The 72,089-nt window shown below is 37.4% G+C and overlaps 1 protein-coding gene across 1 annotated transcript; it reads left to right on the top strand.

Annotated features, from left to right (window-relative positions):
* Positions 1 to 15,432: 15,432 nt before the first annotated feature.
* SALL2 (spalt like transcription factor 2) lies at positions 15,433 to 24,288 on the top strand. Its single transcript, XM_053700576.1, has 3 exons — positions 15,433 to 15,505; positions 20,359 to 23,279; positions 23,688 to 24,288. Exons 1-3 carry the CDS (start codon positions 15,433 to 15,435, stop codon positions 24,048 to 24,050), a joined length of 3,357 nt encoding a protein of 1,118 aa, XP_053556551.1. The 3' UTR covers positions 24,051 to 24,288.
* The last annotated feature ends 47,801 nt before the right edge of the window (positions 24,289 to 72,089 follow it).

The following is a 72,089-nucleotide window of genomic DNA, read 5'->3' as shown; positions in this document are numbered from 1 at the left end:
TCAAAACACTGACAGAATCCATGGATGGCAGGCTTTTGAGTGTCCTTGCAAAGAAAGGTGGCTATATTGGTCACTGATTTGTTTTTGTTTTGTTTTTGAATGTCAGAAATGTATATTTGTGAATGTTGAGATGTTATATTGGTTTCACTGGTAAAAATAAATAATTGAAATGGGTACATATTTGTTTTTTGTTAAGTTGCCTAATAATTATGCACAGTAATAGTCACCTGCACACACAGATATCCCCCTAAAATAGCTATAACTAAAAACAAACTAAAAACTACTTCCAAAACTATTCAGCTTTGATATTAATGAGTTTTTTGGGTTCATTGAGAACATGGTTGTTGTTCAATAATAAAATTAATCCTCAAAAATACAACTTGCCTAATAATTCTGCACTCCCTGTAAGTATAAAAAGGAAAAAGCCAGGTCCTCTGATTCACTCCATACCAAGCTGGATGTTTTGTCTGGTCACCTTCAGTACCTAATTAAAGAACACAAATGTACCTCTTCTCAAACTGTGCAGTCACTGCTTTCAATTCCTGATTCCATGCCTTCCACTGATGCTGCATCGCCTTCTGTGGACCTGTGCTAGAAGCATAGGAATACTTCTAAATTCAAAACCTTCTTGCTTACCAGATAGTAATGATGAAGGGGTGTTTCCTGGGGAAACCAGTGCTGAGATTCAAACCAAAGTGATATGTATATCTGCTGACCCTCAAAAAAAATCTTGACCTGAGTACTTTATCTTTACCTTCTCATCTGCCCGAAAATGGGATATTTAGGTACAATCCACCTTCTCCAAGTTCTTTTTGTTACTGCATCCAAGAAAATGTTTTCTTGGCAGCAACCTGGAACCAGACTAAGCAGTCTACTCTTCTACTCCCTGTATGAGCATCTGGGCATCTTGGAACCTGGACCCGATGAGGGCACTCCTGTACTTGGACCTGGCCCCAGTGTGGGCACTCCTGTCCTTGAACCTGGCCCCGGAGTGAGCATTCCTGAACCTGGCGTTGGAGTGGGAATGCCTAAACCTGAGCTTTGAGTGAGCATTCCTAAACATGGCCCCAGAGTGGGTATTCCTAAACCTAATTTTTCAAGAGGACACTCCTGTATCTGACGCCAAATAGGACACTCCTAAATTCGACCTTAGAGAGGACACACCTGTATCTGACCCCAGGGAGGGCATTCATGTATCTGACCCCAGAGTGGACACACTTGTATCTGACCCCAGAGTGGGCACTCTAGAATCATGACCTGAAGATGGCAAGACATTGTATAACCTTGTATTGTACACCTCTGTCTCTGACCCTGATAAAAGCCTAGCTTTCTGTTTAGGGGTGGGTATGGATCTTTCCTTTAGAGTATTTTCGGTCCACAGCCAAAATGAATACTTAGAGGGCACTCAAAAATCTGATCCCTAAGGGGATAATCTTCTCTGCAGTCCAGAATGGTGTATCCCTACTTCTAAAATTAAGGAAAGCTTGGCCCTCTGTCTAGGATTGGGCATGGGTGTGTACATGATCATCTGTCATGAAATGGATTCGCCTATCAACTCTGAAGAAGATTCCTTTGTTGGAAGTTAATTGTATGTTACACTCAAGTTTTTATGTATTCACTACAAGTTCCCTAAGGAAGATGATTTCAAGTTTTGCTGCCATCATTTTCCAGCTCTCTTGCTTCCTGAATGCCATAGCCTTGACATTGTCCTCTTGCTTTGCAAAGACATCTCCCATCCTCTTTACCTCAATACAGAAACCATGGACACCCTTGGATTTCATTGGGCGCCCGGAGGTCTCCCTTTTAGGGGGGAGCAACGTCAAGTCTGCCTGCTGTTAATGTTACATTAAAGGGATAGTCTAGTCAAAATTAAACTTTCATGATTCAGATAGAACATGCAGTTTTAAGCAACTTTCTAATTTACTCCTATAATCAATTTTTCTTTGTTCTCTTGCTATCTTTATTTGAAAAAGAAAGAATATAAGCATAGGAGCCGGTTATATTGTGTGCTTGTTTGCTAGGTGCTGTCTCAGTTCCAGTTTATCGGCTGGGAATACTTGGAAGATGTGTCCCTGTGACATGCCAGCAAGGTTCGAATGACTGAGAGGTTTCTGTGCTGTGGTTCTAGACTTTGGAGTATATTCCCCAACATACCACAGTTTTTGTTCAAATTTATCTTAACTTCATTTTGATATCCCCTTGGAAATCCCTGGCTGAGTGAACTGGTTACAATATAACTGGTAATTATAATTTTAATATTTTGAAATAAAGTATTATCTTTTAACATATCATAGGAAGATAGTGCACCAAATCTCTACTTTCTCATTTCCTCTCCTCCCTTTCTTAGTTAATCTTGCTTTCATTCAGTGTTACTCACACAGTGCCAGTTATTTAATATTTATTTGTAAACTAATTGATTGTAATCTTAACTTTACATACCTTTGGGAACCTATTACTATCCCTTATCTTGACCTTCAGTTGACTGGTGACCCTGATAAATGTAAGATTAAGTCCAGCTTATATAGGAAAACTATTAGTTCTAACACCTTACTTCATGCCAAGAGTTTACACCCTAAACATTGTAGATATGGTATTGCGAAAGGACAATTTCTTCACATAAAACGTAATTGTTCTGAACCTGCTGAATTTGTTAAAGAAAGTGAAGACTTGAAACTTCTTCTATCCCAACGAGGATATCCTATTAATACCATACTGAGAGCGTATGAAGATGTGAGGGATATGGATAGACAAAGTCTTTTGTACTCCACTAAATCTTAAGTACCAAAAAAGATTGATAAGGTCTCGTTTATTACTACTTTCTCCTCTGAATATAATGCAGTATGTAAAATCATTAAAAAATCATCTTCCTATATTGTTAGGAGATGAGGGACTTGCCCCTATTATCTATAATGGATGTAATTTTGTCAGTCGTAGAAACAAAATGTGGGGCAATATCTTAGCCCCTTCTCTGACTTGGAGCAAGGAAAGTGGACATAGATTAAGCTTTTGGTTGATTTCTAAAGGCCATTATAGATGTGGTGGTAGAACTTGTAAAGCATGTAACCATGCTTTTATATGTAAATTCTTTCAATCACATGTAACCCAAAAGGTCTATAACTTGGACAATTGTACAAATTGTCGTAGTAAGTTTGTTATCTACTTAGTATGGTGTGATGTATGCAAAATGCAGTACATGGGTCGTACCACTAGAGAGACCTGAGAACGGATACGAGAAAACCTGAACAATATAGACAACTCCAAACATTGCTCAGCATTGGCATCCCACTTTATAAATGAACATTCTAGTTCAACTAATCATTTTAAGTGGTGCATTATTGAAACCATTCAGAGACCCCCAAAAGGTGGTGATGTTTATCATCTGATTGGCAAAAGAGAGGCGTTTTGGATCTTTATCCTTCAAACTCGTGTCCCTCATGGTTTCAATATTGAAACAGACATTATACATTTCTGGTGTTAATAATGGTATATTTGGGTTAACAACTTTGCCTATATTTCATGCCTTTAATAAACACCCTAGTTATTTACTTTTGGCATTTATATTGCCTGCTTATCTGTCATTTATTGATATTACATAATATTGCTCTGTTATCTTGTATTATATCTTTGTTCATCTAGGAGTAAAAAGTCGCTATATATATGTGCTAAATAATGTTTCCCACTAAAAACTTTTTGCTATATTGTATAAGCAAATTTCAATTATTCTGCTTTGTATTTTTTATTGTAGACACTATAGACATTATTATATGCATGTCACTTTAAATATCAGGCTGCTTTTAGAGCTTGAAATTCTAGTACAGGTATCAGGTGCAGCATACGTGTATGAGTAAGACTCAGTGAAAGCCGAAACGCGTAAGACGTGCTGTTCTTACCTGCTCTTCATTGTTTAATTGATGATTTCATTAAAGGGACAGTCAAGTCCAAAAAAAACTTTAATTTTTCAAATATGGCATGTAATTTTAAATAACTTTCCAATTTACTTTTATCAACAATTTTGCTTTGTTCTCTTTATTCTACTTGAAAGCAAACCTAGGAAGGTGCATATGATAATTTCTAAGCCCTTGAAGACTGCCTCTATTTTATTTACTTTTCATAGCAGGGGAGAGCAAGCTCATGTAGGCCATATAGATAGCATTGTGATCACGCCCGTGGCTAGTGGCAGACACTGCACTAATTGGCTAAAATGCAAGTCAATAGATAATAACTAAAAGTCATGTGATTAGGGGCGGTCAGAAGATGCTTAGATACAAGTTAGTCACAGAAGTAAAAAGTGTATTAATATAACAGTGTTGGTTTTTCAAAACTGGGGAATAGGTAATAAAGGGATTATCTATCTTTTTAAACAACAAAAATTCTGGTGTTGACTGTCCCTTTAAACTGGAACTTTGTTCACCCTGTGCCCACTTGGTCATTACTTTGTGCATTCTTAAAGTCTCCCACAGTGTCATTATCTCCTCTGGTGGAAGTTTATTCCATTAATAAATCCTCCTTTCTGTAAAATAAGTGCTTGACCATATTACTCCTGAATATACTACCCTTCAGCTTGAGATAATGACCCCTTGTTCTTGAATGTGTCTTTTTATGAAAAATACTGACAGTCTCAGCTTTACTAAGCCCCTTATTATACTTTGTTCCCTTCCCTTCTCTAAGCTATATATTATAAGGTCATTTAGTCTCTAATGGTAAGTTTTATTTTTCAGACCATGTACCATTTTAGTAGCCAGCCTTTGCACACATAGATCTAATGAGCAGCACTAGTCGCACAACTAAGATTGGCAACTAGCTCTGCTGATTTGATCAGCGGCATTTTCAGCTCAGGACCAGCAGTGCTCTTTGAGTCCCCAGCAGTATTTGTACTGTGTGTTTAACCTCTTTGCAGGGGTTAAACACACAGGGCTAGATTACAAATGGAGTGCTTTTTAGCGCTTTCATTTGTGGATTGCGCTTGTATTACAAGTTGAAAGTAAAAAGTTACCGCTCACGCGCCAACCAGATGCGCCCAAAAAGCCGAACTTATCACACTCACAATAATCTATTCCCCCAAATAAGTCAATGAAGAAAAAAAAGTGGGGGGGAAAAAACCCAACTCGCGTGCTAACCCGAACGCATATTCTCAAGTGCGCTAACCCAACAGGAAAATATGAAAATTTCACATTCCAATGTTCTGCACATAGAAGAATATGTTCTATTTATTCATAAATACATATTTCTATATATAGCTGATGTTTTTTTGGTACAATATATACCTATATATATATATATATATATATATATAGGTATAGATATATACATATATATATAGAAATATCTATTTAAAGGGGCAGTAAACACATAGTGCAGAATTATATAACATTAGCTTACCGGCAGATGAATACATTAAAATATTGCAGAAACATTTTATGTAAAAGTTCATTTTACCAGAACGCCGCTCCTTGCTCTTCTGAGTGGGTCTGTTTTTTACACAGCGCATTGCGGCAACACTGTCTAGTAACAGTGTGCACGGTCGCGCCTTTAAAATGCTACTAGACCAGAGCGGGAGAGAGCTACATTCATTTTAATGGCGCGACCGGGCACATTGTGACTAGACAGTGTTGCCGCGATGCACTGTTTAAAAACCAGACCCGTTCCGTAGAGCAAGGAACGGCGTTCTGGTAAAATTAACTTTTACATAAAGAATGTTCTCCAATATGTGCAGAATTATATAACATTAGTTTGTAAGTTTACTGCCCCTTTAAAAATACTTAGAACATATTACTTTATGTGCAGAACATTGGAATGTGGAATATGTACAGTAAATACAAAGTATAACACTTTATTAAATATGAATATTGAATATTATCTTAAGTACAAATATGAGATCTTGTTCAGAGGAGAATTGCCTGGTATTTCGGGGCTGGACTGACCTTACTTGGCGGGATCAGACTGATATACTTCAGGAAAGTTTTCTTCTGTGAAAAGCACACTGGTCTAAAAGAGGCTGCTTCCGGGTGGTAAATCGCCATAGAACAAGCCACTGAGCTGTTGTTCGTTCCTGGTAGAGCGCTTCTCTCTTTGTATACAAATATGAGATCACCTGCGCTAGTTTACACTATAAAAGCTCCCTAAACCTCCCTCTGTTGCTAGAGGAAATCTAACATCTGTGAGCGCTTCCATCACTATATTCATTCCATAGATCCTTTTTTTGGCCAAAGAGGAGGTCAGATTTCCTCTTTCAACAGAGGGAGGTTTTGGGAGTTTTTATAGTGTAAACTAGCGCAGGTGATCTCATATTTGTACTTAAGATAATATTTATCCAACCCATATGCTGCTAGACCCAAAATTGTTGTGGAGCTATGCAAGAATGAGTGTAATCTACTACGTTATAAATGCACAAGCATTCCTGGAAAAGGCTAAAAAGTTAAACTATATAAAGTCACTACTGCTTCCTGCACTTACCTATTGCCCATAAAACTCTCACACAAGGCCGCTCTACAATATCTGTGCAGCCAGTGTATCTATGTAAACAAGCACCTGTCTGCTGGGGCCGCTCTATCACAACTCTTGTTGGTTCTGGAGGAGCATCTTTTTAAAAAAGGTACTATAGTGAATAAATGGGCTAAGTTTAAGCAATCAATACATGTATTACATAATATACACAATAAAATACAATCAGGTAAAAGGATAAATTAATAAATTAATAGTCAGTGCTAATGGGTTAGGGGGCGCAATACTTGCTTTGCCCTGGGCGCTGACAACCCACGCTACGCCACTGACTACTAGTCATGCTAACTAGGTTCATAAGAAGCTCATAACGTTAGATGACGTGGGACTATCCCAATGGGCTCTTTCAAAATAGAATTATGTCTTTTTCAGAAACAAAAGTATACAGATACAAATCCCCAAATCAGGAATTCCAAAATGTATTCTGATATTAAAACACTTTAATTAATATTTTTTTTTAAATCACAAAATATTCTTTTTCCCGCCTATAACTAACAGGTTCTCTGCCTGTGTCTGTTTTTTTCATTTGTTTTTTTTTTTTTTTGTTCTAAAATGCAAATAAGTCTATATTTATTTAAAACAACAACTAATTAATTTCTGGTTACAGTATTATATTATCTTAGCATGTACACATTGCCTAAATGACATAAGATATTGTTATTAACACTTTGTTCCATCCCCTATCTAAACTGTCCCATTTTAAAGATGCAAACATTCCAAAATTCATACCTTTTCCGGACCCAAGCAGTTTAGATAAAGGATTTCTACCTGTGGATGCTTTTGAAGACAGATACCACTAGATGGAGCTAATTGGACAATCTGAACACAATACAAATTGGTTAACAAAAAAATGCACTTGCTCAACAGGTGCGAGTTTAGAAAGATCAATTGCAACTCTGCATTAATATTCCATTTTGACACAAAAATGTAATGATCTACAGTGATTTTAAACAAAGAGACACACTTTTCAGTCTGCATGGCTGGCTAACAAATTGTTGAAATTCTATTTAAATTATATATATATATTTATATTTTTTTTATCAAAATATGTGAAGCAGAGATAGATTTACATTAGACTAAAGTAACAGGAAACCTCAACATTTTATTTTGTGATTCGGATAGAACATACAATTTTAATCAACTTTCCAATTTACTTGTATTATTCAATTTGTCTGTATCCTCTTGTTATCCTTTGTTAAAATAACACTGGCAGCTATCTGAATACATCTAGTTAGCCAATCACAAGAGAAAAATGTGTGCAGGCACCAATCAGCAGCTAGCTCCCACTATTGTAGGATATGTGCATATTCTTTTTCAACAATGGATACTAAGAGAACAAAGCAAATTTGAACATAGAAGTGGTTTTAAAAGTGTCTTAAAATTGCTCCATCTGAATCATGCAAGTTTAATTTTGACTTTCCTATCCCTTTAAAAAAAAGGGGGCATGGAAAATCTATTCATTAAACAAATGTTTTGTGTGCTACAATGGTGACAGGTAGAGGATTAGTGTGAGGTCATATTTAAATGCTTCATTATACTTAAACTCAACAATGTGCTGCACAATGGTATCTGCTATTATTTTAAAGGGACATGAACCCCAAAATTATTTCATGTCCTTTCAAGATGTTGCATAATTTTAAGATATAGAATCTCTGATTACAGCTGATGAGCACAGTCTTGAAGCCCAAAAGTTTATGGGCAAGTGAATATTTTATGATATAAAGTGATTTAGTCTGTTCAGCTTATGCACGCCCCTTTCTTTCTAAGATGTGAATTATTCAAACAATCAAATGCACAAATCAGGTTGCACAATAGATTCTACTTTACAAACTATTATGCCAGAAAAAAAGGAAGGTGAACTCTTTGCATATTGTTGAAAAGCTTTTTTTTCTTTCGCTCTACCAATATTACATTTAGCTAGAGTAGTCAATACTGCTTTTACAGTGGCAGATTTTCAAAAGCGACTCAAAAAAGTAGTTGCCCTATCAGCAGGGGGTTCTTTTCACACTTAGGACATTGCTCTGTCCAGATGTATAGCTGTACTAAGCACAGGAGATTATTAAGTGGAGCAGCTGTGGGATGTGAGGGCCGGGGGAAGTTGCTGTGATACAAGAAAAGTCTATAAAACGTCCTCAGCTTGATGGAATTCACTGGCTTCAGTGTAATGCTAATAAGGCTACTTTTCAACACAAAGGAAACGTGTGCAAGATTTAGGGCTTCAGAATAAACTATGGGGCATTACCACCTCTAAAAGCGCAATAATTTTGTTAGTAGTCATTGTCAGTGTTATCCTGAGACTACAATTTTTTTATTTTTTTTAAAGTTTACAAAATTGTTTCATTGTTCATTTATTTCTAAGCTCAGTAGGTCAGTCTTTATGTAGTTTTTATATCTACACATATGGAATATATGGACATCATAGTCACCTGCTGTAATAAGGGTACACTGTATAATAAAGCTCATTCTCCCTATCATTTTCTACATTTCTGATTAGTCACTTCTGGTTTTATAACTCTTTATCATTTAATGTTTATTTATTTATATATTAATATATATTGTGTATGTGTTTATATATATATATTATTTATTTATTTATATATATATATATTTCTAATGACTACGATTTTCTTCATTCTTCTTTATTATATATTATGTATCTATATTCTCATTGAGTATAATGTCCTTTTCCAGTATATACTTGTTTTTCTACTGTGTCCCATTACTTTCATCACAGTAATTTAAATTTCCTTTCAATTCAGGCCCATGTTTCTTAACTGCTCTCAAAGCCCAACAAGCCAATAGCTGGGGCTATCACAGTTACATTGAGCTGGCCTCTTTGGCATTGAGAGTGTTAAGGTCACAGGATTTCCTGGGGGACTACAAATTGGTTGAACATACATCCCCAGGTATCCTGTTGAGGCTGTGTGTGTGACTACAACACTCTTAAGTTGCAGAAGCCCAAAGACATCTGCTGTGTATACACAGTCACTTTCACTGACTCCTTCCAGTGCGCAGAGGCCCCAGTGCCCTTTATTTTTACCTCTTTCTTACTTCTCTGCGCTTGCATGTCCCCTGTGGAGTTATTGTTGATGGCAAGATCTTCATGATGGGGATCAAATAGACCAGAGTGAAAAGTGGGATACTTATTTGTGAACATGTAAGTTCCGAGTCTCATAAAGTGGTTGCGCTGTAGTCTTTATTGGTTGCAAAAGGGGCTTGATAACCTCTTAAAATGAAAGCGATTGTTACACTTTACTATTTCTCAAAACAACATTTTTCCCTTTAAATAATTTGTTTCTCAAATTGCATTAAAAATACTAGTAGAGTCAATTTATTCACTCACGAGGCACCATCATTGCACACTGATAGATATACACTATTTGTAGCTGACTGATATAATAACTTTCAGATTTGTAGTGTCTCAGAATATTCCTTTTACCTTCAACAAACAATAAAATTGTAAAACAAGTTTAAATGGGCATTATAATGCAAAAAGTGCATACTCTAATTTTTAGAGCACAGTTTTTTTGCATAAGTGACCCTAGATAACTATGGTTCTTTACTATACATGCGCCTGTCTGTAAGGTTGCCAGCTGTCCTCCCAAAAAAATACTGGCACAATCTGTTGGTGATTGGACACAATAGTATGTGGTATCACACAATGCTGTATAATTTTAACAACTGACCAGTCATTTTACCACTTGGCTGCCAGTAACATACAAATCAATAATTTTACCGCTTTGGCAGACATAGGGCCAGATTTCCCATTAGGCCGGAGTAGGCATGTGCCTATAGGCGCACTGCAGCGAGGGGCGCCACGCCTGCCTGTAGAGAGAGTTACTGACTGCATCTGCAAATTTGTTTTTACATAGCGATTTTCTTTTGTGAGTTTTTTTTTTTTAATACATTTTACTGCTGGCCACCTAAACTTGCTAACACCCTCCTGTGCTCTGGCCACCCTTCCCCCTTGTGTGCTACAATATCACGCTCCAGTTCTTCAACCCTAGTCATGTAACTAAGCGGTCACAGCACCAGGAACATGACCGGAGAAGAAGAGGGAGGAGCCAGCGGCAGTGCAGGACAGTCAGAGGAAGAGAGCGGAAAGAGAGATCAGCCCAGCAATAGTGTCATTTATTGCACACATATCATCTACTCCTGCAGCTATGAAATAATACAGGAACAGAATTACCACAGTCTGATAGCACCGCTCCTTTAAACAAACTGCCTAACATAAAACGTCCTCCTCCCCTTCTCTTTTCCCTCACGTGCGGTGCTGTCAGTGAGGCAGCAAACTCAGGACAGCTAATTTATAGACAGGAGGACTGACCTCAAATGAGGTCCTGAAAGGGTGACAGATGCAGCTGAGGTTAACCAGGTCTGTTATTTATGTTATGTTAAAATTAGAACTCCTGTGTGCTGCAGCTGCATACATGGTTGACTGTAACAATCTAAAACCAATACCTTAAATGCCCAATGTGTAGTGTCTCTAATCGGGTGAGCCGGTGTTCTGGTAAGGGACCGAACTTTTCAAAAGAGCAAACCATGTCACTTCCTTCATCATCTGTTGCACTCATTTTGCCCCTAATACACATGCGTGCCAGCGTCATCACATACCTGGCCGCATATGTCACTGTGAAACTATTTAGAATTGTGAAATTCTGAAACCTTTCTATAGCGCATGCGTGGGCTTTTCTATCACAAATGGGGGGGGGGGGTTATGGAACGATGTTTATTCAACACTGTATGTGAATTATGGTGTGAAACCGAAATAAATGTATACTTATTTAAAAATATTTATTTATATATAACCTCAAACGCATACAAACAAGAAGGCGTGCATTCAAAGCACTTCACTTTATGTTTACTTTAAAATACGACATGCAGTGGCGATAGCCGAGTGGCTGTTTGTCATGCAGGGACAAATAAACATCGTTCCATGTTTGAGGTGATATATAAATAAATATTTTTATATAAGTATACATTTATTTCTGTTTCACACCATAATTCACATACAGTGTTGAATAAACATCGTTCCATAAACCCCCCATTTGTGATAGAAAAGCCCACACATGCGCTATATAAAGGTTTCAGAATTTCACAATTCTAAATAGTTTCACAGTGACCTATGCGGCCAGGTATGTGATGACGCTGGCACGCATGTGTATTAGGGGCAAAATGAGTGCAACAGATGATGAAACGTCACAGGAAGTGACATGGTTCGCTCTTTTGAAAAGTTCGGTCCCTTACCAGAACACCGGCCCATGTGCTTGGTCCCATATTGATGACGTCATCAGCATACGACTGGTGCCGATGCGTCCATCCAAGGGACGTATTCTAAGTTGACAGCCCTATAGCCAATAGCATTTGGTCAATCATATATCGACCTCAACACAGGATCATATGTAACTAGGGCTATATAAATTGTTATACTTGTAAGCATCACAGTAGTACACTCAAGCACGGCGTAAAGACACAATTAAAAACCATAATAAAAACATCATATTAACGATCCCAGGTAAAGTGCAGTATTACTACATATTGTATAGCAAAATTTAATAATATAGCAATCATGCATCAAAGTGTATGGTAGAAACTTTTGAAAAGGACTTAGATAATCAGATGCATACAAATCGTTTCCTACACACAGTTATATCATAATGATGTTAGGTCCTTGGCATTAGTCATACAGTCCAGGCGTCTCATTGGGGTGATACGGTGCATATTATGAAGTATACTAGCCGAAAATCATGTATAACTCAGTCACCAGAGTAAAATTGCCCAAAATCCAGCATTGTATTTAACCTCTTAGGGGCTATAGTATCCAAAGTGTAAATCCATCTGGTCTCCAAACGGATTAAAAGATTTGCCCTATTGCCTCCCCGTAGCGGTGGTGGTATCTGGTCAATCAACATAGTCCTGAGACTAGAAACATTGTGTCGACAGCGGGCAAAGTGGTGTGCTACTGGCTGATCGGAGTCGCCTTTGTCAAGACCTTCCCTGATCGCACAGCGATGGTTAGCCATCCTTTCCCTGAAGGTAGTGACCGTTTTACTTACATAGACTAGGGAGCATGGGCAAATCAAAATGTAAATGACGTGAGTACTTGTGCAAGTCAACCTGTGATTGATTCTGTATCTCTTGTTTCGATGTGAGGGCTGTTTTAAATGTGGGACTGCACTACGTGCGACAGCATGTTAAAAGGTGACACTTTTCATGCCCATGCTCCCTAGTCTATGTAGGTAAAACGGTCACTACATTCAGGGAAAGGATGGCTAACCATCGCTGTGCGATCAAGAAAGTCCTCGACAAAGGCGACTCTATATATATATATATGAGAGATAGATAGTTAGATAGATAGATAGATAGATAGAAATACAGTATATATATATATATAGCTTGCTCCAACAGCGGTTAGGGACTGGAGCACCACCTTGTTTCACTTTAAGACGTTTTACACTTTTCAATTTTACTACAGTAATTGTCACTATTTTACAGGCACTGTACAGTTTTTATTGAATACTTATTGAATACTATACTGTGCTAGTGTTAAACTAAACTTAGTGCTATTGCGCACGTAATATATGTTAGTTCAAACATGTTTTTAAACACACTGACAAGTGAAAAGAAAGCTATAACCGCCTTGCTTCACTTTAAGGCAGTTTTCACTTTACAGCGGGGCTCCGGTCCCTAACCACTGTATGAGCGACCTATACATATATAGCTTTTTTTTTTACTTGTCAGTGTGTATAAAAACTTGAAAACATGTTTGAACGTACATATATTAGGTTATAGTGCTAAATTTTGTTTAACACTAGCCCAGTACAGTACAATATTCAATTAGTATTCAATAAAAATTGTACAGTGCCTGTAAAACAGTGACAATTACTGTAGAGAATTAGCCAGACTACAACACTGACACTGAGTGCACAGCAGTGTTATAAAAAGACAGAACTGTGCATAACCAAAAAGAGCCAGTCGCCATTCTCGCAATTACACGATGGGTATGGTACCGTTTCAAAATCCTTGGAGGTTGAACTTCAGCTCCATATTAGCACTGTATTAGTGAAGCGCTATAAAGTGAAGTGCTGTAAAGCGAGGTATACCTGGGTTATATATATATATATATATATATATATATATATATATATATACAGTATACATATATATTCATATATAGCTATAGATATTTATTTTAATATGTAGATATACGTATATATTAAAAATTAAAAATTAAATTTTCTGCTAAGTGAAGAACAAAGGTATTTGAAATATTTCTTAACATAGTTGCCCTAGTGCACCTTCAGGTTAGCGCACGAGCAAAAGTCAGAAGGAATGGGAGTTACAGCAGCTGTAATGTCCAACCTCCAGATGTTAACGCACCTGAGTCTTTCGCTTGCGTGCTAACATTTTACTTTCAAGTTGTAATTCCAGCGCAAGAATGGAAGAGCTATTGATTTAGCTTGAGTGGTGTTAGCGCTCAATAGGTTTAATATTTTTGTGCTCCATTTGTAATATAGGAATAATTGTTTAAGTCTTGCAAAGGGAATAAATATAGTCATTTATAGACTGCTATATATGATTGCCAGTCATGGCAATGACTGGGCTTTACCTATGTTTTTAAACCACTTATGGGGGTTAATCCAATAGTAGGAAAGGGTTAGTAATCAAAAAATGGCATGTCCTAACAGGGGCACTTAAATCAAAATTAAACTTTCACAATTCAGATAGAGCATTACATTAAAAAAAAAAACTTTACAATTAACTTCCATTATCAAAATTTGCCCAATATTTTATATGCACACTTTCTGAGGTACCAGCTCCTACTGAGCATGTGCAAGAGTTCACAGCATATACGTCTATGTGTTTTGTGATTGGCTGATGTCTGTAAAATGATAAGGGGGAGGGCAAATGGGAAAACTTTGACAATTAAAAAAAATATATATCTACTGCTCATTTGAAATACTGGGTTATTTAATTGTCTTTTTTATTATGTATTTGTTGATTAGGCAATTGTTTTTAATTGTCCCTTAAGGTATAGATTGCCTGCATAGTGATTCATGGTATAACATTATATTTAAAGGGACATTGTAATCAAAATCTTACTTATTCCAGAGTGCATGTTAAAAAATAATAATTGTGTGCTGAATATATATTGGTCAAGAATATCCCTGTCCACCAATAGTGTTGCAGGTTATCCTTATCAACCAATAAGCATAAATACAGTAGTAGCAGTTGTGCACACACATTCAATTGTTGCTAGTTTAAGCTGACATTTAAACAATGTTTATTTATCATTTTTTACACAAACAATTTTGAACTGCTGCCCTTTCTTATTATTCATGCTGGAGAAAAATCTGAGTATAAAGTTACAATGCCCATTATTGGTTCCTTTGCCGCTTACATAAAGGTGACACTGGGGGAAGGGTGATATCCATTTTAAAGAGGCAATCAGTCAATTTCATGGAATTCTTCCCTTATTTGTCACAATAAGTAGGAGTTAGAATAAAGTAGGAGTGTCCATTTAGTAGCTGACCAACTGTGATGTGCCTGAGAGTTTGGGAGAGGAGCTGAAAATAAAGCAAACACAGAAAGAGATTAAAAAAGCTACAGGCAGAGACAAAGGGAGGGAAGGAAAGTTACTCATACATTCACATGAGGCAGAGGGAGGTTAGATGTACTGTAGATACAAAGAGAACCTGAAAGGTAGATGCTGTATAAAGAAAGATGTACTTGAATGGAAAACATTGGAAAACTGTGACTATAAAGAAATAAGGGAATGTACAAGGACAAATGCATCGAAATAAGGAAGAGGGATAAACAGAACATCATTGAACGTGTGAATCTTCAGTCAGCGATCAGGTTCTAAATATCCTTCTTGGAGCAAGCTGGCTTTTCCTAAGGTCCCATCCAAGGAAGTGACTGAGATTGGTCGAGATGTCACGAAGGAAGCAGAGGAAACCTCAACAGCTCATCTCTGACTGTGACAACTCAACCTCTTCAGAGAATGGTAAGGACTTGAAACACCTGCTGGCTTTTAGCAGAAGGCGGTGGCAACTTATTCACACTCACAGAAAGATGATAGATAGACAGACAGAAAGATAGATAGACAGACATACAGTATTATCTTGTTTGTGCCACATATATTTTATAGCGTCTATGTATACATGTAAACATATATATATATATATATATATATATTGCCTTTAAAGGGATAAAAAGAACAAAAGAATTAATGCTGCTGGTGCTGTTATATTTTTTTAAGATGTTGTCTCCAAAGCATTTCTAAACAACAAGCTTAAGAAGATTTGTTTCATAAAAACTCACTTCAGTCTAGAGTTCTATAGATATAAAGTCTGCGATAAGCTTTTCAATCAAAACAGAATCTAACCCTTAGTTTGAAAATTGTCATTCTATTAAATATAAAGATAGCCAATGTTCTTTAAATTGTATTTGCCATATTTGCACTAAATAGCTCGCTTTGAGACAGAATTATAAAGAATGAGTCAATATGTGTAACGCAATAGAAAGCTGGGTAAATGTTGGGTCTACTTGAACACTGACAAAACAGAAGCCTATCACAATGCACCCATATGAAAATGGATGATTTAGAGAAGTGATAAACTTTGTTGAACTTTCTTATGCAACCAAATCCCATTTTAATGAAGAGGCTATAGTTATTTGCTGGAGAATAAATACAACTATATGCACGACTGTATCCCAGTTACATGGCATTGTAACTGTAGCTTGGCATATAGGGATATTCTATTCTTTGTTGAAAAGCTTACCAAAGGATTTAATATCAAATTTTGTATAAAAAGGTTTTAATATACTTTCTCAACTGTAATAGAATATACCCAATATAATATCTTCTATTTCCTCTTAAGGTGGTCATTGTTAGTGGATAAACATGAATGCTAGCAGAAGGGTGTTAGTAAGGAGTTGTATGTTATTGTTATCTATTTTTATTACACATAGATTTTCCAAAAGGAAAGATAATGAAAAAATTTAAAAAAAAATCTTAAAGGAACAGTTAACTCCAGAATTTGTATTGTTTAAAAAAACAGATAATCCCTTTATTGCCCATTCCCCAGTTTTGCATAACCAACAAGCTTATATTAATATACTTTTTACATCTGTGTTTACCTTGTATTTAAGCGTCTGCAGACTGCCCCCTTATTTCAGTTCTTTTGACAGACTTGCATTTTAGCCAATCAGTGCAGACTAATAAGTAATTCCAAGGGAGTGAGCACAATATTATCTATATGGCACACATGAACTAGCAAAATCTAGCTGTGAAAACTGTCAAAATGCAAAGATAAGAGGCGGGATTCAAGGGCTTAGACATTAGCATATGAGCCTACCTATGTTTAGCTTTAAACAATGAATACCAAGAGAACAAAGCAAACTTGATGATAAAAGTAAATTAGAAATGTTGTTTAAAATTGCATGCCCTATCGGAATCATGAAAGTTTAATTTTGACTAGACTGCCTAAACAGCTATCTCCAGCTTCCCAGGGTTTTTTGTGTGTGGCCCCTGTTGCCACTGAGTAGAAAACAGACATCAATTTGTTAACCATGTTTATTTGTACCACATATTGTAAAGGTGAGTAGTATAAAGAGTAAAATTACAATTTATTAATAGTAACAAATTTCCTAGGTAACTAAAAATGTTATTAGAATTTAACTTTATTTTTAGGTGTTTGCTTTAGAATACTGTGAGTATAATGCAATTTGGCCACAGCTAATCCTGTCATTAGAGACCGGCACTCCATACAAAAGTTTGGGCACCCTTGTACTAAAGTGAGGCTTATGGCTACATTTTAGAAAAAAGTGTATTTTTACACTGCACAGCCTTGTGTCTGTGGCTTAAACACTTTAACAGATAGTCATATTGTATACTGTGGCATTTGCACCATAGTTAAAACAATATGGGCTAGATTACAAGTGGAGCACTAATTTATTGCACGCTGCAAATGGGCAGATTTTCCTGATTGCGGGCACGCAATAAATAACTAGCCATTACAAGTGGCTGGTTATTGCTACATCGAGCTTGCAGTAGCAATTAGCGCTCAGAAAATTAACAAGTGATCAGATCTTTTGTTAATTTTAAAAAAGTAGCCCAAATGCCCTCCAAATACAGGGTATTATAGTTTTTTATTAAAAAAAACGTTAGAATTTTTTTTTATAAAAACCAACTGAACTAGGCAGTTTTTGGGGGCTGAAGTTGGCAGGTGTGGGGTGTTAGGAAAAAAAAGGCACTAAAAAGTACCTTTACATTGCGGCCTATGGAAACTGTGTGTTCCCTGTAAATATATAGGTATATGCTTATATACCTATATATTTATGTGTTAACATGTGCATATACTCATATTATCACATAAACATATATTTATATAATCATATACATATATATTTATAATGCTACCCATCGCTGCTCTACTTACCCCCTTCGCTGTGCTAGGTTCTCGTGCCATGTCTCATGGCATGAGAACAAGGCTCCCATTGGAGCCTATGGAAGCGCGCTCATTGTTATTACTCAGTGGAGTGCTAATATCGCTTTCGCGAAAAGCGATATTTAGTGCTTCCCTTGGAATCTGACCCTATGATGGGCATAAATCATATAAATCAATGGGTATAAAATATATACCTTTCAGCAGAGTACTAATATGCAGCCTCCAAATCATATAAATTGCACCCATACTCCACTCAGAGATGCAGATACTCATGTAATCTGTGGGAATGTACAGAGTGGATATTTTAAATTAAATAAATGCAACTTAAAAACAATCTGATAAATAATTGCATTATTTTTTTTTTTTTTTTTTTTAATAAATCAAAGAGAGTTAAAAAGTAAAATTTAAAAAGTAATTCTATGAATCATAATGTTTATTATTAAACAATGACTAAGTTAATACAACATATAAACAGTCTTCATCTATTTAATGAGCACAAAGAGCAGGATAATCTTGGTGAAGGATACAGGATTTCGAGTTCACCTCTTATAAATAAAAATATATTTTTTTTTGCTTAGTTTAATTTTTTTCCAGGATAAACTACTTACTATAAGGTAAAGAATTTTAATAGTAATTAAAATCGATCAACAATTCTGTTTAATAACATTGCACAACATTTGTAAATTAGCATTCAGTACAAAAATGTGGCTAAATTTGTTTATAACTCAGTAGCATCACTTTATATTTCAATAAATGCTGAGAGCAGGTACATGAGGTAAAAGGCCCAGGAATCACACAATATGTATTGCACACACTTCTTAATATTAGAGTACCAGTGTATGCATTCCTTTTCTCTCAAAGTGCTCTGCTATTTAATATGTTGGCACCCCACAAATACATCATATTCTTGCAAGGCCACACACAGAGGGGGTAGATAAAGACTTGCTTGCTAGTAGAATCAGTGGCATAGCTAGGATGGGAATTTGGGTGTGTGGGGGGGGGAGGTTGTTACTTTCTCAGCTTATTGGGTTGGGACACTTTCTTTGCATTGTCACTGTGATGAGAGGGGGCTTTTGTGGCTCGCAACCTTAGTTCAGCCAGCTGCAAAATCTCTTTCCCAGGATCTGAATAGGAAAAAAAATTGAAGGGAAAAAAGGGGGGAGAAGAGAAAAGGAGGAGGGGGAGAAGTCAGTAAGGAGTTTGGAAGTGCCTTCCTTCAACACAGAGTAGAAAGCTTCATCAGTTAGTGATTGTCTTACACATACACAGGAAGAGTGGCTTCCTCAATCTATTAGTGTCATAAACAGACATACAAGCTCTCTTAGTCTGCTCATTAACACATCAGCTGCCAGACAGGTTTGTCAACCAATAAGGAAAATGCAAATACAGAATCACATTTATTGTTACTGGAGAAACACCCTGCCAAACTTTACATGTATATGGATAATATAAAAATAGTCAAAGTTTAACATAAAATACAGTGCTAATTAGACAATCCAATGCAGATTATTGGTTTAATAGAAATATCAATCAATGTGTTGTTACCACACACACACACACCTACAAATAGGAACTCATTACACATATATACAGTATATATATATATTTATATATGTAATTTACAGGTTTTCTTTATTGTTGCTTATTCATTTGATCATACAGTATATTAGATAAAAGAAAATTCCTAGAACCAGTACTTGGTGCTGAGTATCTTCTATTCCCAGCTTAGGTCTCTAAAAACCTGGTACCCCCAGTCAATTCAACAAGTTTAATTAAGCTCGAAGATCCCGGGAGTAAATTAGCCAGAACAAGGGACAGTTACAATAAAAGGATTACCATATCAATGCTTGGAAGTCGTTCCCCTTGGCTCTTGTGTGAATACAAATCAATTACAAGGAGCTGTGAAGCTGGCTTTTCTCTCCAGAGTATTAATGCTTGACAAAGACTGAGATACAAAGAGAGCCCTGTTAAATGAAGAGAGCGAGTGTGTGTTTGTGTGGGTAGGGGGCTTCTAGAAATAGGGGCTACACAGGATAAGAGAGGGAGGGTAATCTGTTATATTAGGTTAGCTTAACCCTTTATGATATTACAGGTCTTACTGTATGTTTCATATGTAATATATCATGCAGGGTTCTCAGCTTTGTATAAACCAATCTAGTGATGCTCCAGTGTTTGTGTCTAAATTCTGTGATTGTCCAAGTCTTATTAAAAAGAGCCTATTGATAGATTGTTGTCTAAAACAATATGATGGACGGAATTACCTTATGATTGTTAAGTTCTTGTTTAATCAAATCACATTATGGTAACTGTAATAGCATTTTGTGTTTATTAATCACATAAACAAACTCTTAATCCCTATTTTCAGGCAAAACTATTTTTACTTACATATTCTTTGTTCTTTCTGCAGGAGACACAGCCAGTGAAGAAGTTCAGATATGTAGGAAATGCTGTGCTCAGTTTGATGAGCCCTCTGACTTTGCAAGGCATAAGGAATCTTGTCATCTTAACAGCCAAGTTGTGGTAATTGTAGAGAATCAAGAGGACGCTGTAAAAAGGCAAAAAGTAAGCATCAGCGAAGGATCTGCTTCAAGATCGTACACCCCAGACAACAATGGGACAGGACTAAAACCATTGGGGATTGATGATTGTGGCAGAGGCACAGCTTTAGGCATGATAAATGCTATGAGGCCAGAGATGGACAAAAAGGGTGTTGGCCCATCCCAACGCTTTCTCATTCCAAATGGAGGCTTGATCATGGAGGGGTTGTCAGGACCAAAGGTTGGAATGGCTCCAGTGAGTCAGGAAGCTGTTTCAGGGGGTCAGACAGCTGCAGCTCCTATAAACATACCTATGATATTAGAAGAGTTGAGAGTACTCCAACAGAGACAGATTCATCAGATGCAGATAACTGAGCAAATATGTCAGCAAGTGTTGATGCTAGGATCTCTCTCCATGCCACCATTAACACAGAGTAGTTCTTCACCTGAAGGACCATCCGGCACCAAGTCTCTACCAGTCTTCAGCCCACCCAAACAAGCACAGTCTGTGCCAGAACCAGTAAAGCCATTTTGTGCAGAAGAAACCTCCAAGCAAGCCTTTCTTCATCTTTACAATCCTATGGGACAGCCTTTTGTTGCCAAAAGTGTCCCAAATGGAAAGGATAGTTTGATGGGAGGATTCTGTGATAAGTCTTCTCAACGCCAAGCTTCAGTACCAAGCTCTCCTCCTAGCCAACTCATTTCACCACATACAATTTTTCCTCCAGGATTACCAACATTACAGACAGGATTGTTTTTAGGTACCAGAGTTTTAGAAACCACTCCAAGTCTGTTAAAACAGAAAAACAGTGAGCCCCTTCGTGGAGAAAGCCAACAGGATAGATCTTCAGGAAGACACAAATGCCGTTTCTGTGCAAAAGTCTTTGGAAGTGATAGTGCCCTTCAGATTCACCTGCGATCTCACACTGGGGAAAGGCCATACAAATGCAACATATGTGGAAACCGTTTTACTACTAGAGGTAATCTGAAAGTACACTTTCATCGCCATCGAGAAAAGTATCCTCATATACAGATGAACCCACATCCTGTTCCAGAACATTTGGACTATGTTTTAACCAGTACTGGACTTCCCTATGGAATGTCTGTGCCTCCAGAGAAATCAGAGGAAGAAACCATAGAAAAGAAACCCATAGTGGCCCCAATGTTGGCCACAGACAGTCTAAGTATTTTCTCTAGCTCAAGTGCCCAGGGACTCCCTTCCCTCAATAAATTGGTACTCATGAGTGCTAGTGATGGAGCTGCTGGGGTAAAGGGACCCAACAGTTGTCCTAAAACAAAGGCTGATGAAAACACTCCTCCAGGTGAAAGATCCGAGATTGGGGGAACTGCAGTAAGTGGAAGGATGCAACTCAGTAAGTTAGTGACGTCTCTTCCAAGTTGGGCATTGCTGGCAAGCCACTTTAAATCTGGAACATTCCCTTTTCCTTATGCAGTTGAGCCACTAGGCTACTCAGAGACCTCAAAGCTACAGCAACTGGTGGAAAAAATTGATAAACAATCCACTGTATCTAACCAATGTGTAATCTGTCTCAGAGTGCTCAGCTGTCCCAGAGCATTAAGGCTCCATTATAACCAACACGGTGGAGAAAGACCCTTCAAGTGTAAGATATGTGGAAGAGCATTTTCTACGAAGGGCAATTTAAAAGCCCATTTTGTAGGTCATAAATCTAGTTTATCATCCAAGCCACAAAACTCATGTCCAATTTGTCAAAAGAAATTTACTAATGCTGTGACTCTCCAACAGCATATAAGGATGCATTTAGGGGGACAGATACCTAATGTAGATATTCCTGATGGTGGAGGGAGTAATACAGAATGCCTAGAGGATAAGAGCAACCCAGATTTCACAGATGAAGGTATCACTGATGAGGAATCTTTGGATGGCAGCGACTCAGAAAATGAAAAAACAGCTCTGATAGATTCAGAAATATCTAGCATAGATGATGATACTGCTGCCTCAATTGTAAAGAAAACTGAAGAGAATAATACCAATATTCTAACAAATATTCATCCAATATCACATGGAGGCAAAGAGCAAGATACATCTTCAGACATGAATACAGTTACTGAACCAGACTCTGAAGCTGTTACAGACTCTATAACAAATGATAAGTCAAGTGGTGATAAGGAGGGAAAAATGGAGACAGATCTAAATGACAACCTCCAGAAATCAGAATTATTAAAGAATCCTGTAGCTGAAAATGATGATGAAAAGAAAACAGCTGAAAATGTGAGCATCTCACGAGAGGAAAGCCCACAGCTTGAGAAGGAATTTGACATCTGCAATCTCTGTTTGGAGAAGTTTCCCAGTAGTGAGTCACTAGAGGACCATGCCAAGTGCCACACCAAAGATGGGCTGTTCCACTGCCTTGTTTGCAAGCAGAGCTTCCTAGAGGCATCCATTCTGAAGAAACATGTGCTGGAGGCACACCAGGTGAGCCAAAATTTCCCTCCTCAGCTGGTCAGCAGTCCCAAATGCACAGGTGATGATATTTCAGCTCCAGCCCAAACATTTGTGGTGAGTCCAGTGAAGAGCAAAGTAGTAAGCTCTCCCCAGACAATGGCACTGGTCCAGCTTCCTGCACTGTTGGTGCCCTCATCCCTGTCCCCTCCTTTGAGACGCAGCCCTAAGCAGCATCTATGTATAGTATGTAAGAAGACGTTCTCCTCAGCCAGTGCCTTGCAGATTCATGAAAGGATACACACAGGAGAGAAACCTTTTTCCTGCAATATGTGTGGAAGGGCGTTCACAACACGGGGGAATTTAAAGGTAGGTACCTTAACTAAAGGGAGGAGCAGAAAAACATACCCTGTGCCCTGGGTAAAGCAATCATTCCCCTAAAGAGAGTCTTAGAAATAGATCTGAAATAAAGAGAATGATCATTTAAGGCACGTGGTGTACATGCCTGTATTCCAACCCTAAGTGTATTATGAAGTATAAAATATAATTTTTTATGCTGTTATACCACAAAAATGTCCTTGACAGGCAACTACTATCGTATACAATATATTACACTAACATATGCTAAATATTATTTATGTGTAAAGCTGAAATCTCTCATGTGCAATTTCACTGCATGGCAATGCTTTGGAATATATCACCAAACTTTAAGCAGTATATATTTCATGGTATATGTTGGTCTAAAGAATAGTACATTCATTTATTTTTCCTTTGCAGGTCCACATGAGCACACATGTGTGGAGCAGTAACTCCTCCAGAAGAGGAAGACGCCTTTCTCTGGACAACCTTGGCCCCCTGCTCTCAGGAACACCAGTGAAGCTGCAGGACTTCTTGTCTAGAGATATTTCCACCCAATTTGTAGGGGTCAGCCCTCTTTCATTTTTGAACCAATATACAGCATATCTTACCAGTGGTCCTCTCCCTACAAACAATGGAATAACATCTGCGGCAGCTGTCATTTCCCCAACTGCTCTGATTGGCTTACGAACAGGAAAAGGTGGCAATATTCCTGTTGGGAACCTTGTAGAAGTTCAAGATAGAAAAAGTGTTGAAACACCACAAGTAAAGGAAGAAAAGTAGGCTCAAAACTTACATACTTTGTGTAAATTAATCTTTTTCAAGCTATGATGAATAGATTTAGTCACCAAACAGACAGTGGGGGTTGGAAATCTGCAATTAAGGATGTTTCTTCATAGCAAAACGGAAGACAAAAACATTTACTAACAACTTTACATAATTTTGCCGCTGAGATTTTCATTTATCTATTGACAACTTATAAACAAATTCTGAGTATTAATAAAACTCAACTGTGAAAGACTTTTTCCCATTTGGGCAGCTTCTGATTTCAGGGATATCAAGATAATGCTTTGTGAGAATCAAATATACTCAAATGAAATGAAAGCTCTTCTATAAAGGGAAAACATTAATAGCATTTTTAGTTTAGATATGCTTGAACCAGGAGAGGAACACAATAAATATTCCTCTCATAAGAAAATGTCATATGACTAACAGTATCTTGCCATCCTGGAAGGTTGGATATCTGAACTCTTGTGAATTTTATTACATTATGATTTTCATAATAATTTACTAAAGAAATTAGACAATTCTCTCTTATTTTTTTTTTTTTACAGTCTGGTCGTTTCATATTAACAGTGGGTAAGAAATACTGCTTTGTCATTTACCTGTTTATCTCATCTTTAACAGTCAAGTTTTCTTTTTATAAAGGAAGAATTGCACTGCATTGTACACACTGCAAAATTTGGGTCAGGGTTGACCAAAACCATTTCACATGAGAGGTCATAGTGGCTTTTCTTTTTCACTCTAAGTCCAAAACACCAACATTTTTTAAAAACACCATCATTGAAAAAAATATATAAAAACAAACAAACCACATATGCCATTACTTAAGCAATTATTTGTCTGCCAATATGTGACATTGATCTTCCGTTATTGTACAGACCTAGATTCACACACTTAAAGGATCACTCCAAGTTTTAGTCTTTAAATTTAACTACACGGTTCAGACAAATTCATGGGGCAGCTATTTGTGGCCCCAGGGCCGTAGGTTAGACAAAGCCTGTTCTTGTATAATACTTGATGAGACAGTAGCCATCTCATAAAATAGATTTATTTTAATAAAAGCAATGTGTTAATTGTGATACATTTATGTTGTTTTTATTATACCTTTCTGAGTGGAAGAAGAATATGACTTTGGTATAATTCATTTTTTTTATAAAATGGATAGTTTGATTGGAATTTCAAGGAATATAAAAACTGATCACAAACTTGGAAATTAATCACTTCATTTTTTTTTAATTCTAAAAACATTGCTGTGCACAGCAAAAATATTGACAAAATGACACTTATGTTGTAAATTAAACAGCTGGCAGTAAGAACAAAAGTCTCAAAGTCTGGAATGTGAATGAATCTATAGGCTAGCTCTAACAGATGCATTAACACATAAAACATAGATATTAGCAGATTACTTATTTGATGGTGAGATACTTTTTTACCAATGTGCTCTGTTTGTATATATGTAATATATATGTATTGGCAAAAATGCTTCCAGTAAAAGGTATCATTATTTTGGTGTTAACATTTTTATCTGCATATGCATGTGAAACATAGCTAGATGTTCTCATTACATCGACATTTTAAATACGGCAGCTGCTCAGAGAGCAAGTGGGGCTTGTATCATGTCAGTAATTAACAGAGTCATTACGAGATGGTACGAGCACATTAGGTTCGCTGAGCAAGTGCTGCGTTTAAAATGCTGGTATATGGTGCATACTTAAAGGGATACTAAACCCATTTTTTTTTCTTTAATGATTTAGATAGAGCAGGGGTGGGCAAGAGGTAGATCGTGGTCTACCTGAAATTTGAGGTGACCACCTGGAAGATTTCAAAAGTCTGCATAATAAGAGAAACACTTCTCACACATCTAGATTCTGAGTGAAGAGCCTCGCCACTGTAGATGTATGAGAAATGTTTCTCTTATGCAGACTTTTGAAATGGGCTATGAGTCTATGACGGCGGTAAGTGTACTTCAGTGATACAAAAAGTACACAAAATTCACTTGGTGTATAACAAATAAAAAGTGAATAAATATATATATTGAATATATATTCCTTTTTCAGTAAGTGTACTTCAACATGCGTGACACGGCTGTAGCTGAACTCGCTGCCCCAGCTTTGGTTATTGCCTGTCCCAAACTCTCCTACTTTTTGTCTCAAGAGCGGTCAGTCCATAGTACAGACTCTTCATGCGCCAGGCTGAGATGCTGCTCGGTATTCCTGGGTTTGGCAGTTCCGGGTCCTGCTCTGTCTGATATTCTGCTGCTAATTTCTAGTTCTGTCCTCCGTTACTTGTCACCAGGCTCTGCTGGGTGAATGGTCTGGTGTTGTTTTTTCCCACGGACTGTTACTCCCCTTCAGGTTCTTTTACTTACTCTGTACCAGGTTTTGATGCTGCTCTCTGATACTTTCTCTGGCACACTAATATTAGCTATACTTTGTGCTAGTTTCTGCAGCTTTCTGTCCCCAGAGTTTGTTGTCACCAAATTGTGCAGGTCAGTGCTGTTGCTGCTATACCAGTCTCTGGTTGCTGTGTAAGGTGGTACAGAGCCTGCAGGTCCTGCCGCTGTCACTGTCCCAACTATTTACAGTAGTCTTCAGCTAGTAGCGGACGGATGGAAAGCAGCCAACAGGACCTGCCCTCTAGTCAACCTGACATGGCGTCCAGCCAATAAAATTACTTTGTAGAATGAGTCTATGAATGGCTGAGAATATTTCATTCTCATCATTGTACCTGAGCTGTGGGGTTCCCGTGTGTTCCAGGCTTTGACTACTCCGCTAGCCCTAGACTCGAGCCGTCTTGATTGTGAGACTACTTATTCATATGCAGGCACGGTACACAGATAAAGTTGCTTGATAGTCCCAGCGTAACGTAAAGTAAAGCTCTTGCAATAAGTAAAGAGCGCGGGTGTATTTATTATTAAAGAGCGCGGCTGATTTTTAAAGCTGTATTATTTTAGGCCAAAATACAATTTTCAGCCAGCAAGTCCTATCTGTGGCAAAAATACAATTTTCAGCCAGGAACTGGTGTTTTTTTTTAGTTAGGTTACCACGTCACTTGGAATAAAATTAGAGGTAGCCCTTGCCTTACAAAAGTCTGCCCACCCCTGAGATAGAGCATACAATTTTAAGCAACTTTCTAATTTACTCCTATTATCAATTTTTCTTTGTTCTCTTGCTATCTTTATTTAAAAGAGCAGGAATGTAAATCTTAGGAGCTGGCCCATTTTAGGTTCAGCACCGTGGATAGTGCTTGCTTACTGGTGGCTACATTTAGCCACCAATAAGCAAGCATAACCCAAGTTCTGGACCAAAAATGGGCCTGCTCCTAAGCTTTACATTCCTGCTATTTAAATAAAGATAGCAAGAGAACAAAGAAAAAATGATAATAGGAGTAAATTAGAAAGTTGCTTAAAATTGCATGCTTTGTCTGAATCATTAAAGAAAAAACTTGGGTTTAGTGTCCCTTTAATACATTTTTGAAACATCTATAGCTTTTATTAGAAGCATTTTTGCTGACACATGTATATTACAAAAATGCTTCTATAAAAAAATTAAATACACCAGCGTGGATTCCTATTTTGGATGGAATGTCCCTTTAAGCAAAGTTTCTACAAATTATTCACACACTACATGGCAGAAGAAAACTGCCCTAATACAGTAGAGAGAAGCAGGTCTTTTCCAAATGTCACTATCAAATATTTTTTGTACCACATTAAGCATCAGTTTACCTTTCCAAAAATATGAATGTATAGCTATGTTTATGTTAAAAAAGTAACTGTTAAACATATGAAGTTTTTGTGTGGCATTTTGTACCTTACTAAGAGCACTGGTTTTCAAAGCTGTTCTCAGGCCTCTCTAACGGGCCAGATTTGAAAGGATATCTGAACTAGAGCACAGCTGAAAAAATCAACTAATTAGTAAACATGGTTATCTTAACTGCTCTCACTCAAGGTAATCCTGAAAATCTGGCATTTAGGTTTTAAAACCAGTGTATATGTTTTAAGAATTTATATGAATACTTCATTTCAGAGAGCTTTGGCATTAGGCACAAAAAAGTCAAAATTAAACCATCATTCAAATAGAACATGCAACTTTAAAGGTTGTTCCAATTTACTTCTAAAATCTAATTTGTTTTTTTCTTTTGGTATCATTTGCAGAAAGCATAAAAAGGTAGGCTCAGCAATGCACCAGCGGGAGCGAGCTATACATATATACCTCTTGTCATTGGCTCACCCAACATGTTCAGCTAGCTCCCAGTAGTGCAGTGTTACTCCTTTAACCAAGGATAACAAGATGATTATGTAAATTTGATATTAGAAGTAAGTTGGAAAGTTGTTTAAAATTGTATTCTAAATCATGAAAGAAAAATCTTGTGTTCCATGTAAGGGTTGCCACCTCGGCCACGTTTTCCTGGACACTTATGAGTTACACATGCTGCAGGGTAAGCAGGACAGAACATGTATTGAGCTTCTGAACATCACATGAATAGTGCTGATGAACAGCACAATACATGTTCCTCCCTGCACACCCTGCAGCATGTGTAACTCATAAGTGTCCAGGAAAACATGGCCGAGGTGGCAACCCTAGTTCCATGTTCCATTTACCATGGAAATGGTAGTTCAATCAGAGGACACAATCCAATGTAGAGATGTATTATTTCAGAGAAATCATTGATTGAGAAATTAGAGTTGATCTCACTTGAATGTTTTGTGTTACAGACTTCTTGGGATAGATGAGGTTTCAGAGAGGGTTTTACATCAAATAAATTGAATGGTTTACCAAAGTAGGTCGATCTAAAGGAGAAGATACAGTGTAAGAAGGGTTGCAATATTGCAGCTTTAAGGGAGGAGACTTATGAAAAATACATGTCAGGGGCTGTTTAAAGACATGTTTTGTTTAATGTTCCATTATAAGAACCCTGACATATGTATTTGTATATGTGTCCTCCTTTAAATCGGCAAAATGGCAACCAAAAGTATAAGGGAGCTACGAATAGAGGTGAAAAGGCCATAATAGGCAAAGTTAAAAGAAGACAATATAGAGTGATTTATGTTAGAGGGGGCTTTGTATGGAATGTTTGATTATTACATTTATCTACAAATAACCTATAATAATAATAATAATCTGAGTAGGTATTAAGATCCAGTATACTGTATATTAACTGAATCAGTGATGGCCAACTTCCAAACGCATGAAGGACGCAAGTTAGTCCTCCCTGTATTAGATTATAGGACAGATAGAAAATAGCAAATCCTAGGTAAATGTCATATGTTCTTAGGTTGATATTTTAGTGTGACAATAAAAACTATATTTCGTTAGATTATTTTATTTTTAACCCATGCAAAGCGGTGCTCCTGTGCAACTCAAAATGTATATAAAGCTGTTGAGCAAATAAGAAGCAGGCATACATGTGTATGACCATATCCTCAACTGTAGTGGGTTAGGGATGTTCCAGGAGTGTATAAATTTGATGCTTTTTAAAGGGATGGTCTAGTCAAAATTAAACTTTCATGATTCAGATAGGGTATGCAATTTTAAATGACTTCCCAATTTACTTTTATCATCAAATTTGTTTTGTTTTGTTGGTACTCTTTGTTAAAAGCTAAACCTAGGTAGGCTCATATGCTAATTTCTAAGCCTTTGAAGGCTGCCTCTTATCTCAGTGCATTTTGACAGTTTTTCACACCTAGAGAGTGCTAGTTCACGTGTCCGATAAAAATAGCATAGTGCTCTATCCCGTGGACGGTGGAGTTATTTATGAATCAGCACTTATTGGCTAATGCTAGTCTGTCAAAAGAACTGAAATAAGGAGGCAGTCTGCAGAGGCTTAGATACAAGGTAATCACAGAGGTAAAAATGAGTTTAATATAACTATGTTGGTTATGCAAAACTGGGTAATAGGTTATAAAGGGATTATCTATCTTTTAAACAATAAATAGTTCTGGAGTAGACTGTTCCTTTAAGAAGTAAAATACAATGTAAAAGAAGGGTCTTTGTTTCAAAATAAAATGCTCTTACCACATAAAGCATTCTATTTTAACAGCAGAATATCCCTTTAAAAAAATTGAAAAGCATATACTGTATTTTAGTTTTTTAGTAGAAACATTTTTTCATTATACTTCTATAGAAGCTATCTGTGTGTTAGTGGCTTATGCACATATGCCTAGGGAAGCCACCTATAGTTCAGGCCAAACCCAAACACTTTTGCGCTGCATTAAAGCAAACCTGTAATGCTACTTAAAGTGAAGTTCAATTTCAAACAACTGCGCACCACCCATGTATACATTAACCTCCCAATATAATAGTCGCTTACTTTTTTTTTTACAGAAAATGGATATGATTTCAGAGTTATTTATATATATATTATATCACTCTTTCTTACCTTTTACCCCTCCCCCGGTCTACTTCCTTATTTCCCTCAACTGACGTCGCGATCGTAAGAACAAGCTGACGTCGTCACTTCAATGCTCGTGCACTAGAACGGATGCGATATGCGCATGCGTATCCTGTCTTCATTCGCGCATGCGTAAAAAATTTCGTTCCGTTCCGCAGTTCATACAGGATCAGAGTATCGGATCCAGAGACACAGGCTAACACGCAAGCGCAAGTCATGCACGAGCATGACGACAAACGAGACAATCGCTGTTATACGCATGCGCGAAACTGTGTTATGACGCGGGGAAAAAGGGGCAGGATGCCCCGGGGGAAGTGAAGGGATTGGAAATCAAATTCTGAAAAAATGTCAATCAAAAGGCAAACAATGTCGGGCGGACAATTGCGGGAATACGGAGGGTAAATTAAAATTAAAAAATTAAACGTTAGCGATTATTTAGAGAGTTTTGATGAATGAACATTATAGTTTTTTATTATGATAAATAGAATTATGTAATTGAGAGCAGCGGACTTGAACTTCACTTTAACGTATCCGCAACACTTTAGGTGGTGGATAGCAATCATCTCAATCCAATCGGATTGGGATGATTGACAGCACCCTCATGCGTGCAATTGGCAACACGTAAGCAAGGGGCAGAATTGCACAATCAGCAAATTGTGCAATGTTAATTGCGGGCAGCATAATGTACAAACTTGATTAATGGAGCCCATTGGTAAAGAAGCTTTGTAAGACTTGCTGGAGAGCTCAATGCTTACAAACACCTCCCAATTCACAGTCTATATCAAACACATAATACTTAAGCCATGTTGCAGTATGCCAAACACATAAAATTAGCATTGTTAAATGCCCAACACATGTACTTTTTCTGTAAAATGTTTGTTTCTGCCAGAGGATAATAACTGTCATTTATGCTGGAAAACATATTAGTAACGGTGCATTAACATAAAATACATTTTTACACTGAAGTACAATGTTACAAACTTGCAATATGGTACAATGATATATCCCATAGAGACCATTATTATGCTTGTCTACAAAAAATGTGCAAGCCCTGGAGATGGGCAGCAGTCCAGATCCACCTACATCCAGCCTGCGGGTTACCAAGTTGCCCTCACTGGCACCAAAAGGGTAGAAATCTTCCAGCTGCACCAATCCCCAGACAACATATAACACAGAGCACAGAAACCAAAAATAAAAATATACTCTTCCTAGTTTGGCACTAGATCTCACAAGGACTGAATGGTGTACAATGTACCTACTGTATCTCTCAGCACTCTTCAGCACCACAGTGTGTGCAGTCCTCTTGTGCCTTACCTATGTGCACACAAAGCCTTATCAACCATTACGTCTCCTACTAGGTTCCTATTGGTAAGTGATTAATGAAAACCCTACAGATGGAAAAGGGCTATTTACTCCTTCTTATAAAGTGCCTATAGTACCCTCAGGTACACTAACCATTATACTATCTTTAAATCCCACAGCCTTGATACATTTCTCTTTTTCTCAGTGACCTTCCCTGGCACATTAATTCAGTATGCCACCTTCTGTCTTTACTGTACACTTCTAGCACTCTGCAGCCATCTTCATAGTTTTGGTAGTTGTAATAAAAATGAAATCACTTTAGGACATGTTCCTAGAACTCTCAACAGTCTCTGCAATGCCTAATATTATTATTTTTAAATGTTTAACTTTTTTTTCTATTTTTTTCAGATCCCCAAGACTTACACTGTTGGAACGGTGGGTCTTGGGCGTCTGTAGCTGCTTCTAAGCAGCATGCCCCCTGCTCCTATACTTAACATTGTTAAGTATAAATAAAGTTGCGCGGTGACATCATCACGTCATTGCGAGTGACGTCACAGCACAAAACGTAAAGCCCCGGCGATGCCTGTCACTATGCAGGCCCGACCGCCCGGGTAGGAGCGGGTGGGAGCCCCCAGATTTCCTTCAAGGTGGGAAAGTGCTAGCGACGGCTCTGAGCTGTCGTTGGCACCAGAGTGGGAAACTCTGCTTCGGCTCAGAGCCGTCGTTAGCACTCAAGGGGTTAAAGGAAAAGTAAACTTATGTGCACTTAAAAACCCCAACGCAAAGTACATGCAAAATTAGCTTGATTTAATTCATGATTTTGATTTAATTCATGATTTTTAGTATTTATTTAGTAATTATCTAATAATTTTACCTTGCAATCCGCTATGTCACTCCGCCTGGATATTCATTTTTATTTTATTTTGATATGAAGAAAATCATCTTCATGATCCTCATTGGTCCCCCAGTGGCGTCCCAACATACTAACTACACGCCCCCAACTTAAACTACGCATGCGTGTCTCATTGAATCTCCTGCCTGTATAGATGCTCGTTCATGAGACACGCATGCGCATTGACGGCACAGAAACAGATAATACAATCTCTGCTATGATACTATGTATCACAGCGGATATCTATTTTAATGCATGCGCAATACAGGATGCTTTAATAAAATTGCGCACGGATGACCACGTAAGAGCGGGTGGGACTGCTCTTACTTCTGAAATAGACAAACCAGGAAAAGAGCGGGTGGGCGAAGGATCAGTAAGTACGGTATGTCTTAAAAATAATAAATATAAAAAAAAATAACAATGGATTTTTTTTTTTTTAAAAATTACCGACTACATACAGGGTGATAATATGGATCAATGGCATTAAGGTTTTTGACGAAAATTTACTTTTACTTTAATCATTTCACCTTTTTAATATTATGTCCTTTTAAGTGAAACAAACAATATTTGTAGTGACTTAAGGGGACTTTAAACTTTTTCTTTGTTGCATCTAAAATAGAATATTTTAAACTGTAAACCAGTTTTCTAAACTTCCAGACTTTGGATATCTCAACTTTGCTAGCTCCTTATTTCCATAAACTTCTATGGGGCCTATTCTCATCAGATCAACAGCACTAAAGCCAAAGGTGCTTTAGGAATATTTTAAATTCCAATGTTCTTCGCTAGAAGTTATTTATATATATATATACACCCTGTTCCAAATTATTATGCCAAAGATATTTTTCTCATTTACCTAAATAATTGATGTAAACAACAGTCAGCATAATTCTCATGTTATCAACTATCAGGGGCCCGATCCGATATGCAGCATCGCCCGCAAATGCCAGCGACGCTGAATTTTGCGCTGGTTTGGTATCACATATACGGCATAACCTAGAAGTTACGCTCGTATATTTCTGCCGTCGCCCGTAGTTTTTGGGCCATAGGCAGGTATACCAAATCAGCGCAGTTTGGTATCCAATATACAGCGTAAGGACTTACGTGGCGAAAATGGAGAAATCTTACTCCATTTTCACCTCGCCACAAAAAGCAGCCGTAGTAAGCCTTACGCTGTCTATTGGAGCCCCGTAACTCCCTAAACTAGCTACAAAATAAACCTAACACCTAACGCATGCGCAATGTCTATCTACCTGTCAACCGTGATCCCCCGCCGCAATCCCTAATAAAGTTATTAACCCCTAAACCGCCGCTCCCGGACCCCGCCGCCACCTACAATAAAAGTATAACCCCCTAATGTGAGCTCCTACTCCGCCGCCAACTACATTAAACTACCCCCTAAAGTGAGCCCCTTACACCGCCGCCATCTATTTTAAAATTATTAACCCCTAATTTAATCCCCCTACACCGCCGCCAGCTATATTAAATTAATTAACCCCTAATTTAATCCCCCTACACCTGCCAGCTATATTAAATTAATTAACCCCTAATCTAATCCCCCTACACCGCCGCCAGCTATATTAAATTAATTAACCACTAATCTAATCCCCCTACCCCGCCGCCACCTATATTAAATTATTTAACCCCTAAATTACTAAACTTTCCCTACCACTAAACCTAAGTATAACCCTACAAATAGCCCTGAAAAGGGCTTTTTGCGTGGCATTACCCCAAAGTAAACTGCTCTATTGCCAGCCCTTAAAAGGGCTTTTTGCGGGGCATGCCCCAAAGAATTCAGCTCTTTTACAAGCCCTTAAAATGGCTTTTGGCGGGGCTTTGTCACAAAGTAAACTGCTCTTTTGCCTACAATCTAAATCCCCCTACACAGCCGCCACCTATAATAAATGTATTACCCCCTAATCTAATCCACCTACACCGCCGCCACCTATATTAAACACATTAACCCCTAATCTAATCCCCCTACACCGCCGCCACCTATATTATAGGGTTAATATAGTTAATATAGTTATTATATTATATATATTAACTATATTAACCCTAATTATATTAGGGTTAATATAGTTAATATCGTTATTATATTATATATATATTAAGTATAATAACCCTATCTAACTCTAACATCCCTAACTAAACTCTTATTAAAATAAATCTAATATTAATATTATTAATTAAAATATTCCTATTTAAATCTAAATACTTACCTATAAAATAAACCCTAAGATAATTAATAATTACATTGTAGCTATTTTAGAGTTTATATTTATTTTACAGGTAACTTGGTATTTATTTTAACTAGGTACAATAGCTATTAAATAGTTAATAACTATTTAATAGCTACCTAGTTAAAATAATTACCAATTTACCTGTAAAATAAATCCTAACCTAAGTTACAAATACACCTACACTATCAATAAATTAAATAAACTACAAATATCTAAACTAAAATACAATTAAATAAACTAAACTAAATTACAAAAAAAAACAAACACTAAATTACAAAAAATAAAAAAAAGATTACAAGATTTTTAAGCTAATTACACCTATTCTAAGCCCCCTAATAAAATAATAAAGCCCCCCAAAATAAAAAAAATTCCCTACCCTATTCTAAATTAAAAAAGTTAGCTCTTTTACCTTACCAGAAATACTGCTCACACAGTCTTGCCGCCTCAGCTGTTCTCTCCCAACAGCGTAAGGTGTTCCTCAAAGAGAGCGGCTTATGTACTCTTTCTTTGCTCGCAGCTGTGGTACGGTGCTTCAGGACCTGTCAAAGGTTTGTCCTGTTTTAACCCAATGCGTTTCTTTTGCAAGCGTGCAAACTTCCTCAGGGGTATTTCTCTCCTTTGCTTGACTGCAAATGTGGTCTGAATAACCAACTTTTGAACTCCTAAACCAGATGTTACCTGACCATAGATCTGATACCAGTTCAATGTGGAACAGCACTAGAGGACAGGAGTGCTCGTGAAGACAGGTGAACTGCCACTTCACCAAAATGAATATAGTAGAATGAAAATGTCCACAGCTCTCCAATGCTAGAAAGTTTCTTTATTAGGACAAAATAGCGACGTTTCGAGGCTAATGCCTCTTAATCATGCATAGGCTATTACAAACTTATCACACCTTATATACCTGTTGGTTTGGCGCCACAGGGCCCACAACCTGTTAAAAATAGTGACACCTGCTGGTGTTCTATTGTATTACATTAAAAAAGCATTTATACACAATTATATACACATGCTTATAGAAATTGAATGATTTACTGATGTAACAAGGCAAAGTTGTATCTTTTAAAGAAAATCACATGGTAAATATTAAACCATTTGGATAGTACCCTTATCCTAATGAAAAAGATTGATTCATGAGATGTAAGCAAGCAGGTTTATAGCAATAATAGATTTCTATTATGTACTGGTCCAATATTAAACAAAGATAAAAGTTTAATTCTTAATTTATCTTATGAAAATTATTTTATTGAATTATATTGGATAAGAGTATGTCTGATTTAATATTGCTGTTAATGAAACTATATTGAAACTATATTGAAACCCATAAAGTGTAACCTTTATTTAAACATGCTGTAGCATACTTAAAGGTAAACTGACAGATCTAGTTCTCTATTTAGGCCTCTAGGGGCCAATGTTTCTAGTTTATGAATCCACCATGATTCTTTCTGCTTTAATAAAGTTTCCCTATCTTGGCCACTTCTCTGGGGTTTTATCTGATCAATCACTTGCCATCTCATTTGACTGATATTGTGGCCTTTTTCTATGAAATGACTAGATACTGGGGCCTCTTTGTTTTTACAGCGTATATTTGAGCGATGTTGGCTCATCCTATCTTTTACTTTACGGGTGGTCTCTCCCAAATAAACCAGAGAACATGGACACTTAATCAAGTATACAACGTGTGTAGTGTCACACGTATAGAAACCTCTGATATCATATCTTGTACCATTATGGGGATGATGAAAAAATTTGCCTTTAATTATAGAGCTACAGCTCATGCAATTTAAGCATGGATATGTGCCATAGTTTTTACTACCTATATGGGTTTGGATACTCCCTCTGCTTGGACCCACATCAGATTTTACCAAGTGATCTCTCAAATTTTTTACACGTCTGTGGGCCATTAGGGGAGGATTTTTGAAGATAGGTATTTTGGCATTACAGTCACTAAGTATATGCCAATGTTTTCTTATGCTTTTAGTAATTTCTTTACTATAGTGACTGTACTGAGAAACAAAGACCATCCTGTTCTCTTTTTGTTTAGTGGTGTTAATCTTATTTTGTGGCTTTAATACCTCATATTTCTTTTCTTCAATTAACCTAGCCGGATAGCCTCTTTCAATAAACTTATGTGCCATCTCATCTATACGTTGATTACATTTCTGTGTGTTACTCACTATTCTTTTTACACGAAGAAGCTGGCTCTTGGGTAGAGATTCTACCAGAGGTCTTGGGTGAAAGCTGTCAAATCTAAGTAAGGTGTTCTTATCAGTGTTTTTAGTATACAAATCAAACTCTAATATATTGGCAGCTTTTATAACCTTAGTATCTAAGAATGTTATACTTTCTTCACTATAAGTGATAGTCAACTCCAGACCTTGAACAGATGAATTTACCTCTCTTACAAATTTTTCCAGGGATCCAATGTCACCCCACCACACGCCAAAGACATCATCTATGTATCTCCACCAGATGGAGCCATATTCTTTAAAGATGGTATTCTCATAAATGATTTTCTCCTCTATCTCATTCATGAAGAGATTGGCGTATGATGGGGCCACATTGGATCCCATGGCTGTTCCTCTCAATTGTACATACCATTCATCTTCAAATAAAAAATAGTTCCAAAACAAAATTAATCTTAATAGTTCTTCAATGAATTTACCCTGTTTCCTAGTACATATATTGTTATTCAATAAATTTTTCATGACAATAGAAATACCTGTTTCATGTTTTATACATGTATATAAACTTTTTACATCCATAGTGAAGAGTATGTACTTACTAGAGGGGAATTCTAGGCTTTTGGCTTTTGCAAGAAAATGATTAGTATCCTTAATATATGAAGACATTTTGTTAACCTCTGGTTGCAAAATTTTATCTATGAATATAGAAATGTTAGAAAATACAGATTGCACACTGGAGACAATAGGCCTGCCTGGGGGCTTTTTTACATCCTTATGGACCTTAGGAACACAATAGAATATAGGGGTTCTAGGATTTTGTACAAAAAGATATTCCTTTAGCTTTTTATCTATGATATGATCATTATAAGCTTGTTCTAAAATGTGTGAAATCTCTTTTTGTAATAACTTAACAGGATTACTATTCAGTTTTTTATATGTTGTTTGGTCCTGTAATTGCCCCTTAATCTCTTCTATATAATATGTTCTATCCATTAGAACTAAGGCCCCGCCCTTGTCTGCCCCTTTAAAGATTAAATCTTTTTGTTTTTTTAAGGAGTTTAAAGCTTTTTGGTCATTGGATGTAAAATTAGTAGAGTATTTTTTCTTGTTATGTGTTTTTCTTAATCTTTGTATATCCTGTTCTACCAGCTTTATATATGTGTTAATGCTGTGTTCATTCACATTTGGATTAAATGTGCTGTTCTTTTTAACAAGACCCATTTCAGAAAGAGACCATTTACTGCAACTTTCTTTTTGAGATGCATTGTAATCAATCGATCGATGCAGCAAGGATAACCACCCTAGTGAAGGGGTCTAGAGACTTTCTCAGAACAGCTCCCAGTGAAAACTTGGGAAAGGATTATGAACAACTAAGAATGAGACAAATGAAATGGGATCTACACACCACTACTTTGGCGGAGTATTACCGCGTCAAAAGAATACCCAGGGGACTACGGATGAGCACCTGTCCTACTCTGTTACGTGAAAATCAAGCATATTGTAACACCTTTGAAGCAATTCTCAATAAATGCTCATACGACTTAATGGTACTTACCGTTGAGTCTCTGCTAAAGGAGATGGAGGTCCAAGATGCTAAAATCAAGCAAAGTCGTGAAGATCTGTCAAAGATGATGTCACCGGAGGATCTCACCCTATTAGAGACACAGATAGATGAGAAGATCAAGACGGCACAGAGCGAAATCAAGGAAACCAAAAGGGTTAAATTCCTTAGAGATGAGGACGATTACCGCAGAGGCTTTGTGTACAAATGGCGTCAAAGTGGTCATGGCAACCAACCAACCAATAGAAGGAGACGCAACACGCACGTAATCCACGTCATCAGAGAGCGACGTCAGGAACGCCATCACAGGACAGCTCCTCCGAGCAATCGGCCTCCCCTTTAGAAGCAAGTGGAGAAGAAAGCAGCGCAGAGGAGGCAGGAAGCACAGCAAGTGGCACAAAGAAAAGCGGAATGACAACGAGGAGATATCACGGATCGAAGAAAACTCAAAACCGCAAGTAAACTGCATAATGCAGAGAGACAGTACTGTCATTAATATATCTGGACATTTGTTGACAGATCTTGAAGAAGGACTGTTAGATAAGGGCCTTTCCTTTTGTCCCTCTACTAGTATTAACTTTTTTGAGTTGGAAAAGGATCTTTATAAATTTTTCAGGAGTGTTAAGCTTAAATATTGGTTTGCAAATTATACATGTGATTACAATGCATCTCAAAAAGAAAGTTGCAGTAAATGGTCTCTTTCTGAAATGGGTCTTGTTAAAAAGAACAGCACATTTAATCCAAATGTGAATGAACACAGCATTAACACATATATAAAGCTGGTAGAACAGGATATACAAAGATTAAGAAAAACACATAACAAGAAAAAATACTCTACTAATTTTACATCCAATGACCAAAAAGCTTTAAACTCCTTAAAAAAACAAAAAGATTTAATCTTTAAAGGGGCAGACAAGGGCGGGGCCTTAGTTCTAATGGATAGAACATATTATATAGAAGAGATTAAGGGGCAATTACAGGACCAAACAACATATAAAAAACTGAATAGTAATCCTGTTAAGTTATTACAAAAAGAGATTTCACACATTTTAGAACAAGCTTATAATGATCATATCATAGATAAAAAGCTAAAGGAATATCTTTTTGTACAAAATCCTAGAACCCCTATATTCTATTGTGTTCCTAAGGTCCATAAGGATGTAAAAAAGCCCCCAGGCAGGCCTATTGTCTCCAGTGTGCAATCTGTATTTTCTAACATTTCTATATTCATAGATAAAATTTTGCAACCAGAGGTTAACAAAATGTCTTCATATATTAAGGATACTAATCATTTTCTTGCAAAAGCCAAAAGCCTAGAATTCCCCTCTAGTAAGTACATACTCTTCACTATGGATGTAAAAAGTTTATATACATGTATAAAACATGAAACAGGTATTTCTATTGTCATGAAAAATTTATTGAATAACAATATATGTACTAGGAAACAGGGTAAATTCATTGAAGAACTATTAAGATTAATTTTGTTTTGGAACTATTTTTTATTTGAAGATGAATGGTATGTACAATTGAGAGGAACAGCCATGGGATCCAATGTGGCCCCATCATACGCCAATCTCTTCATGAATGAGATAGAGGAGAAAATCATTTATGAGAATACCATCTTTAAAGAATATGGCTCCATCTGGTGGAGATACATAGATGATGTCTTTGGCGTGTGGTGGGGTGACATTGGATCCCTGGAAAAATTTGTAAGAGAGGTAAATTCATCTGTTCAAGGTCTGGAGTTGACTATCACTTATAGTGAAGAAAGTATAACATTCTTAGATACTAAGGTTATAAAAGCTGCCAATATATTAGAGTTTGATTTGTATACTAAAAACACTGATAAGAACACCTTACTTAGATTTGACAGCTTTCACCCAAGACCTCTGGTAGAATCTCTACCCAAGAGCCAGCTTCTTCGTGTAAAAAGAATAGTGAGTAACACACAGAAATGTAATCAACGTATAGATGAGATGGCACATAAGTTTATTGAAAGAGGCTATCCGGCTAGGTTAATTGAAGAAAAGAAATATGAGGTATTAAAGCCACAAAATAAGATTAACACCACTAAACAAAAAGAGAACAGGATGGTTTTTGTTTCTCAGTACAGTCACTATAGTAAAGAAATTACTAAAAGCATAAGAAAACATTGGCATATACTTAGTGACTGTAATGCCAAAATACCTATCTTCAAAAATCCTCCCCTAATGGCCCACAGACGTGTAAAAAATTTGAGAGATCACTTGGTAAAATCTGATGTGGGTCCAAGCAGAGGGAGTATCCAAACCCATATAGGTAGTAAAAACTATGGCACATATCCATGCTTAAATTGCATGAGCTGTAGCTCTATAATTAAAGGCAAATTTTTTCATCATCCCCATAATGGTACAAGATATGATATCAGAGGTTTCTATACGTGTGACACTACACACGTTGTATACTTGATTAAGTGTCCATGTTCTCTGGTTTATTTGGGAGAGACCACCCGTAAAGTAAAAGATAGGATGAGCCAACATCGCTCAAATATACGCTGTAAAAACAAAGAGGCCCCAGTATCTAGTCATTTCATAGAAAAAGGCCACAATATCAGTCAAATGAGATGGCAAGTGATTGATCAGATAAAACCCCAGAGAAGTGGCCAAGATAGGGAAACTTTATTAAAGCAGAAAGAATCATGGTGGATTCATAAACTAGAAACATTGGCCCCTAGAGGCCTAAATAGAGAACTAGATCTGTCAGTTTACCTTTAAGTATGCTACAGCATGTTTAAATAAAGGTTACACTTTATGGGTTTCAATATAGTTTCAATATAGTTTCATTAACAGCAATATTAAATCAGACATACTCTTATCCAATATAATTCAATAAAATAATTTTCATAAGATAAATTAAGAATTAAACTTTTATCTTTGTTTAATATTGGACCAGTACATAATAGAAATCTATTATTGCTATAAACCTGCTTGCTTACATCTCATGAATCAATCTTTTTCATTAGGATAAGGGTACTATCCAAATGGTTTAATATTTACCATGTGATTTTCTTTAAAAGATACAACTTTGCCTTGTTACATCAGTAAATCATTCAATTTCTATAAGCATGTGTATATAATTGTGTATAAATGCTTTTTTAATGTAATACAATAGAACACCAGCAGGTGTCACTATTTTTAACAGGTTGTGGGCCCTGTGGCGCCAAACCAACAGGTATATAAGGTGTGATAAGTTTGTAATAGCCTATGCATGATTAAGAGGCATTAGCCTCGAAACGTCGCTATTTTGTCCTAATAAAGAAACTTTCTAGCATTGGAGAGCTGTGGACATTTTCATTCTACTATAGATCTGATACCGGTACAGGTGTAAGATTCTACTGGGTCCTAATGCCCCCTTTATTTCATCCTATCTTTTTACATTATATCAAATAGTTAAAAATAGTTAAAAACAGTTAAGAAAAAACTTCAAATACATATATATATAATAAAGAACATGCTTAACATATATATACCACTGAAACAGATGCCTATATTTTGATAAAAAAACTATTGTATATATAAAAAGAAAACCTTCAATTGATTTATCAGATTATAAAAAATAAATTTAATAATGAACTTATTATTGCGGATACAATTATTGCCTCCTTCATTAGTCACCTGTTTCCCTAAATCTTTTATTTTTTGTTTTTTATTTTTTAATTTTTTAATAAACTATACACTTATTATTTTTCTAAAAGATTTTTCTGTAAAGGCCTTACCTTCATTATTCATGTAAAGGCTGCTAAATCTAAATCAATGTTTAGACCCATTGGATGGAGACTTTTTAGCTCCGTAATCCAAAAAGTCTCTCTACTTCTTAATTTAGTAAGGCGATTGGTTCCTTCTACCTTGTGAGGTACCCAGTCGATGACTGTGATTTTTAATTCTTCAGGATTACTTGAATGAAATTACCTAAAATGGTCTACTACACTATGTTTAACCACTCCCTTTAAGATATTATTTTTATGTTCCCAAAATCTAGTTTTTATTTTCCTTTTAGTTCTACCCAAATAAATTTTATTACATGGACAGACTAACTGGTACACCACATAAGTTGATTCACATGTGCATCTATATTTCATCTCATAACTGATATCCCCTTTTGCATTGAAAAACGTTTTAGACTGTAATACATGTGGACACATGCTACAGTCTCTTTTCCTGCATTTAAACATACCCTGTTTGGGAATCAACCAATTAGGATTCGGAGCTGTTCTCTGAACTTCCTTTAATTTTGAGGGTGCTAGAAAATGTTTTAAATCCCTATTTTTTCTGAATACTAGTTTGGGCTTTTCCCCTAATATAGGGTATAAAATTGGATCTTGTTTTAAAATATTCCAATTTTTATTTAGAATCTTTCGAATTTGGTTTGACCCCTCAGAATAAGTTGTTATAAATAAAGGTTCCTCTCCAAAGTTATTTTTTTTGGTATTATTATTATTTTTTGGAATTAATAACTGTTCCCGAGATATTTGATCAGTTTTCCTCATGGCCTCTGTCAGCCATTCTTCTTTATAGCCCTTATCCCTAAACTTCTTTGTTAGAATATCTGCTTCCCTAACAAAATCAGATTGCTCAGTACAATTTCTTTTGAGGCGTTGATATTGGCCTAACGGTACATTTTGGATCCACCTCATTAGATGGCCACTATTTGCACTAAGAAAGTTGTTCCTATCTGTTTCTTTTCTGTAGTTCTTTACACAGATTCTGTTTGAATTCCCAATATATAGAGTTAGGTCTAAGAAGTTTATACTATTTTCTGATATCACTTTAGTAAATTTGAGATTAAATGTGTTACAATTTAAATGTTCAACAAATTTCTCTGCCTCCTCAAAGTCACCTTCCCAAATGAATAACAGGTCATCTATAAACCTATAGTATTTCTTTATATTATCTAAATAGGGATTATTTGACCATATATATTGTTCTTCATACTCCCCCATATAGATGTTTGCATATGAGGGAGCCATGGTCGTACCCATGGCTGTTCCCTCTAGTTGTTTATAGAACTGTTTTTCAAACAAGAAACAATTATGTTCTAAGATGAACTGTATTCCCTTTATAATAAAGTCAACATGTTTATCTATCATATCTGTCCTTGCACAGTGAGAGGCCACGGCCTTAATGCCTTTTTGATGGGGGATAGAAGTGTAAAGGGCTGACACATCACAAGAAATCCACAAGGACCCAGGAATCCACAGGGTACCCTCAAATTTATTTATGACATCCATAGTGTCTCTAACATAACTTTTGATATTTTTTACAATGGGTTGTAAATACCCATCAATGTATTTAGACAAATGGTCCGTGATGGAATCTATTCCTGAAATGATGGGTCGCCCCGGGGGATTCACTGGGTCCTTGTGGATTTTAGGCAGATGATAAAAAATGGGGGTTCTTGGATTAGGTTAAAAAATTAACCGAAATTCATCCTCATTTAAAATTTGTTCACTCCTGGCCTTTTTCAATAAAATTAACAATTCCTTGCTATATTTCTCAGTGGGATTCTCAGATAGTTTTTTATATGTATCCTTACAATTTAATAATGAGAAAGCCTCCTTTAAATACTCAGTCCTATTCTGTATGACAAGGCCACCACCCTTGTCGGCCTGCCTAAAGATAAGATTGGTATTTTTAGATAATGTCTCCAGTGCCCTTCTTTCTTGTTTATTTAGATTATCTTTATATTTGGCTGATTTTTTTGCCTTTTTATTATTTAGCATTTTATTGAATTCATCAGTTACGAGTTTATTGAATATAGCAATATGTGGGCCCTGGGAGGAAATAGGATTAAAATTGGAAGGAAGCTTCAAGTTTGAGTGTACAATTTGGAACTCTTCCTCATGGAGGCTTAAATTTAATAATTCTCCCATTTGATCTTGTATAGTATTTTCTCCCTCTTCTCTAGAATTCACAACTCCACTTGAAGTTTCAGACGTATCCAACTTTTTGAGCATACTTACATATGCCCAATCATTCCCTTTCAATGATTTAATACAAACATTGTTGTTATTGAACTTTGCAAAATGTCTTTTTAAAGTCATTTTGCGTATATAGTTTTGTAAATCTATATAGGTTTTGAATTTATCAGGTTTTGCATTTGGTGCAAAACTTAACCCATTTTGTAATAATTTTGTTTCATTAGAAGTTAATACGTGGTCGGATAAATTAAATATTTGATTTTTCGAAATTTCTAATTTCTCTTTTTTGCTTTCTTTCCTCTTTTGGATTCTACCTGCTCTTCTGCCCCGCTTTGTTCTAAACTTCTTTTTCTGATTCTGGGTTTGAAAAGGGGCTGTCTCTTCCTTTGGACTAGAATCTTTATTCAGATTCTTATTTTTTGTTTGTTTTTTAATACTATCATTTTTATTTTTGTTATTACCGGTACTAGTACTTAAATTTTCATCACCTTCTACTAATTTTATAATTTTCTGTTGTTTGGGTTTTGCTCCCAGATGTGTCCATATATTGCCTTGCTCATCTAGTTTTACCTCGTATTGTTCTTCATCCAATGGTGTAAATCTATTCTTTTGTGGAAAGGATTTTTCTAAATTAATTGGCTCATTTTGTTTAGAGGTTAACTTCATATTTGTACTTTCATAATGAACAGGTTTATTTGCACCAAGCTTCTTATTAGTAGACCAATCTTGGCTCATTTCTTTATTGTAATTATAAATACCATTATCCCTTTTTATATGGAAAGTATCTAAATTTTGATTTTGTTTTTTCTTTGGCTTAATAGTCTTTCTTTTATAGGAATAAATTTTATCCTCCTTAAAGTCCTTAATATCTCTACCTAATATTTCTGTTTTATTTGCCACAACTGTTCTCTCTAAAGAACTTACTCTATTTTTTATATTTGAACTTAAATTTTTCCATTTTTCATCTCCAAGAAATGGATTGATACTAACAATTGTATCCGCAATCTGTTCATTTAATTTCTCGAGTTTAAACTCTCTATATTTTATTAAAATTTTTATTAAAATAATAGAACAATTGTGTAGGGCGGTTTCCCACTCTGTTGTGAATTCTATATCCTCCAATTCAAAGGCAGGAAATTTAAAAATCCTTAGACCCCTTGGAATCACATCATGCATGATGTAATTATCCAAAAGGATAAGGTCCTGCCATTCTTTAACTTCTGACATAAGTAATTTTTCTAATAATCTGAATTGATTAGTGGGATCTTCAGTATTAACATTTTTATATGTAGGATCTAATAAGTTTACAGCCCTTTGTCTAATTGGGCGTTCCCACACATTCATGTTATCTGATCTGTTGGTTGGTATAGGATTCATACCAATTCCTGCCAGGGTGCTGCTAAGATAAACTCAAGAACAACAAAAAACAATCTTAACACAATGCTAAAATCTCAGCGCTCCCTGGAATATTTCTTTGCAATGAAAGTGAAAAATTAAAATTTAACTTTTCTGGTGTTTCGTCTAAACTCCCAATTAGAATTACGTATTTCTTATATTATATATATATATATAGATCAATCTGTCTCTAAAAATATAGAAATCCCTATATCTCTATTTCAAATGATTTAAACAGTTAAAATCTCATTTCAAATTGGTCTAGACAAATGTTATAATTGTAACACTGCAAACATATCTAGTTAGTTACCCAAAAAATGTCTTTGATCAAATGTCCAGACCTATTGTGTTTTTTCTTTAAACTGTTAAATCTTGAAGGGCACTCCCTCTTCTCTAGAATTCACAACTCCACTTGAAGTTTCAGACGTATCCAACTTTTTGAGCATACTTACATATGCCCAATCATTCCCTTTCAATGATTTAATACAAACATTGTTGTTATTGAACTTTGCAAAATGTCTTTTTAAAGTCATTTTGCGTATATAGTTTTGTAAATCTATATAGGTTTTGAATTTATCAGGTTTTGAATTTGGTGCAAAACTTAACCCATTTTGTAATAATTTTGTTTCATTAGAAGTTAATACGTGGTCGGATAAATTAAATATTTGATTTTTCGAAATTTCTAATTTCTCTTTTTTGCTTTCTTTCCTCTTTTGGATTCTACCTGCTCTTCTGCCCCGCTTTGTTCTAAACTTCTTTTTCTGATTCTGGGTTTGAAAATTTGAAAAGGGGCTGTCTCTTCCTTTGGACTAGAATCTTTATTCAGATTCTTATTTTTTGTTTGTTTTTTAATACTAACATTTTTATTTTTGTTATTACCGGTACTAGTACTTAAATTTTCATCACCTTCTACTAATTTTATAATTTTCTGTTGTTTGGGTTTTGCTCCCAGATGTGTCCATATATTGCCTTGCTCATCTATTTCTACCTCTTATTGTTCTTCATCCAATGGTGTAAATCTATTCTTTTGTGGAAAGGATTTTTCTAAATTAATTGGCTCATTTTGTTTAGAGGTTAACTTCATATTTGTACTTTCATAATGAACAGGTTTATTTGCACCAAGCTTCTTATTAGTAGACCAATCTTGGCTCATTTCTTTATTGTAATTATAAATACCATTATCCCTTTTTATATGGAAAGTATCTAAATTTTGATTTTGTTTTTTCTTTGGCTTAATAGTCTTTCTTTTATAGGAATAAATTTTATCCTCCTTAAAGTCCTTAATATCTCTTCCTAATTTTTCTGTTTTATTTGCCACAACTGTTCTCTCAAGATAGTAGTGTTACAAGTGCCTTTAAAAAGTTATTGTCTTCAGCAAATATCCGTTTATCCACCAGAAGCATGTAAGCTCAGAGTTCCGTGTTGAAATACTGCTCACACAGTCTTGCCGCCTCAGCTGTTCTCTCCCAGTCTTACATGCTTCTGGTGGATAAACGGATATTTGCTGAAGACAATAACTTTTTAAAGGCACTTGTAACACTACTATCTTGTAAGTGTATATTTTTACTTTTTGCGCACAATAAATTGTTTTAAAAAAGCTACCTTGATTCGGTGGGCGCTGTGTGTTCTCTATTTCATTTCAGCTGTTTTACTTCTGCCGGAACAAAGACATCCGGATCACACACCAGGCAGCAACCGACCAGATTTGGGAAACCATAAAGGAGCTTTATCATTTTCTCAAGATTCAACAGTTTAAAGAAAAAACACAATAGGTCTGGACATTTGATCAAAGACATTTTTTGGGTAACTAACTAGATATGTTTGCAGTGTTACAATTATAACATTTGTCTAGACCAATTTGAAATGAGATTTTAACTGTTTAAATCATTTGAAATAGAGATATAGGGATTTCTATATTTTTAGAGACAGATTGATCTATATATATATATATATATATATATATAATATAAGAAATACGTCATTCTAATTGGGAGTTTAGACGAAACACCAGAAAAGTTAAATTTTAATTTTTCACTTTCATTGCAAAGAAATATTCCAGGGAGCGCTGAGATTTTAGCATTATGTTAAGCTATTAACTATTTAATAGCTATTGTACCTAGTTAAAATAAATACCAAGTTACCTGTAAAATAAATATAAACCATAAAATAGCTACAATGTAATTATTAATTATATTGTAGCTATCTTAGGGTTTATTTTATAGGTAAGTATTTAGATTTAAATAGGAATATTTTAATTAATAATATTAATATTAGATTTATTTTAATAAGAGTTTAGTTAGGGATGTTAGAGTTAGATAGGGTTATTATACTTAATATATATATATAATATAATAACGATATTAACTATATTAACCCTAATATAATTAGGGTTAATATATATAATATAATAACTATATTAACTATATTAACCCTAATATAATTAGGGTTAATATAGTTAATATAGCTGGCGGCAGTGTAGGGGGATTAGATTAGGGGTTAATGTGTTTAATATAGCTGGCGGCGGTGTAGGGGGATTAGATTAGGGGTTAATACATTTATTATGGCTGGCGGCGGTGTAGGGGGATTTAGATTAGATGCAAAAGAGCTGTTTACTTTGTGACAATGCCCCACCAAAAGCCCTTTTAAGGGCTGGTAAAAGAGCAGTTTTCTTTTGGGCATGCCCCGCAAAAAGCCCTTTTAAGGGCTGGCAATAGAGCAGTTTACTTTGGGGTAATGCCACGCAAAAAGCCCTTTTCAGGGCTATTTGTAGGGTTAGACTTAGGTTTAGTGGTAGGGATAGTTTAGTATTTTAGGGGTTAAATAGTTTAATATAGCTGGCGGCGGGGTAGGGGGATTAGATTAGGGGTTAATTAATTTAATATAGGTGGCGGCGGGGTAGGGGGATTAGATTAGGGGTTAAATAATTTAATATAGCTGGCGGCGGGGTAGGGGGATTAGATTAGGGGTTAATTAATTTAATATAGGTGGCGGCGGGGTAGGGGGATTAGATTAGGGGTTAAATAATTTAATATAGCTGGCGGCGGGGTAGGGGGGGTTAGATTAGGGGTTAAATAATTTAATATAGGTGGCGGCGGGGTAGGGGGATTAGATTAGGGGTTAAATAATTTAATATAGCTGGCGGCGGGGTAGGGGGGTTAGATTAGGGGTCAATTAATTTAATATAGGTGGCGGCGGGGTAGGGGGATTAGATTAGGGGTTAAATAATTTAATATAGCTGGCGGCGGGGTAGGGGGGATTAGATTAGGGGTTAAATAATTTAATATAGCTGGCGGCGGGGTAGGGGGGTTAGATTAGGGGTTAAATAATTTAATATAGGTGGCGGCGGGGTAGGGGGATTAGATTAGGGGTTAAATAATTTAATATAGGTGGCGGGGTAGGGGGATTAAATTAGGGTTAATAATTTTAAAATAGATGGTGGCGGGGTAGGGGCTCACTTTAGGGGTAGGTAAGGTAGATGGCGGCGGGGTAGGGGCTCACATTAGGGGGATATATATTTAATATAGCTGGCGGCAGGGTCCGGGGGTGGCAGTTTAGGGGTTAATAACTTTATTAGGTGGCGGCGGGGGGTCCGGGAGCGGCGGTTTAGGGGTTAATACATTTTTTATTGTTAGGATAGTGAGGGGGGATAGCGTATAGAGGGTTAGACGTGTCGGGCTATGTTAGGGAGGCGTGTTAGACAGTACGGGAGATTTAATACTTTAGTCAGGTTTTGTAGGCGCCGGCAGTTTCTAAAGTGCCGTAAGTCACTGGCGACTCCAGAAATTTGTACTTACGCAGATTTCTGGACATCGCTGGTTTGTCAGACTTACGGCACTTTAGCCTCTGACGGCGCCGTATATGTGATAGCTCGAGTTGCGAGCTGAAACTGCGGGCGGCGGGGGTTCCCTCGCTTGCGCCGCAAACTACGCTGCATATCGGATCGCGCCCTAAGAGTACAATTCAAATTTTATTGAACAAACCTCCTAATGATAACAGTATTTTTTTCAAATTAAAAAACTTACAATGCACTGTTCCAAATTATTACGCACAGTAAGTTTCAAAACACTTTATAGGTTGTAAAGAACTGAAAATTGTCATTTGTTGTGGTTGCAGCATATTTACTGAAATCAAAAGCTATTTCAATCAAACTTTGAACAACATTTTAACTTTTTAAACATTTTAACAGGTCACGTTACATTTTAACATAGGACCCCTTATTTGATAGCAGCTTCACAAGTCTTGCATCCATTGAACTTGTGAGTTTTTGGATAGTTTCTGCTTGAATTTGTTTGCAAGATGTCAGAATAGCCTCCCAGAGCTGCTGTTTTTATGTAAACTGCCTCCCACCCTCATAGATCTTTTGCTTGAGGATGCTCCAAAGGTTCTCAATAGGATTGAGGTCAGGGGAGGATGGAGGCCACACCATGACTTTCTCTCCTTTTATCCCCATAGCAGCCATTGATGCAGAGGTATTCTTTGCAGCATGAGATGGTGCATTGTCATGCATGAAGATGATTTTATTATGGAAAGCATAGTTCTTCCTTCTGTACCAGGGAAGGAAGTGGTCAGTCAGGAACTCCACATACTTTACACCTTCGGGGACCCTAAAGGGGCCGACCAGCTCTCTTCCCATGATTCCGGCCCAAAACATTACTCCACCACCGCCTTGTGACGTCGCAGCCTTGTTGGAACAGGGTGGCTGTCCACCAACCATCCACTACTCCAGCCATCTGGACCATCCAGGGTTGCACGGCACTCATCAGTGAACAGGACTGTTCGAAAATTAGTCTTCATGTATTTTTCTGCCCAATGCAGCCATTTCTGCTTGTGAGCATTGGTTAGTGGTGGCTGAATGGAAGGTTTATGCACAGTTGCAAGACTCTGGAGGACTCTACACCTTGATGTCCGTGGGACTCCAGAGGCACCAGCAGCTTTAAATATCTGTTTGCTGCTATGTAATGGTATTTTAGCAGCTGCTCTCTTGATCCGATGCATGGATCTGGCAGAAATCTTCCTCAATGTGCCTTTATCTGCACAAACCCATCTGTGCTCTGAATCAGCCACAAATCTCTTAATAGTGCGATGATCACGCTTACGTTTTCGTGAAATATCTAATGTTTTCATACCTCGTCCAAGGCATTAACCTATTTCACTCTTTTCGGCAGCAGAGAGATCCTTTTTCTTCCCCATATTGCTTGAAAATGGTGCTCTGCTTAATAATGTGGAACACCCTCCTTTAGTAGTTTTTCCTTTAATTGGGCTCACCTGGCAATCTAATTATCACAGGTGTCCGAGATTGTTTTCGGTGATCAAAAGAGCCCTGAGACACAATGCCATCCATGAGTTAAACTGAAAAAACAAAATATTTAATCTTTGTGACACTGAAATAGAATTTGCATAATAATTTGGAACAGGGTGTATACAATTGTTTTGTAAAATATAAATCTATACCTAAATATATTGATAGCTAGATAGGTAGATACAGTAGATAGATTTATATAAATAAATATATATAGATATCGGTGTATAGATATATATTGTATATACAAATACATATAGAAATATATATTTAAAAATAAAATAAAAAAAATTCTAAGTGAAGAAAATAGTAAATTCCAGTATTTCTAATCAAAAAACATTGAAACATTAAAAATGAATACAAATGATATTGCATGTTTAAAGGTATTTGACTTGGAAGGGCTCAAAAGTGTGTATATAAATATATGTGTGTGTGTATTTTTATATATGTATATACGTCCGTATGTATGTGTGCACATACATATTTATACATAAATACAGGTAGCCCTCAGTTTACGCCGGGGTTAGGTTCCAGAAGGAATGGTTGTAAATCGAAACCGTTGTAAATTGAAACCCAGTTTATAATGTAAGTCAATGGGAAGTGAGGGAGTTAGGTTCCAGGCCCCTCTCAAAATTGTCATTTTTTAAAATTGTATTTAAAAATTGTATTTTTAAAGCTTTGAAATGAAGACTTTAAATGCTAAACAGCATTATAAACCTAATAAAATAATCACACAACATAGAATATATAATTAAACTACGTTAAATGAACACAAACATTTGCTAAACAGCATTATAAACCTAATAAAAACACAATTTATGCTTACCTGATAAATTTATTTCTCTTGTGGTGTATCCAGTCCACGGATCATCCATTACTTGTGGGATATTCTCCTTCCCAACAGGAAGTTGCAAGAGGACACCCACGGCAGAGCTGCTATATAGCTCCTCCCCTAACTGCCATATCCAGTCATTCGACCGAAACAAGCCGAGAAAGGAGAAACCATAGGGTGCAGTGGTGACTGTAGTTTAATCTAAAATTTTGACCTGCCTTAAAATGACAGGGCGGGCCGTGGACTGGATACACCACAAGAGAAATAAATTTATCAGGTAAGCATAAATTGTGTTTTCTCTTGTAAGGTGTATCCAGTCCACGGATCATCCATTACTTGTGGGATACCAATACCAAAGCTAAAGTACACGGATGAAGGGAGGGACAAGGCAGGTACTTAAACGGAAGGTACCACTGCCTGTAAAACCTTTCTCCCAAAAATAACCTCCGAAGAAGCAAAAGTATCAAATTTGTAGAATTTGGAAAAAGTATGACGCGAAGACCAAGTCGCCGCCTTGCAAATCTGTTCAACAGAAGCCTCATTTTTAAAGGCCCAAGTGGAAGCCACAGCTCTAGTAGAATGAGCTGTAATCCTTTCAGGAGGCTGCTGTCCAGCAGTCTCATAGGCTAAGCGGATTATGCTTCTTAGCCAAAAAGAAAGAGAGGTTGCCGAAGCCTTTTGACCTCTCCTCTGTCCAGAGTAAACCACAAACAAAGCAGATGTTTGACGAAAATCTTTAGTAGCTTGTAAGTAAAACTTTAAAGCACGAACCACGTCCAGATTATGTAAAAGACGTTCCTTCTTTGAAGAAGGATTAGGACACAATGATGGAACAACAATCTCTTGATTGATATTCTTAGTAGATACCACCTTAGGCAAAAACCCAGGTTTTGTACACAGAACTACCTTATCTGTATGGAAGATTAGATAAGGAGAGTCACATTGTAAAGCAGATAACTCGGAGACTCTACGAGCCGAGGAAATAGCCATCAAAAAAATAACTTTCCAAGATAAAAGTTTGATATCTATGGAATGAAGAGGTTCAAACGGAACCCCTTGAAGAACTTTAAGAACCAAATGTAAGCTCCATGGGGGAGCAACAGGTTTAAACACAGGCGTGATTCTAACCAACGCCTGACAAAACGCCTGAACGTCTGGAACATCCGCCAGACGCTTGTGCAAAAGAATAGACAGTGCAGAGATCTGTCCCTTCAAAGAACTAGCTGATAATCCTTTTTCCAAACCCTCTTGGAGAAAAGATAATATCCTGGGAATCCTAACCTTACCCCATGAGTAACTTTTGGATTCACACCAATAAAGATATTTACGCCATATCTTATGGTAGATTTTCCTGGTGACAGGCTTTCGTGCCTGTATTAAGGTATCAATGACTGACTCAGAGAAGCCACGCTTTGATAAAATCAAGCGTTCAATCTCCAAGCAGTCAGTCTCAGAGAAATTAGATTTGGATGATTGAAAGGACCTTGTAGTAGAAGGTCTCATCTCAAAGGCAGAGTCCAAGGTGGAAAGGATGACATGTCCACTAGGTCTGCATACCAGGTCCTGCGTGGCCACGCAGGCGCTATCAAGATCACCGATGCTCTCTCCTGCTTGATTTTGGCAATCAGTCAAGGGAGCAGAGGAAACGGTGGAAACACGTAAGCCAGGTTGAAAGACCAAGGCGCTGCTAGAGCATCTATCAGCGTCGCTTCCGGGTCCCTGGACCTGGATCCGTAATAAGGAAGCTTGGCGTTCTGGCGAGACGCCATGAGATCCAGTTCTGGTTTGCCCCAACGATGAATCAATTGAGCAAACACCTCCGGATGGAGTTCCCACTCCCCCGGATGAAAAGTCTGACGACTTAGAAAATCCACCTCCCAGTTCTCTACACCTGGGATATGGATCGCTGAAAGGTGGCAAGAGTGTCTCTCTGCCCAGCGAATTATTTTGGAGACATCTAACATCGCTAGGGAACTCCTTGTTCGACCTTGATGGTTGATGTAAGCCACAGTCGTGATGTTGTCCGACTGAAATCTGATGAACCTCAGGGTTGTTAACTGAGGCCAGGCTTGAAGAGCATTGAATATTGCCCTCAATTCCAGAATATTTATTGGGAGGAGTTTCTCCTCCTGAGTCCACGATCCCTGAGCCTTCAGGGAGTTCCAGACTGCACCCCAACCTAGAAGGCTGGCATCTGTCGTTACAATTGTCCAATCTGGCCTGCGAAAGGTCATACCTTTGGACAGATGGACCCGAGATAGCCACCAGAGAAGAGAATCTCTGGTCTCTTGATCCAGATTTAGTAGAGGGGACAAATCTGTGTAATCCCCATTCCACTGACTGAGCATGCATAGTTGCAGCGGTCTGAGATGTAGGCGCGCAAACGGTACTATGTCCATTGCCGCTACCATTAAGCCGATTACTTCCATGCACTGAGCCACTGAAGGGCGCGGAATAGAATGGAGAACACAGCAAGAATTTAGAAGTTTTGATAACCTGGACTCCGTCAGGTAAATTTTCATTTCTACAGAATCTATCAGAGTCCCTAGGAAGGAGACTCTTGTGAGTGGGGATAGAGAACTCTTTTCCTCGTTCACTTTCCACCCATGCGACCTCAGAAATGCCAGAACTATGTCCGTATGGGACTTGGCAATTTGGAAGTTTGACGCCTGTATCAGGATGTCGTCTAGATAAGGGGCCACTGCTATGCCCCGCGGCCTTAGGACCGCCAGAAGCGACCCCAGAACCTTTGTAAAAATCCTTGGGGCTGTAGCTAACCCAAAGGGAAGAGCCGCAAACTAGTAATGCCTGTCCAGAAAGGCAAACCTTAGGAACCGATGATGATCTTTGTGTATCGGAATGTGAAGGTAAGCATCCTTTAAATCCACGGTAGTCATATATTGACCCTCCTGGATCATAGGTAGGATGGTCCGAATAGTTTCCATTTTGAATGATGGAACTCTGAGGAATTTGTTTAAGATCTTTAGATCCAAGATTGGTCTGAAGGTTCCCTCTTTTTTGGGAACCACAAACAGATTTGAGTAAAATCCCTGTCCCTGTTCCTGCTTTGGAACTGGATGGATCACTCCCATAACTAGAAGGTCTTGCACACAGTGTAAGAATGCCTCTTTCTTTATCTGGTTCACAGATAATCGTGAAAGGTGAAATCTCCCTTGTGGAGGGGAAGCCTTGAAGTCCAGAAGATACCCCTGAGATATAATCTCCAACGCCCAGGGATCTTGAACATCTCTTGCCCACGCCTGGGCGAAGAGAGAAAGTCTGCCCCCTACTAGATCCGTTACCAGATAGGGGGCCGTTCCTTCATGCTGTCTTAGAGGCAGCAGCAGGCTTTTTGGCCTGCTTGCCTTTGTTCCAGGACTGGTTAGGTTTCCAGGCCGTCTTGGACTGAGCAAAAGTTCCCTCTTGTTTTGTAGTAGAGGAAGTTGATGCTGCACTTGCCTTGAAGTTTCGAAAGGCACGAAAATTAGACTGTTTGGCCCTTGATTTGGACCTGTTCTGAGGAAGGGCATGACCTTTACCTCCAGTAATGTCAGCAATAATTTCCTTCAAACCAGGCCCGAATAGGGTCTGTCCCTTGAAGGGAATGTTAAGTTGTTTAGACTTTGAAGTCACGTCAGCTGACCAAGATTTAAGCCATAGCGCCCAGTGCGCCTGGATGGCAAATCCAGAATTCTTAGCCGTTAGTTTAGTCAAATGAACAATGGCATCAGAAACAAAAGAATTAGCTAGCTTAAGTGCTCTAAGCTTGTTAAGTATGTCATCCAATGGAGTCGTTGCCTGTAAAGCCTCTTCCAGAGACTCAAACCAGAACGCCGCAGCAGCAGTGACAGGAGCAATGCATGCAAGGGGCTGCAGGATAAAACCTTGTTGAATAAACATTTTCTTAAGGTAACCCTCTAATTTTTTATCCATAGGATCTGAAAAAGCACAACTGTCCTCGACAGGGATAGTAGTACGCTTTGCTAAAGTAGAAACTGCTCCCTCCACCTTAGGGACCGTCTGCCATAAGTCCCGGGTGGTGGCGTCTATGGGAAACATTTTTCTAAAAATAGGAGGGGGGGAAAACGGGACACCGGGTCTATCCCACTCTTTATTAATAATTTCTGTAAACCTTTTAGGTATTGGAAAAACCTCAGTACACACCGGCACTGCAAAGTATTTATCCAGGCTACACAATTTCTCTGGCACTGCAATTGTGTCACAGTCATTCAGAGCAGCTAAAACCTCCCTAAGCAGTACACGGAGGTTCTCAAGCTTAAAAGTAGAAATATCAGAATCAGGTTTCCCTGAGTCAGAGATATCACCCACAGACTGAAGCTCTCCTTCCTCAGCTTCTGCATATTGTGAGGCAGTATCAGACATGGGCCTTAAAGCATCTGTATGCTCTGTATTATACCTAACACCAGAGCTATCTCGCTTTCCTCTAAATTCAGGCAGCCTGGCTAATACCGCTGACAGTGTATTATCCATGACTGCCGCCATGTCTTGTAAAGTAATCGCTATGGGCGTCCTTAATGTACTTGGCGCCATTTGAGCGTGAGTCCCTTGAGCGGGAGTCAAAGGGTCTGACACGTGGGGAGAGTTAGTCGGCATAACTTCCCCCTCGACAGAATCCTCTGGTGATAAATTTTTTAAAGACAAAATCTGATCTTTATTGTTTAAAGTGAAATCAATACATTTAGTACACATTCTCATATGGGGTTCCACCATGGCTTTTAAACATAATGAACAAGGAGTTTCCTCTATGTCAGACATGTTTATACAGACTAGCAATGAGACTAGCAAGCTTGGAAAACACTTTAAATCAAGTTAACAAGCATATATAAAAAACGGTACTATGCCTTTAAGAGAAACAAATTTTGTCAAAATTTGAAAAACAGTGAAAAAAAGGCAGTAAATCAAACGAAATTTTTACAGTGTATGTAACAGGTTAGTAGAGCATTGCACCCACTTGCAAATGGATGATTAACCCCTTAATGCAAAAAACGGATAAAAAAAACGACATAAACGTTTTTTAAACAGTCACAACTGCCACAGGTCTACTGTGGCCCTACCTTCCTCAATAAACGACTTTTGAAGCCTTTAGAGCCCTTCAGAGATGTCCTATAGCATGCAGGGGACTGCTGAGGGAAGCTGAATGTCTCTGTCTGTAATTTTAACTGCGCAAAAAAGCGCTAAAATAGGCCCCTCCCACTCATACTACAACAGTGGAAAGCCTCAGGAAACTGTTTCTAGGCAAAAATTAAGCCAGCCATATGGAAAAAACTAGGCCCCAATAAAGTTTTATCACCAAAGCATATATAAAAACGATTAAACATGCCAGCAAACGTTTTATATTGCCATTTTATAAGAGTATATATCTCTGATAGTAAGCCTGATACAAGTCGCTATTAAATCACTGTATTTAGGCTTAACTTACATTAATCTGGTATCAGCAGCATTTTCTAGTTCCTAGAAAAACTTAAAACTGCACATACCTTATAGCAGGATAACCTGCACGCCATTCTCCCTCTGAAGTTACCTCACTCCTCAGACATATGTCAAAACAGCAGTGGATCTTAGTTACAAGCTGCTAAGATCATAGAAAACGCAGGCAGATTCTTCTTCTAAATACTGTCTGAGATAAAATAGTACAACTCCGGTACTATTTGAAAATAACAAACTTTTGATTGAAGAAAAAACTAACTATATTTTACCACTCTCCTCTTACTACCTCCATCTTTGTTGAGAGTTGCAAGAGAATGACTGGAAATGGCAGTTAGGGGAGGAGCTATATAGCAGCTCTGCTGTGGGTGTCCTCTTGCAACTTCCTGTTGGGAAGGAGAATATCCCACAAGTAATGGATGATCCGTGGACTGGATACACCTTACAAGAGAAATAATCACACAACACAGACTTCACTTGCATTTTTCTGCAAACAGTTCTTTCTATGCATTAGAATCTGGACTGATTTATAGACAGGAAGATCTTGTTCCTTTGAAATCGATAGCTCAGGTCTGGTTAAACTGATTAGTTTCAGCTTGCTTGACTTTGCTGCAACACAAGCGGACAGCTCCACCTACTGGCTATTTTAATCAATGCACTGCTTCTCGATGCTTTTCAATAGCAGTCACATGACTGTAAAAAATGGTTGTTATTCTCAAACGGTGCAAATTGAACCGTTGTAAACCGAGGGCCACCTGTACACATTTATACACATATATAGACATGTATACATACAAATGCACATATTTAGACATACTGTGCATACACATTGGATCCCTTTCCAGTCAAACAGTTTGCCATATAACATATCCCTTTTTAAAACCTTAAAACTTTTTTTTATCAATATTAAAATGATATTTTTTAATAAAAAGTGTATATACTGTATGTGTGTAATACATTTTAATATGTTTTTGATACGTTTTGTGATTTTTTTTTTAACCCTTGCACTGAACTTCAGGTGTCAAGTTACGTTAAATATTCAAGAGCAGTTTCAGCTTTCACACAAGTGCAGCGTATAACTTTCAACTTGTAATATAAGCTCTATTTAGCGTGGTCACAATATCCATTAAAAGTATAGGTTGCACAAGAGTGATGCCGCCTGCACTAACTTTTCTCTGGTAAATGTGATTTACCATGGACTTGTAATATCAAGTTGCATACTAATGTTAGTGCAGTTCAGCGATATTGCTTATCTCTGTGTGTACAGGAGTCTCTTTCCTATCAGAATCATTCAGTCAAACAAACTGCATATATTGTTTAAGCCATCTGCAAAACATGCAGCAGTTTTTCCAGTAAAAGAAGCCTTTTTGGAGGTGATCTCCAAGGAATGGAAAAAAACCTGGTATTCCATTTATTTGTTCTTCAAAGTTAAAAGAGAACGCTACTTCGACAGTGCTTGCCAGGAGAGCCTTATGGCTAAAGTCTTGGTCTGTGGATATAGTGTGGACTGTTTGTTATATCTTCCCTTTTAGGGAAGGGTTCTCTTTGGTCCAGGATTGGACTAAATTATTCTATTGTCACAGGAGGTAAGGGAGCTTTCTTACCCCAGGACAAACGTTCTCAGGGTGAGTCTAGACCAGGACACTTTTGTTCCTTTCATTCCTTTTGTCAGTCCAGAAACTAAAAATTCTCACCATCTACTCAAAAAATCTGAATCTTCCAGGTCCTCCTGGGAACTAGGAAATTCCTGGAACAAGTCCAAATAGACAAAGAAGTCATCCACGTCCTCTAAGACAGTATGAAGGTGCAGCCCCCAGATATTTCTCTGGTAGGGGCCAGATTTAATCTGTTTCAGCAGACCTGGTTCATATCTGTCCAGGATCCCTGGGTACTAAGTATAGTATGGGAGGGTTACAGGAAAGGTTTTTGAGTCAGGCCACCTCGAAGACGGCTCCTTCTGTCTCATGTTTCTAAGAATCCCTTAAAGGCAGGAGACTTTTTTGCAATGTGTCCAGGATCTGGAACATATGGGAGTGATTGTTCCAGTTCCACAGGCAGAACAAGGCCTTGGTTACTACTCCAATCTCTTAATAGTTCCAAAGAAGGGAGGCACATTTAGTCGATTTTAGATCTTAAATCTCTGCACAAGTTTATGAGGGTCCCTACATTCAAAATCGAAACAATTCAAACTATTTTAAACAGGTCAGTTCATGACCACAATCAATCTGTAGAACGCATATCTACATATTCCCATTCACAGGGAACATAAATATTTTCAGTTTGTGGCACTTTTTTTTGGTCTAGGGACAGCTCCCAGGGTGTTCACAAAAGGCTCTTCTGCCTGTGATAACCTCTTGGTAGCCTCTTGGCTGGATAATATTCCCATACAAGATCCTTCCTTGCATTTGGCGACTATTCACACAGCAACTAGAATTCATTTTTTTAAAGACCATGGATGGAATATCAATTTTCCAAAGGGTTCTCTGATTTCACACTCTAGAGTCTCGTTCCTAGGGGTGGTTATAAACTCGGTCTCTATGAACAAAATTACAGAAGGCCTGTGCAGTACTTCAAATAACATCTCATCCTTCAGTTGCTCAGTGCAAGGAACTGGTAGGGTTCATGGTGGTGGCGTCAGATTCAGGATGGGATACTGTCTAGGTGTCTCGAAAGGAGCAAGGAGTTGGTCTCTACTGGAGACGAGGCTACCAATCAATATTTTAGAATTCTGAGTGATTTTCAGGGCTCTTTAGAGTTGGTCCCTCCTGAAGCACGAGTCCTATCTTAGTTTTCAATCCGACAATGTTACCGCTGTGGCATATATCAATCGTTAGGATGGAACCAAAAGTTCTTTGGCAATGAAGGAAGTGTCTTTTCTGGGTAGAACGGAATCATTGTATAGTTTCTGACATTCACTTTTGATAATTGGGAAGCAGATTTCCTCATTCGTAAGACTTTTTATTCAAAGGAACCTAGAAGTTTTTGATCAGATAACAGCACCTTGGGGTATGGCATCTAGTTTGAATCACAAACTTCCCAGTTACTGTGCCAGACCAGGAGATCTTAAGGCGATTCTCATAAGTGCTCTGGTGCTTCCTTGGTCTTTTTTGTCTGATGTACCTGTTAACACCTTTTGTTCTGCTTCCTCAAGTGATAGCTAGAATAAAACAAGAGAGAGTTATTGTAATTCTCATTGCCCCAGCAGGACCTGATATGCAGACCTAATTCAGATATCCAACTCTCAGCCATGGACTCTTCCTTTACGAAAGGATCTTCTGTCTCAAGGTCTTTTCTTGCATCCAGATCTAAAGGCTCTAAATTTGTTGGCGTAAAACATGAACATCTGAATCTAAACCAAATAGTTTTTCAGAATCTGTTATAGATATTCTAATTCAGGCTAGGAATCCAGTTACTAGACTGATTTATCATAAAGTATGGAAAGCTTTTACTTCATCAATTGACTCTAGGGGTTTCCTTTAGAATTCCTAGAATTTTGCAATTTCTTCAGGATAGTTTAAATAAGGGATTACCTGCCAGTTCCTTGAAAGGTCAGATGTTGGCCCTTTCCAAATTGTACCATAAAAAGCTTGTAAGATTAACAGATATTCAAACTTTTGGGCAGGCCTTTATCAGAATTAGACCAGTGTTTTGAAATATAGTTCTAAAAGTATTGCAAGTTCAGCCTTTTGGGCTTATGCATCAGTGGAATAATAAGCTTTTGTCTTGGAAAGTTTTATTTCTTTTGGTTATTTCTTCAGTCAGAAGAATTTCAGAAATGTATGCATTGTCTTCTAAGTTTCCTTGTCCAGTGCTCCATCAGGACAAGGCAGTTTTAAGAACTCAGTATAACTTCTTACCAAAAGTTGTCTCTGCTCAGAATACTAATCAGGAGATTGTTGTTCTGGTTTTTTTGTCTTTTTCCCCAAATAGTAAGGATAAGGAAAGATTATTACATAATGTGGATGTGAGCTTTGACATTTTATCTCCAAGCCCCTAAAAAATGTATACAGTCTCCAGATTTGTTTGTTAATTTTTCTGTTCCACGTAGAGGTCAGAAAGCTTCTTGGATAAAACAATAGATTCATAAAGCTTACTTGGAGAAGTATTACAGCTCATTCCACAAGGTCTGAATTGACTTCCTGGGTTTTTAAGAATGAAGCTTCAGTGGATCAAATATAAAAGGCCGCTACTTGGTCATCTCTTCATACCTTTACTCAATGTTATCATTTTTATGTTTTTGCCTCTCTGAAAGCTGTGTTTGGCAGGAATGTTTGCCAAGCAGCTGTGTCTGGTTAATTATGTGCCTGCCTCTCTATATTTTGCTGTTCTACCCTTTTATGGTATTGTGGACTTCACAGCTTGGGTATTAGATCCCATATGTTATGGCTCGTATACTCTCACTACCTCATGAAAGAAAACAAAATTGATGTTTACTTGATAAATTTATTTCTTTCATGGTGGTGAGAGTCCATGAGACCCTCTCTATTTTTTGGAAAAATATTCATTGGTATTTCTAGTATGCACCTCATTTACTCTGCTTGTTCTTCCTGCTTTTATGTTTCTCCTTCTGCTTGGCTATAGGTTAGTCTGAAGGGAATCAGGAAGTGGGAGGGATTTAAGCTCTTGTTGTTGGGTGATTTTTGCCTGCCTCCTGGTGGAGAAGAGTTTAATTACATATGTTATAGCTTGTGGATTCTCACCACCATGAAAGTTATTAATTAATCAGTTAACATAAATTTAGTTTTTTCTTCAAAATGCTGAAAATAAATAGCTTGTTTAGATAGCATGTAGCATTTTAAAGAATCCTAGGTTACAGAATTTGTTTGTTTTGGCCACTCTAGGGACCATGGGAAAAGCACAATTTTTACACAAAAGCAGGAGGTGTTTAATGTCCCTCTAAATTTTATAATCCTGCCCAATATACTGAAAAAAAGATAATCATTATTAGTAGTAGTACTATTAATATTATCATTCATTAGTAACAATAATAATAATAATACTTCTTACAAGGGGATTATATGGTCTATAGGCTAGTAATCAGAGTATGCTGGGGGAACTTTCGGGCAGCGATCATGACAAACTGCAATCATGCTTGCTGAGCATGTGCAATGTGCAATTTCTTTATCTCTAGATATATTCAGCAACAGCCTCTAAACGCTTCTCATGATCACAACAGAAAATAAAATGATGATTATATTATGTAGTGAACATCTGCAGTATACCAGAGTTGTTCAGAAGGCCTGAGGAGTCTGAAGTTGTGTCCCTTAAAGCCCCCTGGTCACACTCAATAATATCAAGAGCAGCGTTTATCCTTAATGACTGTGCCTAGGGTTGCCAGGTGTCCAGTATTCAACTGGACATTCCAGTATTTTACAATAAAGTAGAGTCCCAGGCAGATAGCTGCATGTCACCTTAGGGTCACTGCCCTGGACCCCAGTATAATGATACAAAAAAAAGGCAGTAAGGTGACAGCAGAATATTTAATAATATATCAGGAGACAAGTACAGACAGGCAACGTTTCGGGAGCTTAACCATGAGGAAGGGTTAAGCTCCCGAAACGTCGCCTGTCTGTACTTGTCTCCTGATATAGTATTAAATATTCTGCTGTCATCTTGCTGCCTTTTTCAGTCCAGTATCTTAGCAGGCTGTCCAGTAAAATTTTCACAAAAAAGGCCTCCTATGCCTCGATGCATTACAAATATGGAGAGAAAAAAAAATAAGGGACTGTCAAGGAGGTCAAATCACTACTGTTTATTTGTGGTGCAGAAGCTGAAGAAGCAGCCATGGGGTAAAATGACTGCTCAGTTGTGAGAATTATACATGGTTCAATGAAGAGTGGGGGCTTGTGTGACCCCAGTAACCATTGTGCCCAGTCACCCAGAGATTGTTCAGTATTGTTATGGTATTCAGCTGACAACCCTAGCTGTGTCTATATCTGAGCTACCAGATAGAACTTGCATTGGTTGCTTATGACCCTGTCATTATATAACCTGACACTTCAAATGGCATTTGCTACACTGTCACTTGAGGATATTGTACGAGAACGCAGCTCATACAGATTCAGTCTTCCTTATTGAGATCTAGTGAGGCAAAGGGATCTCGACCCTAAATCAAAGAAAGGGACAATTTGAATGAATATAAAAATAAGTCTTCTTTTTAGGCTCTCCATATATTCATTCAAATTGTACTCTTTTAGATTACTAAGGATTCTTGCTCATGTAGTCTGTGTGGGTTCCACTTGGAGCTTAAAGGGACAGTCTAGTCAAAATTAAATAGGACATGCCATTTTAAACAATGTTCCAATTTACTTTTATCATTCAGTTTGCTTTGTTCGCCTGGTATTCTTTGTTGAAAGCTAAATCTAGGTAGACTCATATGCTAATTTCTAAGCCTTTGAAGGACCCCTCTTATCTCAGTGCACTTTGATAGTTTTTTTTTTTTCTTGCAGCTATGAAGCACTAGTTCATGTGTGTCATTTAGATAACATTGTGCTCACTCCTGTGGAGTTACCTATGAGTCAGCACTGATTGGCTAAAATGAAAGTCAACAGATAATAAATAAATAAATAGCCATGTGATAAGGGGGCGGTCTGCAGAAGCTTAGATACAAGGTAATCACAGAGGTAAAAAGTATATTAATATAACCATGTAGGTTATGCAAAACTGGGGAATGGGTAATAAAGGGATTACCTATCTTTTAAAACAATATAAATTCTGGAGTAGACTGTCCATTTAAATATTCTATTTGAAAGAAAGGGACAGTCATGCAGGGTAATGGTGAAGCATATGTCCTTTCTTTCTGCTTGATACTCTATCACTTTGCTCATTTAATCCTTACTTCCTCTGGGAAGCCTCCATTGGAAACCTATTTGGTTTGCTCTAGCTAGGAGGTTAGTAAAAATACCAGTTGCCATCTTTGGAATCACACCTCAATCAAGCAACATGATTACCCCCATTACAAAAAGATACTACAGAGAAACAGGGCATTGGCTGAGGGTCCCACTGATTGGGGTTGGGTTGGTTGGTACTTACCTGCCCTTAGGCTCATCATCTTTTCCCCTTCTAGACAGACTCTGTGCAGAATAACTAACATTAATACAGATGATTGACAAAACATTTATCTATACTAGATGCTTTAGTGCCTCTATGTATAAAAGACACAAGCTTGAAAATCACTGAGGTTCTTCTCTGAACTACAACCTTTCCTACATTTTATCATAGTCACAGTAGCCAACACAATTATAGCTCAAACAAAGGGCAACATCGATGTAAAATCCAGCATTTATTGAACCATATTAAAAACAGAAAATAGCAAGCTCGGACTAAAAAGTCACAGTAAAATAAAGTTACAAAGGTTTAGCAAGGGAGACCGAGACTCCAAAGCAGATGTGTTTCGTGTGCATGTGCACTTGATCACTGCACTACATTTTGGCATACCTAGCTCTATTTTTTCTCATCATTGATGACCCTTTTTATCATCTCCCATAGAACTGCCTGCTCTGCAGACAATTCTGATCCTATATAGTTAAACAAGGACTTACATGGTTCTGTGAACAATGTCTAGGTCTCTTGTAATAGTCTCTCTTTTCCTCTAACTCCCATTTTGCTTCCTGTTTGCCTTGTGCAATATGTTTGTTCCTTTGCTCCAGGTGTAAAATAAATGCTCTCTTGTTATTAATCTTTAAAATTAAAGGGATACCATTTTAAAAACATTTCCAATTCACTTCTTTTATATATATATATATATATAAATATATATATATATATATATATATATCCTTTATTTATAACCAGCAATGAATACAGATTTCACAAAAACATGTTATCAAATATTACAAAATTGGATAACATTGTTGACATAAATAAAATATAACTATAATTATTTTTGATCAACAATTGAAATAATAACAAAAACAATTATATCTGCTGCAAGATATCTTCTATCAATACAGCAACAAACAATCTGACATTTCTAACATATATCCACATTGCTGGGATTTTATTATACTCTTTTTTTATTTTCCTTTCCTTTTTCTCATCGATACAAAACAAACACACACAAAAAATAGAATTCCTATAAACTCTCTCAATTAATTTAAGTTCCTTAATCAAAATCTAAGCTATACTTAGATATTCCCCTCTTAAAGGGACACTGTACCCAAATTTTTTCTTTCGTGATTCAGATAGAGCATGGCATTTTAAGCAACTTTCTAATTTACTCCTATTATCAAATTTTCTTCATTCTCTTGGTATCTTTATTTGAAATGCAAGAAAGTAAGTTTAGATGCCGGCCCATTTTTGGTGATCAACCTGGGTTGTTCTTGCTGATTGGTAGATAAACTCATCCACCAATAAAAAAGTGCTGTCCAGAGTTCTGAATAAAAAAAAAAAAGCTTAGATGTCTTCTTTTTAAAATAAAGATCACAAGAGAATGAAGAAAAATTGATAATATGAATAAATTAGAAAGTGGCTTAAAATTGCATGCTCTATCTGAATCATGAAAGAAAAAATTTGGATTCAGTGTCCCTTTAATGTAGCCTCCAATATATAATTTGAAAAATGAAATGGATAAATAACACTTTTCTGAATTTCTAGTGAGTAAGAGTTAAATAAATGTATCCCCTTTCTTAAAAAATTCTATTATCTCTCTTTCATTATTAATCTCTACATTACATTGTTCCAAAATCAGGTACTTATAAAAAATGTTAAACAAATTCTGCAATGGAGGGGGTTTTCTTCAAATTCCAGTTATTCAAGATCATATTTCTTCCAACTATGGGCTAATTTCCATTAAGTCATTAAAAATGGAGCCATAAGCTACCGAAGTGGCCGACAGCTAAAAGTAATTTACGGCTCCATTTTAGTACCAGGGGCCCCATTACATATGCATATACTCTAATAAACTACCAGTAGCCCTTAAGAGGGCTTTTTGCAGGGCATTGCCCCAAGATAATCAGCTCTTTTACAACAAAATACACAAAGCCCCCCCCCAACAGTAAAACCCTCCACCCACCAAACTCCCCCAAATAAAATAACCTAACACTAGGCGGTGAAGTCTTCTTCCAAGCGACAACCTCTTCTTTCTTCTTCCTGGAACATCCTTAGCGGAGCAGAGCTGAAGACTGAAGACCGTGGAGCTGAAGACTGAAGACCGCAAAGCTGAAGACCGGCGACCCTGGAACTGAAGACCGGCGACCCTGGAACTGAAGACTGGTGACCACGGAGCCATGGAGCGCAGAGGATCCTCTTCGTACGATCTTCGCCACACACTGGATAGAGAATGCAAGGGACGCGATTAAAAATGGCGTCCCTTGAATTCCTATTGGCTGATTTGATTCTTCAAATTCAAATCAGACAATAGGATAAAAGCTACTCAAATCCTATTGGCTGTTCAATCAGCATATAGGATGAGAGCTACTGAAATTCTATTGGCTATTCAAATCAGCTGCTTGGAAGAAGACTTCACCGCCTGGAACAGGACCTTTTCCACCGGACTCCAGGAATGGTGAGTAGCAACCTGGGGCTTAAACTTAGGGTTTTTTAAGGGTTTTTTATTTTTTTTATTTTATTTAGATAGGGTGGGCAGTAAAAGAGCTAAATGCCCTCTTAAGGGCAATGCCCAACAAATGCCCTTTTCAGGGCAATGGGTAGTTTAGGGTTTTTAGTGTTAGGTTATTTTATTTTGGGGGGTTTTTACTGTTGGGGGGGCTTGTGTATTTTGTTGTAAAAGAGCTGATTATCTTGGGTCAATGCCCTGCAAAAAGTCCTTTAAAGGGCCACTGGTAGTTTATTAGAGTAGGGGGTGTTTTTATTTTGTGTTTTTTTTATTTTCATAGGGATTAGGTATACTTTTTTAAAATTTGATAATTTTCTTTTTTATTTTCTGTAATCTTAGATTTTTTTTATTTTCTGTAATTGTAGCTTAAAGGGACAGTTTACTCCAGAATTTTGATTAGACTGTCCCTTTAATTTATACTTAGTTTATTTGTAGTGTTATTTTTTTTTAATTTAATAGTAACTTTAGTATTTTGTAAATTAGCTAATTTGGGTTAATTTAGGGGGTGTTAGGTTAGGGGTTAGGTTTACTGTGTTGTGGGCTTTGGCGGTTTACGGGTTAATAGTTTTAATAGGTTTATTGCGTTGTGGGCGTTGGCGGTTTAGGGGTTAATAGTTTTAATAGGTTTATTGCGTTGTGGGTTAATGGCGGATTAGGGGTTAATAGTTTTAATAGGTAGTTTACGATGTTGGGGTTGGCGGATTTAGGGGTTAATAATTTAGTTATCCCCCCTTGCGGTGTGGGTTTGATGGCGGATATAGGGGTTAATAGTTTAATTATGCTTATTGCGTTGTGGGGGTTGTCGGTTTAGGGTTTAATACATTTATTATTAGTAGTGAGAGGGGGGATTGCGGATATAGGGGTTTTTACGTGTTGAGATTATTTTTGGGAGGCGTGTTAGACTGTTATGAAAGATTTGATATTTTCTTTACTTTTCTTAGGCGCTGGCAGTTTCTTAAGTGCTGTATTTACGCTAATTTCTGGACATCGCTAGTTTATCAGACTTACGGCACTTTATGAACTGCCGGCGGGGTTTATGTAATACCCCGATGTGCGAGGTGAAATTACGGGCGGCGCGGGTTGCAGTGCTTGCGCTGAAGCCTGCGCCGTATATGTAATCTGGCCCCAGGTTTTAATTCAAAAAGATAGCGTGTTGCGCATAGTCGCTCTTTTCGACTGTACGTAAGTTTGCACTGCCAACCAATGTTGGATTCAACGAAAAGTTTGCCATAATAAGTGCATTTCCATGGTAACCCAACCTTACTCTATAAAAATAATGGTTTGTGCCTGCACTCTTTACCTGTGATCACATCTAGAGACACAGGAGCTAGTTGCGCTGGTAGGTGTTTGGTGGGTTGGAGAGAGATTTTGAGTTATAGAGAGAGTTGGAGTGAGCTTTGTTTGTTTTACTTTATCATTGTAGGCCACATAATAATTAGGAACACACATACACATCCATACATTAGTTAATTAACACACATTAGCTTTCACAAACACTTTTATTTTTTTATTTTTTTTAATATTTTATTTATAACCAACAATGGGTACATAGAAAAAAGGTAAAAGTGCACATGTCATTATGCCACACAGGGCAAGAAGAGAAAAGTTCTGCAGCAACACAGTGTTACAATGTAGTTCAAGTATATAAAATTAACATAAAATGAGTGTTCTAATACCAAAGTTCCAGACAGTTCGAATAAATGATACTCTAGTATATACTCCTATGATAGAGTGTACTCTCGCTGTGCAAGAGTAAGTATTGCGACCTCACTGTATTACAATATAGTTTGAGTATATAAAGTTAACATAAGATTTGTGTTGTAGTGTCACAATTAGGGATATGTCAATCAGCTTACACCTCCTCTCACACTTCTTATGTGACCACATCATTGGGATTTTATAATTAAACCAACAAAACAACAACAAAACGAACAAACAAACAAACATAACTAAAAACCTTAACAGTTATAACTCTTAGGCCCTGCTTTGGTCACTATGAAATATAAGACAGGTTAATTCAGCTATATGGTCTCTATTTGTCAGAACCTGCTTTTGAGGCTTTTATGAGTGGCCAGGAGAATATATAGATTATTATAGATATAAGCCTCATATTACAAAACAAGAAGAGTCTACCATTAGGGGAAGCTTATTATGATATCTTGATCGATCTAAACCGAGAGGCAACCCCCTATATTAGACATCAGAGTTCTAATTGTTCAGACTAAAGCCCAATGCCAAGGTACTGATATGTAAGAGTTATAAACCTATTGTCATAAGATACTGACAGCTAGATCCTTCATTAGAAAGTGGTACAGGGCTAATATATAAGGGGGACTATATACAACAGGATATATGCGATTGGTACGCATATTGTGTGGTGTAATAGAGTCGCCCCAAGCAAGGCTCCGCCAATTATTGAAATAGGGTTATATCAGCCGTAAGTAACTAGATTAATATCAACAGGCCCCATATGTTGAATTGATATATAGAAACATTAGCGTGATACCCAGGGTATTATAAAGTTTTCCTACTTGAAACACAGTAGTTTATCCTTTAACATTTGAATAAGCAATAAAATGTAAGCAACAAGACAAGGTGAAGTATTCGGCTGGGCACTATCTGATAAATGGGAAGTATGAGACCTGAGAGGTATTCTTCTTATTGTGTAACCAGAGTATCAGTATATCAGGGTGTAAGTATAAACCAGTGATTATAAAATAAGCTTAAGTCATGAATATAGATACTAATAAGGTAGATGGGTGAACAGTTAATGCCTTAATGTCGTCAGCATAGATAGTGTTCCCTGCCAAATTGTGCAGGGTCAAGCAGAGTACCTTTATGAAGTCCAACACAAGGTCAAACATACAAATATCACACCAGCAGGGCCAAAAATAAACAAGGAAAAAAAAAAAAAAAAAAAAAAAAAAAAAAACAACCTAGAGCTGTGACAGTATATTGCAATGTGTTTGCGGGCTGGCAGTTACTATGCTACCTCACCAGATCTCAGTATGCAGTTCCAGTGGTGGGTATTGTTTACAGTTCAGGTTGCTCTAACACCAATGCCACCAGAGTCGGCCAGGGCAGGGTCTAGAGGGAGGTTGGCAGCCATATTAGCTGTGATTACTGCAGGATACACTCATCTGCTGTATATAGAGTAGGAATGAGTAAATCAGTCAGTGCAAAGTGCCTTTTTGGCGGTCAGATAGTAAAAGTCACCAAAAGTCATATCCTGTTCCTCCAGCCACATGACCTATCATTCATGGCTTGTGAGGTGCTAATAATAATAAATAATAATGATAATATTATAATAAAATAAAATAAAATGTTCTCTAGACAGAAAAGAGGGAGGAAAAAAGAAAACAAAATATTACAGGCATTACAACTCTCCTGTTAAACTAAAATACAAGGCTCCTATTTAACTCAACAAATGTCCTCCATAGTTATCGTATAGTGAGCAGACTGAAATCAAAATCTAGCCGACTCCCCTACGGATCGTTCGGTGACCACCAAACTCCTCACAAGCCGGGCCCAAACCATAAAAACTCTGTGCCCGTAACAAGTAGCAAGGTATTTCTGAACCTCTCAATTGCCGGCAGTAATGCTTTTTCCCACAAACCTGCCGTGCGTTGAGCCAGAGTCCCGGCTGTATGAAGAACGGAAGACTCTGAGCAGATATACTCCGTTGCACCACTATGGTGTAGGACTTCAAAGGTTGTAGTTCGTTAGAGGTTCCATCATCTGGCATGAGAGATGCAGCAGGGTTGCAAGGTGGTGCAGCCCCACAGCGCAAATCAGACGGTGTGATGTCCCAGGAGAGAACCCGCAGCTGTAACAGTCGGTCACTGTAATCAAAGTTAGAGGCAAGTTCCAACGTCCCAGGAGGTCTCTGGTTGGACCGGAGCACTGCGTGCAGAGATAAACAGGTTGTTATAAGGTGATCCAAGCGAGGCATGAACACAGCATTCAGTTCGTCAATTATTGAGGCCATCCCGCTCCGGCCACAGCCCGGCTCCATGACAAGTCTCAAAGGTAATGTAGTTTGTCTGATTAGCTCCGCTTTTTCAATGTTTGTTCTACGGGGTAGAGGTCAGAGGCAATTATTTTACTACGCCAATATGGCGGTCCATATGGAATCCCAAGTTGCGGGTACGACGACCGGGGGCTAGGGCAGATGGAATGCCCCTCACAATCACAAAGTCGGCTGGCGATGACCAGAGCAGGGTCCCCCAGCAAGACATAAAACGTGGGTAACTGGATGGTTGCTGCAGGGCAAGTAAAAAAGTCACTTTTGAGGCTTGCAGGTGCGGAGCTCCTGTTACTTGCTTCCATTCAGTAGTACCGCCCACCGGAAGTCCACACTTTTATTTTTTTATACAAACACAAATCGCATTCACATTTGTTTTTTCTTTTATTTCATTAACCCCATATATCTATCTTCCTCCCCCAGTTAATTAACCCCTATCCCACTTCCCATATTCCCTTTAACTACCCTTCCCTTGACTATTACATAACCTTATTTTTTTTTCTCTTATTTATTTTTTGTTTTGATTTTTCAATTTTTAATTTTCTATTAGTTATTTGAATACTTAGCCCATCCTTTTTTCATTACCATCCCTTTTTTTTGCAGATTGCAGCGATATAATTAGTGTTATTTAGGGTCTAGATAGGTTAGATATTTTGTTGTGGGGATAGTTTAGTTAGTGTTTAGGTAGGTGAATTAGTGTAGGTAGGTAAGCTAGGACTTTAGTGTTAGGTTATAGTTAGGGAGGATAAAGGGATGGATAGGCCTATTGGAGTAGATGGGGGAGGGTTGTAGATAGGGGGAGGAGGGATAGAGGGAGGGGGGACAGAGGGGGGATGGGTAGGTCTGGGTGGAGAATTTGTCCTACTTCAAACCCTGGCAGAGGAGGGAAGAAGAGAGGATGGAAGAATGGAGGTGGGAGGAGATAGGCGGAGTCAGCCTCAGCTAGGCACATATAGAAGAG

Source organism: Bombina bombina, chromosome 2 (genome assembly GCF_027579735.1).
Source record: "Bombina bombina isolate aBomBom1 chromosome 2, aBomBom1.pri, whole genome shotgun sequence".
NCBI lineage: Eukaryota > Metazoa > Chordata > Amphibia > Anura > Bombinatoridae > Bombina > Bombina bombina.
Note: the sequence above shows the minus strand (reverse complement) of the source record. Positions and strands in the feature narration are given on the sequence as shown.

Coding starts and splice junctions, on each gene's coding strand:
- SALL2 (XM_053700576.1), top strand. CDS start 15,433: ATGTCACGAAGGAAGCAGAGGAAACCTCAACAGCTCATCTCTGACTGT. Junction 15,506..20,358: donor CTCAACCTCTTCAGAGAATG/GTAAGGACTTGA, acceptor TTCTTTCTGCAG/GAGACACAGCCAGTGAAGAA. Junction 23,280..23,687: donor CAACACGGGGGAATTTAAAG/GTAGGTACCTTA, acceptor TTTCCTTTGCAG/GTCCACATGAGCACACATGT.